We start from the raw sequence: 72,089 nt of genomic DNA, 5'->3' as shown, positions 1-72,089 counted from the left end.
CAGCTACAACCCAGAAGATCTGATCCACCTAGGGTCTTGGCTACAAAGCGACAAGAAGGACAGGCAGCTGGGATCAACCTAAACAACCAGAGAGTTTGTGTGCTGACCTTATTCTAGATCCCAAAACTGCTGATCTGAATTACAGCAGTAAGGTGAAAGGGCCCAAACAGAAACCTACATTGCCTGACGCAGCCTGGAGCCTAAGGTGTAGAGAAAAATCTCCAGGAGTGGAAAACGAATCACCTGCCTGTTCCAGGGAAATACTCCCTGATCCCCACAGGCAAGGGCATCCGACCTATAATCAGTCATCAACTATCCACTCTCAATCAGGGAAGGTCACTAGAAGCTACCTCCCAACATCAGAGTCACCAAAATGACAAGAGGATAGCGAAAGAATGCTAACAAAACCCAAAACAGTTTGGCATCTCCAGATCCCAGCAATCCTAACAACAACCACCTGGAGAACCCTACAACAATTGATATACAAGAAAATGACCTCAAGTCCTTAGTAAGGAAGATGATAATGGAAGAAACAAAATCTGTAAACAACTGCAGGAGGAGGCAACAAGAGGGCTGAAGATTTAAAAGAGTCATATAAAGAGGCACTTGAAGAATTTCAGAAAAATACAAACAACCAGATGAAGGAAATCATTAAAACAGTTCAAGACCTGAAGATAAAAATGGAAGCTATGATAAAGGAACACAGAATAAAAACGTGATCGAGAGGCATCAGAAAAGAAAGCAAGCATCTCAGAGGTGACCTTATCTAACATAATGCAAGAAATGGAGGAACCAGTATCGGGACTTGAAGATACACTCATAGAACTCGAAACAACCACCAAAGAAAATGCTAAATCTGAAAAGTTCCTGACACTGAACATCCAAGAAATCAAAGACACCATGAAAAGATGAAACTTGAGAATAATAGGACTTGAGGAAAGAGAGGACAACCGACTCCACAGCCCAGAAAATATCTTCAACAGAATCATAGAAGAAAATTTCCCCAATTTGAAGAAGGAGATGCATATGAGCATACAAGAAGGCTACAGAACACCAAATAGGATAGACCAGAAAAGAAAATCTCCCACCTCATAATAATAAAAACACAAAATATACAGAACAAGGAAAAAGTATTAAAAGCAGCAAGAGAAAAAGTCCGAGTAACATATGATGGCAAACCTATAATTACTCCCGACTTCTCAGCAGAAATCATGAAAGCCAGAAGGGCCTGGACAGTGGTCTTTCAAACCCTAAGAGAACACAGATGCCAGGCAAGATTACTATATCCAGTGAAACTATCAATAACCATTGACGGAGAAAACAAGATATTCCATGACAAAAACAAATTCAAACAGTACCTAGCCACAAATCCAGCTTTACAGAAGTTACTAGAAGGAAAACTCCACCCCAAAGGGCTAAACTACAACCAAAACTACATAGGAAATAGATAACTACACCATCGCAAAATCACAACCTCACAAAATCTCGACTGTACCAAACAGCAAAAGTGAAGAGACTTAGCAGTCACTGGTCATTAATATCTCTCAACATCAATGATCTCAACTCTCCAATAAAAAACACAGACTAACTAAGTGGATGCATAAACATAACCCAACATTCTTCTGCAGTCAAGAAACACATCTTAACCACAAGGACAGACATTGCCTCAGAGTAAAAGGTTAGGGAAAAATATTTCAAACAAATGGTCACAAGAAGCGAGCAAGGGTAGCCATTCTAATATCTAATAAAATAGACTTTCAACCAAAATTAATCAAAAGGAATGAAGAAGGACACTTCGTACTCAAAGGTTAAGTCAACCAAGAAGACATCACGATTTTGAACATCTATGCTCCCAATACAAGGGCTCCCACATTTGTAAAAGAGCTATTAACAAAGCTTGAGCCACTCATCGATACTCACACATTACTAGTGGGAGACTTCAACACCCCACTTTCGCTCAAGGATAGGTCTTTGAATCAAAAACTAAGCCGGGAAATAACTTCATTAACCAATGTCATGAATCAAATGGATCTAACAGATATCTACAGAACCTTCCACCCAAACGCAAAGGATTATACCTTTTTCTCAGCACCTCATGGAATGTTCTCTAAAATTGTTCACATAGTAGGTCATGAAGAAAGCCTCAACAGATACAAGAAGACTGAAATAATACCTTGTATCTTATCAGATCACCATGGTCTAAGGCTGGACTTCAACAACAACAGAAATAATAAAAAGCCTACTCACACGTGGAAACTAAACAACTTTCTACTTAATGACACATGGGTCACGGAGGAAATAAGGGAAAAAATAAAAGACTTCCTGAAATTCAATGAAAATGATGGAACAACATACCCAAATTTGTGGGAGACATTGAAAGCAGTGCTAAGAGGAAAATTTATAGCACTAAGTGCCTTTAAAAAGAAAATGGAAACATCCCACATAAACAACTTAACACATCTGGAAGCCCTAGGAAAAAAAAGAATCAGAAACACCCAAGAGGAGTAGACGCCTGGAAATAAACTCAGGGCTGAAATCAATAAATTAGAAACAAAGAACAATCCAAAGAATCAACAAAACCAAGAGCTGGTTCTTTGAGAAAATTAACAGGATAGACAAACCATTAGCCAATCTAACTAAAAGACATAGAAATGCTATCCAAATCAACAAATCAAAAATGAAAAGGGAGACATAACAGACACTGAAGAAATACAAAGAATCATAAGACCCTACTTTAAAGGCATTTATGTCACAAAATTCGAAAATCTAAGGGAAATGGACAACCTTCTCAACCGATTCCATTTGTCAAAATTGAATCAAGATCAGATAAACAAATTAAATAGCCCTATTTTGCCTATAGAAATAGAAGCAACCACTGATAGCCTCCCAACCAAAAAAAGCCCAGGGCCAGATGGTTTCAGCGCAGAATTGTACCAGTCCTTCAAAGAGGAGCTAATACCAATATTATTCAAGCTATTCCAAAAGATAGACATGGACAGAACATTACACCAAATTCCTTCTATGAGGCCACAGTCACATTGATACCTAAACCCCACAACAACCCAATTTCTCTTTTGAACATTAATGCAACAATACTCAATAAAATACTCGCAAAATGAATACAACAGCATATCAAAGACATCATTCACCATGACCAGGTAGGCTTCATTCCAGGCATGCAGGGATGGTTTAACATATGGAAAATCCATCAATGTAATCCACCATATAAACAAACTGAAAGAGAAACACCACACGATCATCTCCTTAGATGCAGAAAAAGCATTCGACAAAATCCAACACCCATGCATGTTTAAAGTTCTGGAGAGATCGGGAATACAAGGCACTTATCTAAACATAATAAAGGCTATATACAGCAAACCAATAGCCAACATTAAATTAAATGAAGATATACTCAAGGAAATCCCTCTAAAATTGGGGACCAGACAAGGCTGCCCACTTTCTCCATATCTTTTCAATATAGTTCTTGAAGTTCTAGCCAGAGCAATAAGACATCAAAAGGAGATCAAGGGGATCCAAATGGGAAAGAAAGAAATAAAATTATCCCTATTTGCAGATGATATGCTAGTGTATATAAGTGACCCCCAAAATTCCACCAGAGAACTTCTACAGCTGACAAACACCTTCAGCAAATTGACAGGATACAAAATTAACTCAAAAAAGTCAGTAGCTTTCCTATATACAAATGACAAACAGGCAGAGAAAGAAATTAGGAAAACTACTCCCTTCACGATAGCCACAAGCAATATAAAATATATAGGAGTAACCCTAACCAAGCAAGTGAAGGGCTTATTTGAAAAAACTTTAAATCTCTGAAGAAAGATTGAAGATGACATCAGAAGATGGAGGGCTCTACCTTGTTCTTGGATCGGGAAAATTAACATAGTAAAAATGGCCATCTTACCAAAAGCAATTTACAGATTCAATGCAATCCCTATCAAAATACCTACAAAATATTTTGAAGATATTGAAAGATCAATTCTCAACTTCATATGGAGAAATAAAAAGCCCAGAATAGCAAAAACAATCCTATGCAATAAAAGATCCTCTGGAGGAATCTCCATACCTGATCTTAAGCTGTACTATAGTGCAACAGTAACTAAAACAGCATGGTCCTGGCACAGCAATAGGCTGGTGGACCAATGGAATCGAATTGAAGACCCAGAGATGAATCCACACACATTTGCTCACTTGATTTTTGACAAAGAAGCCAAATCTATTCAAAGGAAAAACGATAGCATCTTCAAGAAATGGTGCTGGTCTAACTGGATGTCGACATGTAGAAAAATGCAATTAGACTCCTATTTGTCACCATGCACAAAACTCAAGTCCAAGTGGATTAAAGACCTCAACTTAAAACCAGAGACATTAATTCAGTTCGAGGAAAAAGTGGAGAAGAGCCTGGAACACATAGGCACAGGAGACGACTTCCTGAACAGAACACCAACAGCCCAGGCCTTACCGTCAACAATTAATAAATGGGACCTCATGAGGCTGAGAAGCTTCTGTCAGGCAGGAGACACTGTCAACAGAACAAAGCGACAGCCTACAGACTGGAAAAAGATATTCACCAATCCTTCATCTGACAAAGGTCTAATTTCCAAAATATATAAAGAACTCAAGAAATTAAACACCACCAAACCAAATAACCCAACAGAGAAATGGGGCTCAGAACTAAACAGAGAATTCACAACAGAGGAACATCAAATGGCTGAGAAACACTTAAAGAAATGCTCAACCTCCTTAGTCATCAGAGAAATGCAAATCAAAATGACACTGAGATTCCATCTTACACCCATCAGAATGGCTAAGATCAAAAACTCAACTGACACCACATGTTGGCGAGGATGTGGAGAGAGGAACACTCCTTCATTGCTGGTGGGAATGCAAACTAGTACAAGCCCTTTGGAAATCTATCTGGCGCTTTCTCAAGACCCAGCTATTCCACTCCTTGGAATATACCCAGAAAATGTTCTACCACACAATAGGGACATATGCTCAACCATGTTCATAGCTGAGTTATTCATAATAGCCAGAACATAGAAACAGCCTAAGTGTCCCTCAGTAGAAGAATGGATAAAGAAACTGTGGTACATTTACACTATGGAATACTACTCAGCTATTAAAAACAAGGAATCCTCGAAATTTGTGGAGAAATGGATTGAACTAAAAATGATCATAATGAGTGAGTTTGCCCAGAAGCAAAAACAATTAAATGGTATATACTCACTTATATCAAGACACTAGTCCAAGGAGTATGTCCCATGAAAAGTTTTACTTACCAGGAAAGTGGGCAAGAGGGGAGGACATCCTATTGAGACTTTAGGTGAGAGGAGCATGGGAGAATGGGAAAATAGAAGGATCCAGAGGGTCCTGGAAACCTACAACAGGAACTTTATGACAGGCGGATCTGGGTCCGGGGGCCTCCTCAAACTATGGCACCAGCCAAGGAAAATATAGGCAGTAAACTTCGAACCCCTACCCAGGCTAGCTGATGGACAGGACATTTTCCACCGTTGAGTGGAGAATAAGATCTGACTTTCACACGAACTCTAGTGCCCCATTTCTGACCACATCCCCTGGATGGGGAGGCCGGGTGGCACTTAGAGGAAGGATAGCAAGTTACCAAGACACAGACTCTCAGTATGCCTTTCATATCTTCCTATCCCATGCTGCCCTCTGGATAGAGTGTGAGTTACTTACAACAAAAGGAGGTACAATAACCAGTGCAAACCAAATTATGGCCATTCTAAAAGCCTCCCATCTCCCCACAGGTATTGTAATTAACCTCTGCTGGTCCCACCAGAATGACAATTCCACAATCTCTAAGGGACAGAAGTAACTGAGCTGACAAGGCAGCTAGAGCCGTGGCCCTTGGAGGGCTAGACTCCTTTTACTCACCACAAGACATCCTTGTACTACAACCCACATCTCCCATCACACCCTGATACTCAAATCCTGTCCTACCTGCACCAATTTTTTCATCCTAATAGCCAAGCCTTGTCTTACTTTAAGACCCACATGTAGCCCACCCCTGAGGACTTAACGTTTCTTAAAGACTATTACTGCCTCTCGTAATGTCAGTCAGATGTTAGATGCAAACTCCAGATACTGTAGCCACCCTCTTTCCTACCCACCCGGCTAGAGGCTTTTCCCCCTGGACCAATGGGCAACTTGACTTTATGCATATGCCATAGTCAAACATGTGCAGTACCTCCTGGCCTTGGTGGACATCTTCTCAGGGTGGGTGGAGGCATTCCCCACCATCAACAAAGGGGCTCACACAGTTTCTGATCTCCTCCTCCAGGAGACCATCCCTATTTTGGAATCCCTGCTTCCCTCCAATCAGACAATGGTCGTGAATTCACTTCCCAGTCCTCAGGAAAGACAGAATGAACTAACTGATCCTTAAACATTCTTGTCAAACTGTCACAGGGACTTCACCATGATTGGAAAAACTCCTGCCGCTGGCCTTTGAGGCTACAGGCTCTCTCCTTAAGTGACCTCTTTCCATCTTGCCCTGTAAACTCATGAATGAACGACTAGTTCTGCCCCCGGGTCTTTCACCTAAACCTCGCCTCTCCCTGATTACCTACTTACTCCCTTACTCTGACATCTCCACTCACTCCTATAGATGTTTACTGACCACTGTCTACCCTGGCCACACACTAACTCCTGTCCATCTCCTATCAATACTGGAGATCAGGTCCTTCTCTCCCCTCCAGAGCAACATCCCTCACCACTTTCCCTAAATGGTAAGGCCCCATCAAAGTATACTCTTGTAACCCCAACTCCAACAGGACCCTGCTCCCTTAACTTTCGAAAGACACTAAGACTAACCTTGTCCAAAGAATGAGGCTTCCAAAGAATGAGGCTTCACTCCGACAGCTGTACCGGACCATACTGGATGGACATTTCCTTCTCTTTTTGTTTCTGTGCAAGGTAACTCTTAGATATGGATATTTGAGGTTCAAGAACACTTCATAACAAACAGTCTCCTCCAATAGGGTTGGAAAAGTGCTCTATAGCAGGTTGTCAGAAGCCGATTAAAATAATCATCATCTCCCTTTCTATCTCCCCTTCTTCATTCATGACCTTTTTGTATGTTTCCTCTTTGACTAGACAGAAGGTTGTTGTAAGGAGTGGCCACACAGATATGGAGGCTTCCCATACTGGTCTTGCAATCCCACTTACCAATGGTAAACAAAACAAAAACCTTTATGAAAAGATAATTAAACATTCCAAGGTCATTGCCTCTTTAACATACCCTCTCGTAAATACACACCTGTTATTTGGTCTCGTGCTTCAGACTCTGACCTCAGTCTATAAGCTCCTTAATGTCACACAACCTGGCCACTTTGGAGACTGCTGCCTGTGTGTTTCTCCTGGGACTAGCTCACAACTGCCATTTAAATCTTATCCAGTGATCCCGTCAGACGACCTTACCTCTCCGTTCACTAACTGCCCTGACTGTGGTGTTGCCACGACTCCCTTTTTCCACATCACCCTCTTTGGCATGGCAAACTGTTTTAAGGCATCTAGGACTCATTTTATAGGGGCATTAAGCTTCCCCAGACTGCAACAAAATCATAACCCTTGATACATCACCTTAGCCCTAGTACCGTAACATTTTGTGGTATTCAGGTCTACAATTGTCTGCTGGTTGGTCAGGAGTTTACACGCTTGTGTTTCTCTTCTCTAAGTTAGGGGTGACACATGGAAAAGAACCACTACCTATTGCAGTTGTGAACTCAGTAGCTGCCCAGTGTAATAAAAGGGCAGTTCAAGTCTTGCTCCTCCTGGCTGTCCCAGGAATAATGGTGGTCTCACCACTGCGACAACAGGATTGACTACTTCCCTAACATTGTGTCATCAGTCTTCTTTCCAGTTTATCCAGGGCCTCCAGCAAGTAACCCAAATCATACTCACTATTCAAGGACAAATTGACTCCCTGGCAGCAGTGGTACTTCAAAACTGATGGGAACTGGATCTCCTTACAGCTGAAAAAGGTGACCTTCGCCTCTTCCTCAGAAGAACGCTGCTTCTATTGTCAGCCAGTTGGGTATAGTAAAAGACAAAACTCACAAACTCCAGGCAGACCTCCAAAAGCACAAGGAAAAACCTGATGCTTCCAACCTTTGTATGTTTGAAAACCTCATATGAAGTGGATTCTTCCTGGCCCCTCACATTTTTCTGCTTTTACTATTTACACCTTGCTTTATCAACTTCTTTTCTACATTCCTCCAATGACAAATTAAAAAAAATAAAATGTCTAACAAAACCATCCATCAGTTACTCTTACAGGATTATCAACTGCTGGCCACAGAACCTGATGCTCACAACCACCCACTATGCCCTAACGGTGAGGACACATTGTACCCTGAGAATGATGTCCTTAAGGCAGCAGGAAGCAGCCTAAAGTGCACAAATGATGCCTCTATCCCCTCCCCATCACCTCACTTCTAGTTTCTCCTCTTTCATAACCAAAAGGGAGGAGTGTTAGTTATTAAGCATCTCCATGGCCACCTCCAGGGACTTGAAGACATCAGGACATGTCATCACCAGCTCCCAGGATGCATGCAGCATCCTTCCACTGACCACACGAGCTACACATTCTCTTCCTGCGCACACACGCACTGCACCACCTTATGGAAGGCCTTAATTCCCTGACCCATCCCTTTCCTGCCACCCTTACCCAGAAACAGTCTCTGTGTCCCCTCCCTTAATAAACCTCCCAATGAGACCTGCTGCATGGTGTGACTTTATGGATTCCACTGTATAGTTCTGCTGCCTAAATCCCAACACTTGGAAGGCTGCACTACACCTTCTGAAGAGGAACAGGAAACAGCCCCAGCTGAGAAAAGATGCAGGCACAGAACAGCCCACTAACTTTGGGACAGCCACAGTGCACCTTCTGAAGAGGAACAGGAAGCAGCACTAGAGATTGAAGATAAATATGATGAAGACAATGGAGTTGATATCTATGCGATCAGATCCAGTTCTGGTGTGTACGCTGTCTTTGCAAGAATACCGCCTGAAACCTGGGGAAATGAGTGATATGACAGCGCCTCATCCACCCTCCTAGGGGAACTTATGGCAAAGGTACCACGAGTATGAGCAGGCCTGGCTTCCCACCTACCTCCTGTAGTGGTGACTCTGAAGGCTACAGCCCGCCCCCACCTTCCCCAATCCCATTGGAATACAGCAACACCCTCTATCATCAGAAGCCTTCCAGGGCATCAGGATGCACATCAATTGGGTCTGGGACCGCATGATCGTGGTCCCATAGTGTTCCCTATGGAACATACCAGGTTTGCTAGTCAAACCTGGGGAAAGTACTACAGGCCAGTTCAGGGCCAAAGGGAGGTAAGCAAGACGCTTAAGATATCCACTCAACTGTCCCAATCCCATATACACTTTTGCACTTCCTGTCTCTTGACAGAAAGTCTATACACTGTATTAGACTGAAAAGATTGCTGCTTTAGCATTCCTTTAGACAAGAGGGGTCAACTGCTATTTGCATTTTAAGTGGCATGATTTGGAGAATGGATTCAATGGACAACTGACCTGGATGAGGCTGCCACAAGAATTTAGAGTCATCCACCATCTCTGATAAGGTCCTCCACAAAGACCTAAGTATGGGTGAAACACGTCAAATGTCATTTTGCTTTAATCCTAGGTAAGCTGCTCTTAGCAGCACAGAAATGGACTTGTGCATAGGGCAACTGAGGCCTCTGAGAACCTTTACAAGAACTGGGATACAGAGTATCAGCCAAAGAGACACAAGTCTGAGTGACTGAGGTCACTTATTTGGGCTTCAAACTCAAGTGTGTGTGTTGGGGTGGGGGTGGGGGTGGGGGTGGCAGACAGAAGCCTATGCATGCTTGCAAAGAAACCATCCTGGGTATCCTGACACCTGCAGAACCCACACCAAGCGCACGATCAGCCCTTTTTGGATCAGCAGGCTTTGGGAAACTTTGGATCCCCAGCTTTGTTGAAATAACAGTCACTCTATGAGGCCACTAGAGGACAGAAGGGAACTTTTGATTGGACCAAGGGGACTGAGAAAGGCTTCCATGACTTAAAATTGGCATTGCTGTTTGTCCCAGTCCTAGCTTTGCTAATGTGACTAGGCCTTTCATTTGTTTGTGGACAAGAGTCACAGGAATACCAACATAAAGTTTGGGCCCTTGGCAACGACCAGGGGCCACTTGTCTAAGAAACTGGACGTTGTGGCAGTGGGTTGGCCGAATTGTCTGAGAATCACAGTGGCTACCACCCTGTTGTTCACAGATGCTGACAACCCCTGACTATCACCACACCCCATGCCACAGAAGGAGTTCTCAAGAGCTAACCTGATTGGTGGACTTCAAATGCTCGGCTCACGCACTATCAGTCACCATTACTGAATCATCCCCAAGTGTCCTTTGGCCCTAGTTCATCTCTGAACCCTGCCATCCTGCTACCCAACCTAGGTTTGGACAATCCACCAACCCAGGGACTGCTTGGAGATCCTGAACCACGTACATGGGACCCAGCTGGACCTGAGCGACCGTCCACGGCCCAATGTAGACCTTACCATGTATACCAATGGAAGCAGTGGTAGAACTGAATCAAATGTAGGCATCTCCTGTCCTGAGCGGAACACTGTCCCAGAAGGCAGAACTGATAGCTCTCATAAAAGCATTCAATATGGGCAAGGGCAAGGTGGTCAATATCTACACTGATAGCCAATATGCATTTGCCACCGAACACATCCATAGGGCACAACTGACAGCAAAAGGAAAGTGTGGGTTATATATCTGTGGTGGGGAGGCTGGTTGAGCCTTGTTCTGCGAACCAGTCACTAAGCGAAAAGATGGATGTTGTGAGTTCTACCGGCGGGGAGGCTGGGCTGAGTTTTCTTCAGCCTTCTAGAGATCAGCTAAGGAAGGCTTTATCCAGAACTGATGATGCAGAAGGCCTCCCTGCTTTCTGGTCCAATCCCCCATCTTGAGGAAGGGCAGGGTGGCTGGCACTTAGCTAAGAAAAGGCACCAGGAGTCTGTATCTCTTCCAGTAGGGAAAGGAGCCCTGGACTTAAGAGAAAGCCAGATAATGGAGCAAGATTGGTCAAAACACAAAAAGCTGAGAGCCAATGAGCTGGATTTTAATTTACTAAACTTATGTTCTAGCCAACAAAGACAGGGAGCTAGGGTGAAAGAGAGATAAGAGAGTGTGCCCCCTACCCAGGACCCCTGGGTTTTAAGCCAAGGGTATGTAAACTGCAGGAGGCATAACTACGACACCTCCTGGGGCTTGCCCTCTGGGATGGAACCAGGGCAGCTTTTTTTTAAAAATTAATTTATTCATATTACATCTCAATGGTTATCCCATCCCTTGTATCCTCCCATTCCTCCCTCCCTCCCATTTTCCCCTTAATCCCCTCCCCTAGGTTAGACATTCCCTCCCTCCTTTCAGCCCTGAGCTTGCAAACAGTGTGTCTCTTTCTCCCCTGCTGGTAGCAGTTAACAAGACCCTAGACCAAAAAGTGTCAAAAGTCTACTTCCTTGCAGAGACACATTTCAAAGCAACCCGCACAGACTTTACCTGCAGCTTTGATATATGTTTCTTCAAAGAGCCAGCTTTTGACACCTTTCGGCCTAAAGTCTCCCAGAGAAGGGAAAGTATCACATGGTTCCAGCCTCAGACTTTCTAGCAGATCCTGTCATGCCGGGGACCACTCTGGATTCTAGTCTATGGTTTACAGCTCTATCAGCTGTCCTGAGTAGACCCGCCAGACCTCAGGTACACACAAGGGCCCTCCTGGCCCACACTCCAGCTCCCAAACTTGCATCACTTCCTGGACCTCACCACCACCTGCAACCCCAGAGACTGGCACACATCAAGAAGCTACAAGTAAGAATACTCCAACTCCAGAAATGGTGAGGTCTGCCCAGGACCCTCGCCACCTGATACACTAGCTCCATGTGCTCATGCCATTTCCTGGCCCTAACCTCTTCCTACAACCCCAGAGACTGGTAGCCATCAGGGAGCAGCAGAGAAAGATACCCACCAGGGACTGTCACAGACAGGCAGCCATCAAAGACTACCAGGCCCCATCTTTACTTGCAATCCCAGAGATTGGCAGCCATCAGAGTTTACCAGTTCTCCCTGTGTACCCGGAGCACTATTGCCCTCCAGGAAAACCAGAGTACTACTGACACCAGCTCTATCTACAACCCCAGAAGCCTACTACTGTCAGGGACCACTAGGCCTGCTAATATCAGAGACAACTAGACGACTAGAGATCAGCTTAAGAACACAAGCCAAGAAGCCCAGGGCCACATGACACCACTGGAACCCAGTTATCCACAGCAAGCCTTGGAGAGTCTATCACACATGAAGCGCAAGAAAAAGATCTTTAAAATCTGAGGTTATGAAAATAAGAGGCCTTAAAAGAAAATAAATCCCTTGAAGAAATACAGGAAGATACAATCAAACAGGAGAAAGAAATGAAGACTGTCCAAGACCTAAAATTAGAAACAGACACAATAATGAAAACACTATGTGGGCAAATACTTGATATGGAAAATCTAGGGAAGAACGGGAACTACAGACATGGGCATCACGAACACCGGTTTCCCACTATGAAGGCAGCGAGGGGCACTTCCACGTGGGTCTACTGCCACAAACACAGGCAGCCTCTATTCTGATGCCTGTGCTAATAGGGTAGGGGTAGCTGGCTCTGCCACATTTGGCATGGCATCCCTAATTAGAGGACACCAGCAATGTACCTCAGCGAACAAGTTGATAAAGATTTAGCCCAGTCATAGAAACAGACTGGTTGAGCAATAGAATTTAATCGAAGACCCAGAAATAAATGCATACACCTACAGACACTTGATTCTGAGAAAGAAGCCAAAACCATACAATGGAAAAGAGTGAGCATCTTCAACAAATGGTGCTGGTCTATCTGGATGTCTACATGTAGAAAAATGCAAATAATCCATATTTATCACCCTGCACAAAACTCAAGTCCAAGTGGATTAAAGACCTCAACATAAAACCAGAAACACTAACTCTTGAACTCATTGGCACAAGGGACAAGTTCCTGAACAGAACAACAACAGTTAATAAATTAATAATCAATTTATTATTATCAATAATAATAAACCAACAGTTAATAAATGGACCTCATGAAACTGAAAAGCTTCTATAAGGCAAAGGACACTGTCAGTAGAACAAAACGACAGCCTACAGATTGAGAAAAGATCTTCACCAACCCTATATGACAAAGGGTTAATACCCAAAATATATAAAGAATAAGAAATTAAACACCAACAAACCAAATAATCCAATTTAAAAATGGGGTACAGAGCTAAACAGAATTCTCCACAGAGGAATCTCTAATGACAGAAGCACTTAAAATGCTCAATTTTCTTAGTCATCAGGGAAATGAAAATCGAAATGACCGAGATTCCATCTTATACCCATCAGAATGACTAAGAACAAAAACTCAAGTGACAGCAAATGCTGAGGAGGATATGGAGAAAGGACAACACTCCTCCATTGCTGGTGGGACTGTAGACTTGTACAACCACTTTGAAAATCAATCTGGCATTCTCAGAAAATTGGGAATAGCTCTACCTCAAGACCCTGCTATACTACTTCTGGGAACATACCCAAAGATGCTTTATCATACAACAAGGACATTTTCTCAACTATATTCATAATAGTCAGAAACTGGAGACAACCTAGATATAAGATTTGCAGTTAGGGAAGTAGAAAATATAATCCTGAGTGAAGTAACTCAGACTCAGAAAGACACACAGGGTATGTACTCACTTATAAGTGGATTTTAGCCATTTAAGTACAGGATACCCATATTACAATTCACAGATGAAAGAAGATAAGTAACAAAGAGGACCGAAGGGAGAATGCTTATAAATCTCACTCAGCAGGGGAAAGAGAAGAGACAGTGGAAATGATTAAAAAGGGGGAACAGGGTTAAGAGAAAGAATGTGGAGACATGAGGGTGGAGACTAGACCTGAGGAGAGTAGGGGTGGGAGTACAAAGTGCTTACCGAGAGAAGAGAAACCATGAGCAGGATCATCTCTTTGACAAGCTGGAGACCTATGAGAGGGTAGACTTCTGGAAGGATATGGGGAGGTGAATCTAGCTGAGGCTCCTGTAGCAGGGGTCATGGAGACTGCAAAGGTTACCCTGGACCCAGACAGGTCTCCGAGTGGAGGAAGGGGAACACCAACTCACCTATAAAAACTTGGACTCAAAATTTACCCTTTCTACAAGATGTGCAGGGATAAAATAAAGCAGAGATTGAGGGAATGTCCAATTAATATCTGGCCCAACCTGGGACCCTCCCCAAGGGAAAGATCCAATCCCTGACACTACTGACACTATTAAAGGATACTCTCCTCTGCGAGGCTCCAACCAAAGGCAGATAACTTTGCCTGTCACAGCCCTGGAAGGTTCCCTATCCTCTCCACTGTTGAGCCTTCGGCCTTGGGCCTTGCGTTATTAATGCTTTTGTTCCCAAGCCCAGCTGTGCCTCTGATCGATCAGTCTTGGGGCATGAGTTCAATAAAACATCCATACCTTATTGAGATTAGTGTCTGAATAGTTTGTGTGGCTAATCCTGAATGTCAATAGGATGATGAAGATGAGAGTGACAATGGAGATGAAGAAAATCTTAAAAAGATGCATCTGCTCCACTACACAACAGGGACATATGCTCAACCATGTTCATAGCAGCCTTATTAATAATAGCCAGAACATAGAAACAGCCTAAATGTCCCTCAGTAGAAGAATGGATAAAGAAACTGTGGTACATTTACACTATGGAATACTGCTCAGCTATTAAAAACAAGGGAATTCCCAAAATTTTGTGGACAAATGGATTGAACGAGAAATGATCATCATGAGTGAGTTCACCCAGAAGCAGAAAGAGTCAAATGGTATATACTCACTTAGATCTAGACACTAGCCCAAGGGGCATGGCCCATGAAAATCTTCACTTACCAGGAAAGTGGGACAGAGGGGAAAGACTTCCTACTGGGACTCTAGGTGAGAGAAGCAAGGGAGAAAGAGGAAACAGAAGGAACTAGAGGGTCCTAGAAACCTACAAGAACATTATGACGGGCAGATCTGGGCCCAGGGGTCCTGCTCAAACTATGGCACCAGCCAAGGACAATACATGCAGTAAACTTCGAACCCCTACTCAGATCTAGCCAATAGACAGGACATTCTCCATTGTTGAGTGGAGAGTGGGGACTGACTTTCACATGAACTCTGGTGCCCCATTTTTAACCATGTCCCCTGGATGGGAAGACCTGGCGGCACTCAGAGGAAGGATAGCAGGCTAACAAGAAGAGACTTGACACCCTATGAGCATATACAGGGGGAGGAGGTCTCCCTCAGTTACAGTCATAGGGGAGGGGAGTAAGGGGAAAGCTGGAGGGAGGGAGGAATGGAGGATACCAGGGATGGGATAACAATTGAGATGTAATATGAATAAATTAATAAAATATTTTTAAAAAAGATGCATCTGTAGCTCAGTGGATTTTACCCTCAGTAAACAGAAGGGAATTGTCTAGGACATCTAGTTACTGAACAGGGATCCCCAAGTACAGAAGGAGCTTCTAGGGACTGGGTGAGTAATCCATCAGCACAGGATGGAGCAATCTTTACACCTTTTGAAAGGAAGGCATGATTGTTACATACAAAATCCCAAGAGACTAAAGAAAAACAAAATAAAAGAAAAATCTTGTATGGCTAATATGTCTCAGTTTTGTTCCTGTTGCTGTGATGAAACCCCGACAAAACAACTGTCACGGTGTGCATTTTTCTTGAAGCAACTTGTCTGCCCTGGCTTTGGTACTAGAACATTTCAGACTGCTAATTTCAAGTAAGAGATGTTTAACTTAGTGTGCTAGGGTAGTAAGAGAGAAATGATATTTAAAAATAATATTAAAAATTCTTATGATCTACTTTATAATGTAGAACTATTTAGTATTAAGTGTTTTTATGCTTGAGTATTACATGTAATATTTAGTTCAAATTTATACTAGGTTTTAAAGATATTTAATGCTACTTACGTAATTACAAGTCTTAATCAGTAAGTTCTCATCACTGAAAAAAAATTGCGATGATATTAAAGGCCCTGTTGCTGAAGCCTCAGAAATGAGGAATCCATTATTAGAAAATTGGAGATAATTTCTATAGTTATGTGCAAAACAATTTATATATGAGGTGGTTAACACTCAACTGAAATTTAAGTAAACTTTAACGTGTTTTTTTTTTTTTTGCTGGTTGTGACTGATTAAATAATCAAAATGAGCTAATTGGCGACAAAGCTATAATATATAAAGGCAGGTTTACTGGAAGGGGCATGGGGCAGAGAAGGGGGAGTACACGCGCAAGGGGCTAGAGGGGAAAGGGAGAAGAGAGCATAGAGAGGTGGGGGGAGGGGCACCCTAGAACCAAAATGTCTGGATTGTATAGTGAATCTCTGTGAGAGGGCAAGCCATGCCAGCCGAATCCTGAAGCAGGACCTAACATCTCTTAGGGAAGTCCGAGATTCCCCTGGACTCTGCTCTGTGAAGACATGGCCATGCTAGAGCGAGTTCTCTGGAACAAAGCTAGGCCTTTGTTCCAAGGTAATCTCACGTTCCAGAGATGTCTGTGGATTTACCTATCCCACAATACTGAATTGGGATATCACTGATTGCCACTGGGTGTCCGCATGAGTTTTTTTTCCAAACTACATCCCAAAGTCCTCTTTCACAGAAAGCCATCTCAGATTTGCTGGCCAGCACTGATGCTGTGATGCTGCCCTAAGATCTGTGCCCAGAATGAAGGCACTGACTCCACTAGAGCCTACTGAGAAGGCCTTCTGGATAACTGGTAAGCCTCTGTCATATTAATCAGTACATAGGCCACTTGGATTAGGCTTCCTGAGGTAGTTTATCTTTCTTAGGGTCTGATGGGTTTGAAGATCAGTTTAACAACAAAAACCAAGGCATCAGCTGCCTTCTCAGAAAAGTGTGAAGTTTATGTAAGCTCTGAGGATCTAAGAAGTGATTGAGGATGAGAAGGTGTATTAAAGTTGGTAAAGGTATATAGCCCCTCCCCACCATGCTACTGTTGTATTTAGACTGTTAAGAGCTGTAACATTAATCAGATTTTAATTGTCTCCCAAGTCAATCTGTCTCCTTTTGTAAACTTAAGAAGATTCTTATAAGCTTCAGGAGATCCACTGGAATCCACAGGTTACACTCCAGATAAGTATTTCCTCCCCATTCCCCAGTTTTGGGAATCACCGCCCCACCAAGCTACCAAGACCATGGCCTAAAAGTTTCAAATGGAAACTCCTTAACTTTATCTTTTGCTCATAACATACACATGTTCCAGCATCCAGCCAGGTGCTGCACTCAGAACGCAGGTGCTCCAGCCTAAACCACAGACTGCATCAGCTAGACATGCAGTTTCTTAGCTAGATATGATCTCATAGATCCTGAACAGCAAATATAATTGCCTGCTCTTCCAGGCCATTTGGTTCCAGGGCCCCTTTTTTCCTCACCTGTCTACCTTCTCTCCTTCTCTCCCCTCCCCCACTGTGCTCCCCCTTCTCCCCATCCCATGCTGCTTCAAACAAACCTCATTTACATATTATAGCTTTGTCACCAATTAGCTCATTCTGATCATTTAATAAATCAGGGTGTAATAGTTTGATAGTAATAGGAACACTGTGAGAAGAGGTGATATATAAAAAGAAAGTAGGGCTTAGTGGAATGAATACTTTGCCTACCTAAATGACAACTAACACGTGAAAAGGCTATTTTTAAAAATGACAGTGTGAGGAAAGCCAGATTTATAGAAAGAAATGGAGATGTGGCTGTATAACCCTTAGGGAATAACAGAGGACGGCGGGAGTGGGGTGGGGGGTGGGGGTGGGGGATGGGGGTTGGGAGGAAGGTCTGAGGCTGCGAAAATGACTTAGTAGCTAAAGTGTTCACCATGATGGGTGACTAGGATGGTTGCCTGCAATTCTAGCATTCAGAAAGTGGAGATAGGGTATCCCCAGCGCAGGCTACCCAGACTAGCTGTAGTGGTGAACTCTGGGTTTAGCTGGGAGACCTTACCTGAATGAACAAGGTGGAAAGAGACAAAGATTTCCAACATCAACTTCAGGTTTCTCCCAAGCACACACACACAGGCACATGCTCAACATCTAACAAAAATTTGCATATTCAGTCACACAAAAGGCTTTCGGAGGAGATTATAGGTATGACTCAGTTCTATTTTCTCTGAAAAAGTAAAAATTAGAGATGAGATTATTTGTGTTACGTAGAAACAAGCTTGGAAGAGCTTCCTGTTTAATGGAGGTAATAATCTTCATGACAGTCAGGAGACTCTTAAGTTTCTTGACAGACCTTCACTATGTAAAATGAAAGGTTCACAGTAATACAGTATGAGAAGGAAGAAACAAGCTGTGTGGCTTCTGCCAAAGGAAGATGTCCGAGACAGTCAAAACTCAAAGTCTAAGTTATGAAAACCACACATTAACCTTGGTCCTTACAAGTTAAGTGGAATGTCTGGCTGAATTTGTAAGCTCCTGGGTACCAGCATCTCTACTTTTCACTATTTCCTACCTTTTACCACATTAATGTTTATAGCTTAGTCTATAGCTGTCCTGTTATTTACCTGTGAGCTTATAATTCATTTTTAGTATCATAGGTAGAGAGGGAATCTCCACTTAATTTAGATAATCTTAATGAGAGTTGGGGCTTTTGAATCAGTAAAATCCAAGTAAGATTTTTGACTCAGAGTCAATGTGATAGGTTGGGATATCTGAGCACCTATGGAAGGGCTCAGTTTATTTGATAGTGTGATAATGTGGCTGTGACAGTGTAGACTGTGGTAAAAAAAAAAAATCATAGCAAATCCCCCAACTCCATGAAGACGCAACTGAACTACAAAAGAGCAACTCTGAAAAATGGTTATGGTTACTATACAGTTAACTTTAATTTGAAAATGATCATGGATTCCCCTGTGCATCCTATCTCATATGTCCTCAAAAGCAGAGAACATTGTCAGGCATATGAATTGCAGAAAGGTCAGAGACACAAATGCTGGCTGTTGGATGTAAAAGAGCACCATAGGTAAGGAACGCAGGTGGCCACTGGAGGCTCAGCAGCAGGGAATAATTCTCTAGAGCCTCCATGCAGTCCCACCAACACCTTGATACTAGCACAGAGAAACTCATGTTCAGTTTTCAACCTACATACCTTTAAGATAATGAGCCTGTGCTATTTCATTCACAACAAATAATTACATAGAAACGCTGACCAATAATAGAATAGTGCCTAGACAGAAACAAGCTTTCTGCTAGTCCTAGTATTACACAGGCCATTCAAGAAATACATGGATTAGGAAAACAAACATCTAGCTGGTAATTTTTACTCCAGTCTCTCAGACTGAGTTCATATGCAGAAGAATATAGTCTGTGTTGCACTCCTACAACAGTGTTTATGTAATAGATTCCCTTATAAAAATGTTGAATGAATGAATGTGATCAAGGCAGACTCTGGAAGGGACTATAATTTCTTGATTTTAAAGTGCTGTTTATCATGTCTTTTCAAGAGCTGATGACTTTTACATCTATTAAAATTTAGTTTTTGGCAACTGTAATTCTATAAAACACAAGGCCAATATATCTGTGATACTAAAACACAGTTCAAAACAATATATAGAAAGTATATGCAAAATCTTAATTATATGATCAAACAATTTCAAATTCAGAGCAGACACTCTAGCATCTTTTCAGAAGAAAGATCCTTACTGGCTACTGGTCATTGCTGCATTAAGAAACTTCAGTGCAAGTTTTACCAAATGCATTTACCAAAGAGGGCCTCTGTTCATTTCACTTGAAAATGTTATTATATTAACACTGAGCATGTAATAAGTTAGTTGGCCTGGATGCTTACAAATTATTAATGTAAGCCAGTCCTGCAACTAAAAACTCAAACATCAAGATCTTTCCTTAGTCTAAATTTGTGGACAAAGATTGGAAGACAGAACAGCAGCCAAACAAGAATTTATCTGAGTAATAAAAATAATTTGGTTGTTTATGCTGGCAGTATTTAACTAAGATGCATGACATTACCTATTCCTATACGCTAATACACATGTTGGAGCAATACTATTTTATCTGCTGGAGTATCACAGTATTAAGAATATCCGCTTCTTGTAATGTCAGGCTCTCATCTGTTAGCTCCTTACTTGGAAACGAAGTCACAAGAATAAAGTCAGTAGTTGCGAATTCAGGACGTGACTGTATTATAAAGTCTCGTACATCCAGAACCCTGAAAGAGTAAGGAGAAATGGTTTATTGTAGAAAAGGCACATTTCCACGCAAACTTTTAGTGACACTATCCTTACAACTATGTAATCCTAACTTTTGTTTTAAGGTGCTATAAACTTTCTTTAATATGCATTATTATTTAATATGCATTTTACTTCTTGGAAGGCTAAGTCAAGATATTGAGTTTAAGTCTAGCCTAGACTATACAGTCTAGGCTATACTATTAAAAATAGTAACAAAAAAGGATTCTGATAGATGTTTTAAGTTGACAGAGATGAGATATGATAGATATTGCTTTATATTCAGAATTTTAGACTTGCTAAGACAGAAAACTGTTTTTTCAAGGTTGCCAAATACAAATAGCCAAAACACTATGTATGTAACATTAATATAATTCCTGGTTGTTTTGTGGTTCTTCTTGCTCTATATAGTCTCTCTCTCATATATATATATATATATATATATATACACACACACATACATACACACACAAATAAATGTATAAAATATTTTTAACAAAAAAAACTACTCTCATATATACCTAGTAAATAAGACATAAATGCACATTAGGGTCTTATAATCAGTGAAAAACAAAAGTCCTCTATGTGCAGGAAATAGTTATATTCAAATAACTATTTGAATAACAAACGAAACTGTCTCTTTGAGCCACTGTACTAACAGCAGAAACTACATATATCATGCATTTACATTATCATGCTGCTTTAATACACAAAGTTCTGATCAGAATTCATAAGCATTTTGTTTGAGACAGTGTCTTATCATATAGTTCAGACTTACTTCAAACTTGTAACCCTCTTGTTTTGAGCTTCCAAAGGGGATGGCAGGTGAGTACAGCCATGCCTGGCTTACAATTATCAATGTTTTAACTGAGAAAGTCCCAGTGGGACTTGGACTAACTGGAAAATTTACAAAGACTATTACCACCTATTTCATTTATTGTAGGTACTTAGTATCCTTTTAGACATTCTTCTGTCAAAAGCTTCCTTTAAAAATGTAAACAACTTCATCTATTCATATGTTTTGTACAGGCTTCTGTGGAGGAGGAGTTCAGGAACAGAGACCCCTTCAGAGCATCTTACCGGTGTGTGCTATTGAACCTCTGTATCAGACGACTTCCATCTGCCAACCGGATCTGAATTTTTGTGGTGGGTACTGAATCATCAATAAGAACAGCTGCATTAAGTATTGATTTATCTTCCTCTTCTGGGGAGGAAGGAGTACTGACTATTTCAGGCGTGAGGCTAAGAAAGAAGAATTTAAGAATCAGAACACAAACTGTATGTAGACCACAGCACACAGTGAAAGTAGCAAAGACAGCTCTCCAACTGTGCTGTGCTCCCTCAGAGACTTCCAAACAAGCAAAACTACAGCTTCCTCCCAGATTTCTCTACTTTTTTGGCCTCTTTAGTGACATTAAAATTAGCATGGAGCCTCTGATTCCTACTTACTTATTCCAGCTCTCTCAGCAGCTTTACTGCATTTCTTTAATTTCACCCTGAGTTTTTCTCATACTGTTTCGCCATACAGTTCAGAGAGAATCACAAAGCAGAATTAATGTCAGCATGCCCAAGGGCATAGAGAAAAGATTTCAAATCCCAACTATTCTATAATAACTGGATATCCTTGAGAAGAACATCACCCTCTCTGAATCTGTAGGACTATATTCTGGAATGCATTTTTTTGTTTGTTTGTTTTTTGAGACAGGTTTCTCTGTTGTAGCCTTGGCTGTCCTGGACTCTCTTTTGTAGACCAGGCTAGCCTTGAATTCACAAAGATCCTCCTGCCTCTGCCTCCCGAGTGCTGGGATTAAAGGACTGTGCCATCAGGCCCGGACCTCTGTAATGCATTTGTATCCCAGAAAGTCCCTCCTTATAATGCCTAGAACACAGAACTCAAAAACTACTTTTGCTTATACTATCAGAACGAAACAGTTACTTTAGAGATTGCTATACTATTTAAAAACATCCGATTAAAGTAGATTCTGCTTTGCAAAAGAGAAATTAACTCTAAACTATTAGAGATAAATGAAATTTTAGTCATGATGACACATTCACATTGAAGCTTACTGAACAAAACATTTTATCTACTGATCTTGATAACTAGTGACTTTATTGGTTTAATAGCTTCCAATCTCATCAGGATGATCAGGCATAAACTAAAGGTTACTGTGAAAAGAGCTCTTTCAAGGTTAAAACAATGTAACTGAATCTGAAAAAAAAATCTAATAATTCCTTAGCATCTTAGGGGAGTTTTTACATTTTGTTTATTCTCTCAAATATTAAGATTTCAGCGTCCTCCATCCATTATTTTAAAAGCTTCTGCTATAAGCACTTAACATTGACTCTTACTCCTGTTCAAAGTTCCTCCCAAACTTTTATATGGCAAGATGGTAAAGTTTACTGTTCTTCACTGCAAACACTTGCCCCTCTTTCCCCATTTTCAGATTTAGAATGAATCTGAGAACACAAGATGGGGAGACCTGGTGGCACTCAGAGGAAGGATAGCAGGCTAACAAGAAGAGACTTGATACCCTATGAGCATATACAGGGGGAGGTAATCCCCCTCAGGAATAGTCATAAGGGAGGGGAGTAAGGGGAAAATAGGAGGGAGGGAGGAATGGGAGGATACAAGGGATGGGATAACAATTGAGATGTAATATGAATAAATTAATAAAATATATTAAAAAGTAAATAAAAAAGAAAAAAGACAAAAAGAATAGAGAGTTATATTCTGCACTGATGAGTAGAAATGTCGTGATGAAGTGAAGGGACGTTTGGATGATGACAATAAAAATCTTGTTTGAATGAAAAAAAAAAAAAGAAAAAAGAAAAATTCTGAGCAGACAAGCTTCTTCTGAAACAAAACCCAAATACAAAACAGGAAGGAAATCTAGGTAGAAAGTGCCTGGTTGTGTCCCCTTCTAAGAAGCAGGTGTGTGAAAATGAATTCTTTAAAAACTGGAATGGATGGACTTTCAGAATAGATGCAACAGCCACAGCAGTGGCTAAGTCAGAGGTAGACCAGAATCTTACTCTACAGCAAGTTCAGTACTGGTAAGCAGGCATTATGATTATATCACTAAATTCAGTATTCACTTTCAAAGCTGTTTCTCTTCGTTGTTTAAAGCTTCTCCACTTTCCCTTCTTTTAAGGCAGCAACTCACTCTGTGGCTCAGGATGGCCTTGAACTTTCACTTTAGCCTCACTCTTGCTAGGATTACAGGTATGTACAGCCATGTCCAGCAAACTTCCCCCATAGTCAATCACCACACTAAGTGACAGTTTCTGAAAAGATTTTTATGTGCGCAAATGTTTTGCCTACATTTATGTATATGCATTATGAGAATGCTTTCTGCCTGTGGATGTTAGGGAAGACTTTACTTCTTTGGATTCTGGAATTGTAGATTGTTGTCATCTGTCCGACTTGGGTGGTGGAACCAACCCAAGCCCTCTATAAGAGCAGCACATACTCTTAACCACTGAGACATCTCTGCAGCCCTCTACAGTGACATTTTCATATGCTGCTTTTGTTTTAAGGTTAATTAAGAACAATTTATCTTTAAAGAGGGAAATTAAGAGATACAGAATGATTTCTAAAAAGGCAGGAGAAAGGTTTTGGGCTAAGATTCTCTCATACAGTTGAAAACTTAAGAAGCTGAACCAAGAATCTGAAAGTAACATGAAAATCATTATTGTCAGGCTGAGAAATTCTCTGAAGCTGAAGCAAAGAAATGTGCTTAAGTGTGTGATGCAGAAATAGAGTTTCGGCTGAGTGAAGGAGGCAGGCAGCTTCCGGGATCAGCACTGTGGGACCTAAGAGCCATGGCACTGCCTGCTCCACAGGGCTCCCACTGTTAAGCAGTCTCATCTGCATGAGGCAGAAGATCTGATGGCTATGGTCTTCAAGGGCTGTCCAAGCACGAAACTGAAGGCAGGCCCTAGAGGCTGCTTGGTGTTAGATAAGAGCATCCCTGAGGACTAGGGACCAAGGTGAAACTGAACCTCAGGCTCACTGCCAGGATGACTGAATGGCTAGTAAAATCTTCTCTAAACATGATGCAAACAGACAGCATGCTGTCCGACACAAAGAGATATCTATTCAAGTTCTGTCATTCATCGTTCTACATTATAGTTCGAAACCCACAGTGAATGTCACACCTATAGTTCTTGCCAACAGAACACTGGCATTTCCTAGGCCTTTTACTGCTGGGCTCAACTTAGGCTACCCTACAATTTATCAATGTATAGCTGTTTTTCATGACTTCCTTAATTTCTATTATACAACTGAATAAAGTTTTTACTCTGCAATTACTCCATAATTACTTGTATATCACAAGAAAGCCTGGCTAGCTTCCGTATGTATTGTGTTTGTAATTAGACTACCACCTATGACAAACATGGTTTCTTTTCTTCTCTGTACTTGTGTCAAGTAGCTGGCTGGAGTTCTTGGAAAATAAGAACTGTTAAGTTTCTATCTTAATAGTTTTTAGTTTCATGTAAAATTTGATGCAGTTCTTCACTTTAGAAAACGTAATATTCAATTAAATATGAGTGTGTAGTGAGTAACATTACATCAGCATGTTAACATTAATTTTCTGTATAATAAAACTAAACAATTTTTTTCTTCATTTTGAGGCAAGGCCAGTCTCTGCTAGCCCAGGCTAGCAAAAGAGTGAGTATAAAGCTGAGATTGGTAGCAGCCTGGGTAGAGGCTGACTATGACCTTGAAACTCCTCCTTCCTACATCTATCTCCTTAGTGCTAGGATTACAAGTGTGAACCACTAGGGCAGGTTTTCAGCGCTGGAGACAGAACATAAGGGCCACTGAACAAACCACAGAAAACTACTAACTAAAGCACAGTGTTCCTGCTGTAGCATCTCAATGTTTATTCTTGGCAGGTGCATCCACTTAAAGGTGTGATGTAACATAGCCACTGTTTTCTCCAATCAGCAACACTCTACAGTTTCTCTTTTAAAGCCATGTGATTGGAAACAGGCGTGTATGCACACATACACACACCAGAAAAAACCATAGAAGCTAAACTGGAGAACAAAGGGGACTAGGAGAGGGAGAAGGGAAGAGTGTGTGTGTGTGTGTGTGGGTGTGTGTGGGTGTGTATGGGATATGCCCAAAGCACTACGTTTTATACACTTAAATGAAAATGGCCATATGTAACCTGATACAACAACAAAACTGAAGCAGAGAACCTGGCACAGTAGAGAAAAGCACACACCCAAGAGTTTGGAACCTACTTCTAATCATTCTCCAGCTCAGTCATACCTTGGGCAAATTACTATTATTTCAAAGTGGAATACCACACATTAAAACTAAATTTTAACGAATTTTAACGACTTATTTTGTTTTTAATTATATGTGTCTGTGTGGCAATGTGCACATATCTGCAGGTGCCCATGGATGCCTGGAGCTGGAGTTACAGGTAGTTGCAAGGTGCGTGCATGGGTATGGGGAACCAACTCGGGTCCTCTGTAAGAGCAGCAATGTGTGTTTTAAGAGCTATTATCAAACGAGCTAATGTATATAAGGAATACTGATCTCTGGGTACTTGCTACTGATATTTTGATGCAAGATGTACACCTCCTGCTTCATAACTGAGACTTCAGTTTTTTTCTTTACAAGTCATTTTGATTTCTTATTCTAAAGAAATGTCATCTTGAACAAAGAAGTGTTTTCCTCACTAGAGGAATTTTACCTTCCAAGTTTCTGCCCTTCTCCACTAAAGGCCTTGAATCGCAATCTGGGTTTTATGTACTCTTGGTCTTGATGATCCTCCATATCCAGGTTCACTTGGCTGCCATGGACCAGTCGCTGAAGCTCCAGGGGAATCTCTCTTAGAAGGAGGGAGGGAAGGTTTTAGTTAGGATTGTTAATTACACTACTCCAACTGAGGTGACAGGAATTAAAACATGGACTACATGCTAACAAACAGTTCCACGGTGATTCTGGGGTCCATGCAGATTACTGCACACTTTAACTTTTAGAATGTGTATGAGTGTTTTCTATATATGCCTATGCACCACATATAAACCTGGTGCCCTTGGAGGATAAAGATCCTGGGACTAGAATTATGTGATTGCAAAGCACCATGTGAATGCTGAGAAGTACACTCTGGTCCCTGGAAAAGCAGCCAGCACTGAGACATCTCTTCTAGTGAGTCACTGTTCCTTAGTGACTCTTAACACAGAAGTGTTTGGCTTGTCACAATGACCTCAGTACATTTAGAAAGTCAAACCAGAAGGTAGCAAGTGATATTTAAACTAGCACAAGAAAATTCCTAAGAAGTTTATGAATTAACTTAAATATTTATGTTTGTTTCTTTGAAACAGTGTCTTACGCAAGGTGTGGTGGTGCACCCCTGTAATTCCAGCACTAAGGGAGATTGAGGCAGGCAATCTCTGTGAATCTAAAGTCAGCCTGGTCTACACAAAGCAAGTCCAGGACAGCCAAGCATACACAGAGAAATCCTGTCTCAAAAACCAAAACAAAAATTAAAACAAAACAAAACAAGACAAGACACAAGAGTCTTACACTGTGGCTTAGGCTAGGCTGGAATTTACTATATAGATCAGCCTAGCTGAAAACTCAGAGCAATCCTCCTGCTGTAAAACTCTAAAGTGTTGGGGGGGGGGGCTTCAAATCCTGATTTCTAATGCTCCTGGAGGAAGTTGTATGAACTGATATGGAGGTTTTCTGAGTGTCAAGTTGACTGGTAAGTACTGCCATGTTCAGCATGAGGTTTCATGGGCTGTGAGACACGGCCATGGCCATGATGGAGTCATTTTTTTTTCTTCCTTTTTTAAAATTAAAATTTGTTTTAGGTTACTGTTGAAAGTTATGGATATCACTGTGGTATCTGCATACATACATGTCATTGTATTTTTCCCTTCCTGGTTTCTCTCCCCCACTATGCTTCTCCATGCCCATCTCTTCTTTACTACAGATAGACTGTCTCCTTTCTCCTTTCATTTCACAGGTAGTGATTAATCTCTTCTTTCCATCTTATGAGCCCCTTTCTAGCTTCATAATCTATATAGTCATACAAATATAAGCATGTATAATACACTCATAGATTATGCATATGAGAGTAAATACATGGTAGCTGAACCCGGATGATACTTCCAAACAGTTCACAGAATTCATCTGCTGATGAACATCTAGGCTGGTTCAATCTCTGGGCTATTGTGAAGAGTATACTAATAAACACAGATGAACAAGTACTTCCATGTTATGTTGCCTAAGAGTTCTTTAGGAAAATATTTAGGGATTGTATGTGTCATACAGTAAGTAGTTCTGTTTTCAGGTTTTGGAGAAATCTCAATTTGATGTGGGAGTATAAGCCTACGCCACCACCAACAGTGAGTAAGGGCTCTTCATTCTTTACATCTTTTCACTGCATGAAATTAAAAAGGTTCTATACTGCAAAGAGAAATACTGATAAAGGTATTTTGGCTTATCAGGTAACTGGTGAGCACCACCATGCCTCAGTGCCACGGCAGAAGCTGTGGAGAGCATAGCTATGAAGTCTGGTTTTATATGCCGAGGACAGAATCAGTTACACCCAAGATTCACATGGGTAACAACTTTCCTCTTTCTAAGGTGTGAGCCTAAATATACTTCTGTCCTACAAATAAACAAAAAGCACAAAGCACTTTTGGAGGTTTTTATTTCATGTATGTTTTTTAACATACTGTGCAATTTCCAGGAATATACTTACCACTTAAACTATACTTTGTTTGGAACTTTACCAAGTCCTGGAATGAATGTTACTTACTTAACCTGACAACTCTACACACTTCATTATGGTAATTTCTTGCTTGTTACATTTACCTAGGATGTGTTGGATTGAAGAATTAGGCATGTATATGTTGAAATATTAATTTATATTAAAGAATATAAATATCACTGACAGGCATTTTTGATTTATGAAAAATTACTCTTCTATATTTAATACACATAAAGTAGAATGTATCAACTTTTGGAGAAGTGCTGTGTATACGTGAATTATATTCCCTAACAATTGCTCTTGTAGACAGTAAAGATGTGGGCAGAGTGAATAGATCTAAGATAGTTGACAAACTTAAACTGATATTCTTCTCAGAAAGAGTTCTTGCTCACTATGTACTTGATATTGCCCATCAAATGTCCTTACTTGCCTGAAAACTACCGCTAGCAAATAATTATCATCATCTTCTATCATCTTGAAGTCAGAATGAACTTGAGCAGCAATGTTTGTTTTCATATTTTACTTGAGTAGTTCCACTTCCTAGTTGCTTAGCTTTCAACTGCATAACACTGTCTTAACCGCTTTATCCACGTACTTGCCACCAATGATTTCTGCACTCTGTTGATGACATTTCTTGCCTTTATTTGGTATCCTTATAATATCTATGCAAAACATAAATTAAAAATACACACTAAATAACACAACTTTCTACACAATCTTTCCTTCGGAGTTCCAATTTTTAGTTGGAGTAAATGCATTTTGCAGTATGACATGGCTAAGCCTATGGGAGCAAGGGAGTAGAGGGTGATGGTTTTGAGTGATAATGGCATCCATTAGCTCACTTGTATACTTGGTTTATAGTGAGTTCAGGACGGCCAAGGCTGCTGTTACCCAGAGAAATCCTGTATTGAAAAAGACAAAAAAAAAAAAAAGAATGTCTGGATTTGGAGGAGGTGTGTCATTGGGGGGTGGACTTTGACATTTAAAGCCTGGTTGGCTCTCTCTGCGGCTCAGATAATAAGTTCGCAGGTACTGCTTGAGTGCTCTGTTTGCCCACAGCCATGTTCTTAATGGTCATGGACTCAACCTCTGAAACTGTATGTCCCAATTAAATGCTCTTTTATAAGTTGCCTCAGTCATGGTGTTTTGTCATGGCACCCTGTCAACATTCAGCAGGACAGAGGTAGGTGTAGATACGGATAGGTAGCTAGCTAGGTAGGTATTCAACTTATCGATTTATTAGATTAAGATATTTCTTCTTGAAGAAAAGTCCATAGTGTCATCATACTTAAAAGAGGCAAATCTATTGTCCTGGAACATGCAATATGTTTCAGAACTAATTCTTGAAAACTAATAGTGTACATAGAACAGTTAAAGAAATAAGGCTCGAGGAGCCTAGCTACTTGGGTCAAAAAGTTGCCAGCCAAGCACAGCAACCTGAGCTCAATCTTTAGAACCTATGTAAAAGGCTGGATGAGGTGGGATGTGCTTGTATCCAAGCACTGGGGTCATAGACCCTGGGGTTCAGTGGCTAGCCAGCCTAGCCTATTTGGTGAAGTCTACATAAGTGAGAATATCGCTGAAGTTGACCTTTAGCCTCCACATGTACTGGCACACATATGCAGTCACAGGAACACGCATGTACACACTCAAATAGCTCTATTCAACATAATAAACAGAACACAAGAATTCATCTTACCCTCTCTTAACAGATTCCAAAAACTGAGCATTTGTTGGGTCATTGTAAGGTCTCAATTCTCCATCATCTAAACTGAAACCATTGCTCCAGAGCTTCAGCAAAATCTGAACCTTTTGGGAAAAAAGGGGGTGGAAAGAATTCATCTCCAAATAATTTAAAGTTTCAATGTGGTATCTCCCAACTTATTAACTGATTAATTTACCTTAAAATGTAGAGGTGTTTGTATTAATAAAAGCTAAACATGCGTATTCATGTGTTTACATAGGTTTGTTTTTAGCTTAAAACACTGATAAAAGCTGTAAATATCAAAGTCCCTCAGGTGGAGCCTGGCCTCTGTGCAATCACTGAAAAGCAAGCAGTGAACAGACAGAGGCTGCTTGTCCCCGATAACTCATACCCTTCACCCACTCTCTTTAATTCCAGTTTAAACATGCAGGCCAAGGGGCGAGGTAGACATTCTGGAAAACTAAAGGAATTTATAATTTAAATATCCCATAGTCAAGAGAAATAATCATTTAACTTTTAAAATTTTAATTCAGTTGTATCATTAAAGTATACAATTTTAAAGAAAAATTGCAAGAATTCTATATCCCATCCATAAATAGTTGTAATACATCTCTACATACAAGGCATAGCAGATAGAAATATTGCAGCTGGAAGCACAAATGTTCTTTAACTCATGATTAAAAACTTATACGAAAGGGAGCTTATATTTATAGTATCAACTATTAACTCAGAAAGGGGGAAAAGGCAGTAGCAGAGGCAAATGCTTAACCACTGTAATGACTGCACCTACATCTTGCAGCTGATTTTCTCCATAGACATATTCTGATCGCTTATAGAAGGAACTGCCCAATCTGTATCCTCCACCTGTAAATGACTGAAATACACAATAAATGGGTTAAGAGTTAACTATGGTTTATAGTCAAATGTTATTTTTATACTTGATATATTTCAAAACTAGACAAATAATAACTGATCAAATTCATATTGACTAGAAAAATATACTGGAATGAAGACCTTAAGTTATAAAGTACTGTATGTAAAAAGTTAAATTTTTTTCATAAAATCATTAGTAACTCAAAATATGAAATAACTTAGATTCCCAGAAGCCACATGGTAGAAGGAGAGAACCAACTCCAGCAAGTTGTCCTCTGTATGCCATATGTTGGTGGTAGATATGTGCATACATGAGCACACATATATAAATAAATGTTACAACAAAGAATTCTGTATGTATTTATTGGTTTTTACATTTTTTAATGCTTTTAATTAAAATGAAAATTACATCACTTTCCCCCTCTGGCACCTCCCACACCTCCCCACTCTCAAGTTGAGAGCCTATTTTTAAAATATTATTACACATACATACATATATATGTATGCATGTGTATGCAAGTGTTTATGCATATATATACAGTCTAGTGGACACACAGAATGTTTTTGTTGGTGGTGTGTATATGGTTTCAAGGCTGATCACTCTGTACTAGACGAGCAATAAAGGGTTCCTCCAAGGGAGGGGCAAATTCTCCTTCTCCCAGCAGTCATTTAGTTGCCTGTGGTTCTTAGGGGTATGACACCATCAAATTCCCCTCCTGCCATGTTAATGCGTTCATCTTGTTTGTGCAGCCATTTCTAGGAGAGACTGTTCCACAGCAGACTTCCTAGTATTCTGGCTCTTAAAATAGTTGCCCCTTCTTCCTTATGTTCCCTGAGCACTGGTACAGGAGCTGTTATGCAGATATATCTTTAGGGGTTGAGTTCTCCACGACCTGTTATCTCTACATTTTGTCCATTTGTTTTCTGTGATGGCCTCCATTTTAAGATGTTTTCCAAGCCACAGTAAATTGTTTATGGTTACAATTTCATCTTAACTACAGCAAGTGGCTATGATCACACTATTGATCTTGCTATACTGAACACATGGTCTTCAGTTAGGATAACCTGAGGAGAAATGGCTACTCCTTTAATAACCATTTGCACCATATATGTACTTTTAATTTACAATCTTACCTTGTCCCATATACTAAATCAATTGTATACTTTTCTTACATAATTGGAGAACGTGGAATGTTAAAATGGCCTCAAGGTATGAAAGAAGGACGTTTTCCAGCAGCTGCCAAATAAAGACCAAAACTGAGTTTCATGCAGTGGGTGCCAAAAGGATGAGAAAGGCTTGACCCAGACACACGTCCAGGTACCTCTTCACGTCCCAGAAACACTACAGTATTAAGACAGCACTGACCTTAGTTTTGTCATCACCTGAAGATCTTGCGGCTTCATTTAAAGGGACAGCCCCATGCTCCCTTGCCTCTTTGAAAAGTTCATTCACAATTTTCCCAGGTGGAGGCTGAACTATATGTAATCCACCATATTCCTGTTCACCTGAATAAATCCTTTAAACATCACAAATCATAAATTAAAAACTCAGAATAGACAAACTAAAATAGGAAGCTACTTAGTTGTATGAAATAACTTTTATTTATAAAGACGTATTTCTGAGTTCTTCAGAAATACATAACCTTAAAATGGAACTCGGGCAAAGATCAAATGGGATAGTTTGTATGCCTTCTGAGCTGTGGCGATTCTGTCAATTTCAGCAACCAACATGGTAACTAGGGTTCTTGCTTCTTCCCTCAACCCTGAGTGACTGCTTACAGAATTCTTATTTTCACAGGTCAAGCTCTTCTACTGTTCTAAGGAAGCACTGTCAACTACTGGATGCTATGCATCCATCCCATACAGCTACACAATCAAGGTTTATTCTTTGGAGAGTCTTAGATTTAAAAAAAAAAAAAAAAGACCTAGTACATTGTGATTCCCGGTGTCAATGATTTCCTCTATTCTCTAGGTAGTAACTAAGATCTGCCCTGACTTCTGAATAAATGTGACATAATAATGGACAACTGCAAAATGAACATGGAAATACCCTCACTCAAAAGTCACTAAGGAGTCACGCTTTGAAGCCAACACAGCCCCTCCTAAGTATATAGACTTGTGTGATAGCACAAGTGACCTATCCATGAGGTTCACCCTGGCTGCACGCCCACTTAACCATCTCTTTCATTTGCCACTAACCTGTACTGTTCAGCAGCTTCTCTTTCTGTACTCTGTCCTTTCATCACATTTTCTTCTGACTCTTTGTCCCCGATTTTCAGTGCTTACTTATATTCTAGTAATTGTTTAAGGCCCATGCTAGGCACATTACACAGCCCGTCTCATTTACTTCTCAAAATCATCAAGTCTATAGAGGATAATGGCCTGTGTTTTGCTTACTGTCTATACCCCCTCATGAGCAAACTTAAAGTTTTTCTACAGATTATATACCTTTTCTTATAGGTGAATATTTTAGATAATGAAAACATGTTGGTGTTTTATTTAGCTTCTCTGTTGCTAATGAAACACTGACCAAAAACATCTGAGGGAAGAAAAGGGTATTTCACACTATATAGGGGAGTAATGCCAGGAACCTGAGGTGGGAACTGAAGTAAAAACATGGAGAATTGCTACTTACTGGCTTCTTCTCTATGGTTTGCTCAACAAGCTTTCTTATACACACTAACCCAGCTGCCCAGGGATGGCACTTCCCACAGTGGGCCAGACCACTCACAAAATTCATTAATCAAGGAAATGCCCACCGACGTGCCCATAGGCCAATCAGATGGAGGAAATCTTTGAGAGTCCTCTTCCCAGAAGACTCTAGCTTGTGTCAAGTTGACAAAAAACAACCAGTGCAGTTGCCTTAAAAGTCAGTGTGCCAGGTGTGGTGGTGCTAGCAGACTCTGGAAATTTCAACACTTGGGAGGTTAAAGCAGAAAGATTGACTATTTAAAGGTGGCTTGAATGCAGGCCTGCCTAGACTACATACATAATGATACCCTGAAAACCACAAGAACAACATGACAAGCAACACGACAATCAGAAGTTAAAAGCGGAAACACAAACAGGGCAAATGTTCTTATGAATGCAAAGCAAGGAAGTATGACTTGTACTAAGTCCTAAAACAGTATCATGCTTAGAAAAAAAAAAGATTGCCAATGATCTTAAGTGATTAAGCAGTCCTAGTACCTTTTAAAGAAACTCATTCTTTTGTGTTCTAGAAGTCAAATTTGAAGCAAATGGTTTTTAATAATTATATCACTGGTTGGAGAAGTGTAGCTTAGCAGTAGAAGTATATGGCTAATACGTGTGGGATACTAAATTTAATCCATCACACGCCAAGCAAAAAAGCATTATCAAATTAAAACTGCTAACAAAAATTTTCAGATTGCCTAAGTAAACTCATCCTCTGAAGAAAAGGTTCTAGGAATTGAACTTAGGGCCTTGCATATGCCAAATAAAACTATCACTGAGCCACATCCATAGACCATCGTTTTGTTGTTGTTTTGTTGTTTTCTTGAGGCAGTTCAAAAAGGCTTGAACTTGCTTAGCAGCCTAGGATGACCTTGGCAGCAGGATCACTAAATTAACACGTGAAGAATAAGGAAAACATTTACATGTCCATCTTACTCAAATATTAGATATACCTCACAAGAGCCATATTAAATCATTCCGTGTGTGCTCAAACTAGGGAGCCAAAAGTTAAATACTGCAATATTAAATGAGTAAAACTTAGGTACAATAACACATTACTTTTTAAAAGCTTTGGGAAATAGATACATTAAGGAGGCAGTTATTATACATATCTACATATACTTATTTATGTAACAAAAAAGAATCAAATCAAAGGATAGTATATTCAAACCATGCCAAGATACCAACCTGCTGATTACAAAGACAAACTGTACCTGACAATGGAGTGATGTGGTGGTCAGCACCTTAATCAAGTGAGCACATCACCAATAGTGGAAAAACTTGAAATTATATGGCTCCTGATGTGATATAATAAAAAGCAGACAGTATCACTTATCTAGTACTCTTGAGAAAAATGTTTAACAAGAATCTAATTATGATCTAGAATGTGGGATATTGTGACATGTGGTGTATACTTTTTAAAAAAGTGAATACAAATAAATTTTAGATTATATAGGTGAGCTAAACACACACACACACACACACACACACACACACACACACACACACACACACACACAAAGAGGACACCCTGCATTAGAACTCAACACAAGAAAATCAAATGCAATGAGTAATCTCTAGCTGGGTCCCCGAACTCCCAAAAGTGCCTGAAAAAATGGGTGATTACAGGTTATATGTGAAATGACATCATGATACCACTTAATTTTTAATTTTTTTCTGTTTTTTTGTTTTGTTTTGTTTTGTTTTTTGAGACAGGGTTTCTCTGGGCAGCCTTGGCTATCCTGGACTCACTTTGTAGACCACACTAGCCTCGAATTTGCCTGCCTCTGCCTCCTAAGTACAGGGATTAAAGGCATGTGCTACCATGCCCGGCTTTGAGCTATCCTTTTAACATTCAGGTTATATACTTTATTCTTAGAGGATGCACAATGAAGTATCTAGAAGTGAGTGTCATGATGGCTGTAATGTACTTTCAGAGAGTTGAGTAAAAAAGAAAGTGAGAGCATGTGTGAGTGCAAGCAGCTGGTGAATAGAAGTGAAGTTATTTAGTATTTATTCGTTTTACTAACCTTCAAATTTTCTATGGTCTTTAAAATTTATAAAAGAAAACATAAGGGAGAAATTATAAGGCTATATCTTCATTTAGGTGCAGAAAATATATCATTTTTTGTCTTCCTTACAAAAAGAATGGAAGGCGACAAAATCCTAATGTCCAATGAAATTTTCTACTTCTGATAAAATATGTTTTGAGAGCGAGAGATAAAGAGAAAATTCTAATGTAACACTAGAAAAAAAATCAATAAAAATATTCATAATATATGTGATTCTTATCTTTTAAATCTGTAGTCCATTCCTTTTATTGTTCAGAGACTTTAATGACAACAAACACATGCCACGAAATCATCTGTCAGAGGAAGCATTACACAACAGAAACACACAGAAACTTCAGAATTTTCAGATTCTTCAATAGGGGACCAAAGACTCATCGTGGTCCCATTATCAGGGGTGAGAAACCTGCTGGCCCTCAACTGACAAGACTGCATATGAATGCTGCTTTGGAAGGAAATTATGAACATTTCATAAATACAAAAATATTAAAGACCACCATGTCTGAGAAAACAGGATTCAAGATATAATTTCATATGGTGCCTATGAAAATTCTTCAGAAGTTTCTTTCTGCTGACTATAAAACATTTAGGAATAGTACCTCCATATCTACTTTAAAAGTCCCCAAGTTCACTTAAAATAGTTTGGGCTTAGTGAACTGAACAGTGTGGATGTTTGAAAGCAACACTCACCGACGAGGGGGTGTCTTAAAGGCCGTAGCTGTAGATCTGTCAGGCTTGGAAGATTTGCATTTCACCTCGTCTTCATATAATTCTGCCAAGGCCAACTACACACAACAGCAAGCTTGTTATACAGCTGACACTGAAAGAAGACTTCTAGACAGACATCTGAGTAACAGATACTGAGTCACTGCCTCAAAAGACACTGTCTTTCCAAACCTAGCTCATCAGGTCTCAAAGTACTCAATCAAACTGTCACATGGCAGAAAAAAATGTTAGAATAATTCTTTTAATTAACGATGCAACAGTATCAAAAACTGAGTTTGGCAACATACTATGGGCCTGTGTAACTTTCTCCCAAGTTTTAGAGAATTTTTGAATGCAGTTTAAGTTATTGCCAAATTCTCTAATTCAAATCTCATGAGATTAACTTCACTTCCCTGTTTCCAAAACCTAAGTACATAAAAAACAAGTTCAAAAGTATTACTTAAAAAGTCTATTAGACACAAATCTCATCATGTTTATGGAAAAGTGCTTCTAGAAATGACAATATAGGTTTTAACTATTTATAAAGTAATACTGTAAAATTATACATTGCAGATATATAGCTGGATACCTTCTTAAATAAAATTCAAAAATATTTGTCCTTAATATACTAATCTAATTATTACAGGTTTTTTCATTCTGCTTTTATTATTTTGGGCAATAATCTAAAAAATTTCGGCCAGGCATAGTAGCGCACGCCTTCAATCCCAGCACTTGGGAGGCAAGAAGCAAGAGGATCTCTGTGTTTTGAGGCTAGTCTCTCCACAAAATGAGTTCCAGGGCAGTTAGGGCTGTATAGAGAGACCCAGCCTAAAAAGAAAACAACGAAACAAATTTCCTTAATACTCCTAGTGGCTATTCATTTGGTATGATTGTAATCTTTGGGCTCCCACTCACTTTACAAATCAACACCCCCCCACTCCCTACCCAGTAACTATCTCTGTATATTCTTTCATCAGAAGGAAAAGAATAAATACTTGAGGCAAAGCCAAGTCAGTCTTTTTCCAAGGCTAGAAACTGAACCCAGGCAGAGCCTCATACATGTTAGAAAGCAACATAGGATAGGTCCCCTGGGCTCTGAAGATTCCACGGGCATTCAAATAAACACATTTAAAGTATACCTTCAAGAAACCAAGAGACTGTTTCCTTCTCTAATGCTTTTTATTCCTTTTCCTTCCTAGCTCTCATAGATGGATCAATTTGTGAATTTCTAAAACACCAATTTCCCTAGAAATGCAAATCAATGGCTCAGACCTCTGAAGAACTGAACTAAAAAATTTTCACATAGATTATAAATTTTTTGGAGTTAAAATATAATTCCATCTTTTAAGCTTTTATACTTGTGTTTATTCTTCATTTCACCTTTAAAACACTACTATAGTTAAAAACAAAAATAGCCAAGCAGTGAGCACATTATGATTACAGTCCTTCCCACTTTCACTACTGCATACAGAATGTCATAGTGACTGGCCCATGAAGAGGTCTGACACTGACAGTCCTTCCCACGTTCACTACTGCATACAGAATGTCATAGTGACTGGCCCATGAAGAGGTCTGACACTGAACGACACCTCTGGGGTGATGCTCATCATCCTCGTATGCTTCTTCATTATAACAGCGCCATCTTTCCTGATTTGGATCAAAGTCCACCAGTTCCACCTGATCCATTTCATCAGTCTCTCCTACTTTCTTCCTTTCAGGAAGAAGTTTTTCCAGTAAAGAGAGTTTATCAGGAGAGAGAAAGCCATTTTACTTTAATCTCAATGATCTGACATCCTTTTTCATACGGCTGACGGTATACTGGCATACTTTCATTTAGCACACATTTTCTGGATGAGAGGTGATGACTACGGTTCGCTTGTCAAGAGTGGATATTGGCTTTTGGAAGCCACACACTGCTTCAAACAGCTGTATGTCCATATACATGGAAAGGTCTTCTTGTCATCGGGTAAGAACAGCATAGTCCCTCTGGTCTAACACCGTGATAATACCTCCTGGCTCCAGTCCTGGTTCTTGGTCTCCTTCACCATGGAATGTTATCTTCTGACCATCTTTAATGCCTTTATCAGTATGAATTGTAAAATCATCTTCTCTCGAACTATTTTTTCTTCCGTTGCAGTTTTTACATCTGTCTTTAGGACTGATGTGTTTTCCATGACCCTGGTGCTCCATGCATACCGACTGGATCTGCTGAACCATTCCTGGCCCATTCTGATGAATCCTTATTTGCATGCCAGTCTCCCAGCAATCAGGGCAGCACCTACTGCTCCTTTCTTACCACCTTGGCCTTCACATTTGTCACTAATCACATTCTTTTGCAGAGCAAGTTTTCTTGTTGCACCGTTATACAAGTCTTATAGGGTCACTGAGAGCTAATGCACATAATATTTTTACCTCTCCTTTCACTTTGCATCCTTCCTCCTCTTCCTCCAAAAACATATCGAAGATATCCATGGGTGAGCCAAAGCCACCCCCTGCTCTGCCCTCTCTAATCGCTTGCTCGCCTCCTTTATCACGTAATTTCCTTTTTTGGAATCAGCAAGAGCTTCATAAGGTTGAGCAATTTGTTTAAACCTTTTTTCCTTCATTTGAATTCTTATCAAGGTGGTATTTCAAAATCAATTTTCTATTGCTTTTTTCAATTCTTCCAGGTAGCACTGGGTTTGACCCCTAAAAACATCTAGTACGTGGTTTCTTTCACCATGTTTTACAGCTGGTGAGTGGGCCTGTGTCGGACAGCAGAGTGCAGTACAGGTAGTTCAGCCAGATGCGGCTCCTCCTCCACTCACCAAGCGTTCTGGAAAATTCTGCCCAATTCTATCATTTTCTGCCTTCCTTTTCCTCCCTGCAGTCCCTCCCATGTTCACACACCACCTTGTTCTCTTTCAACTGGATCCAAATCTTGACTTAGACAGTTACTGTGTAACATTTGGTGGGCTACTGAATATCCTTGAGTTTAGTTACTTCTTTAAATGCTTATCAAAATTCTTCTGACAATCACTATGAACGTAAGTATCAGTGTGTATGTGTCCCTGTTTGAGCTTTCTCCTCGCACAATCTCTATGTGCCTTCCTGTCATGCTTTACTACTCCTACCCTCCAAAACCCCCAACAGAACAAAACAGAAGGCAGGCTAGGGGAAGAACTCTGTAGGAAGCTTCTATCTTACTCCCCAGAGGGCTCTTTAAGACAGTATCCTACTCTCTCCTCCTCCCCTTCTCTCTATATACTCTCTTCCTGTCTGTCTGTCTGTCTCTGGGGTACCCCTTCCCCCTTTTCCTTCTCCCATGCTCATTTAATAAACTCATCTACAACATTAAAAAAAAAGTATTTTTTATGGATTTCTTCCTGAGCTAAATGTATTATTTCAGACCTATAAATGACTTATATGCTATTCCTAGTCTCATACAAAGTTATCTGTATGCTAAACAACCATTTCAAGAGACCTATATAAAACAAACTAAAATTTTCTTAACTAAATATCTTTCTCTAAATCCACATACGCTATCCTCGTAATGACATTTACATTAAGTGCTGGATTGTGATGGGTAATCTTCATTGTCAACTGGATTAGGGACCTCCTAAGAGATACAATTCTGAGTGTCTTTGGCATTACTTCTAAGGACAGAAGCTCTACCCCGAGCATTATTGGCTAGGACTTTGGGCTGTATAACACAGAAAAAGCAGCCTACATGTCAGCTTTCTCCACTTTGCTTTCTTGATCCACAAAGATGAGGAGCCCAGCCATATGCCTATGCCCTCATGAAATCGACCATGACTACTCCACCAGGCTCTTTTCTCAACAGCTTATCTTATTGTTGTCAACCAAACTTTTTTTCTTCTGTAAAATAAAGTGAATTTGACTTTACAGAAAGTGGAACTGGAACACTAAGAATATGGTCTGAGTATCATTTCCTTATAGGTAAACAAGTGCTGTTTAGAAGAAGTTGACAATAAGTGACAGGTTATAACACGGGCTCATTCATAATTATTAATTTTTTAAAAAATTAGACATAGACTGAGCACCACAAAGATTATATAACTTGAAACTAAATAAATGAAATTAATGGAAGCACCAGATAAAAATTATGACAAATTCTCAAAAAGTTAATCGTAAAGTTTAATTAAGATAATATGGCACCAGCCAAGGACAATACAGGCCGTAAACTTCAAACTCCTACCCAGATCTAGCCAATGGACAGGACAGTTGAGTGAGAGCGGGGTCTGACTTTCACACATACTCTGGTGCCTCGTATTTGACCACGTCCCCTGAATGGGGAGACCTGGTGGCACTCAGAGGAAGGATAGCAGGCTACCAAGAAGAGACTTGATACCCTATGAGCATATACAGGGGGAGGAAGTCCCCCTCAGTCAAGAGTCATAGGGGAGGGGAGTAAGGGGAAAATGGGAGGGAGAGAGGAATAGGAGGATACCAGGGGTGGGATAACAATTTAGATGTAATATGATTAATAAAATAAAAATTTAAAAAGATAATACAGAAAGCCTGTCCTGTTGGAGCCCACCACCAGCAGTAGTCAGCCCCAGACCCTCTACCTCCCTGGGCTGCTTCCATTTCCTGGGCACCATCTCTACTTGCAATTCCAGAGACTGGCAGCCATGCAGGACTACCAGTTCTCCCAGAATCCCCGGAGGCCTGCTGCCACCGAGAAAAACTGGGAGACTACCGCCATCCAGGACCACCAGCTCCACCAGAAATCCTAGAGGCTTACTGCCATCAGGCACCACTGGGCCTGCCAACACCAGAAATGAGATGACTAGAAGTCAGCATAAGAACACAAGCAACAAAACCCAGGACCATATGACACCACTGGAAACCAGCTATCCTGTTACAATTAGGCCTGGATATCTTAACACACCTGAAACACAGGAAAATGATCTTGAGTCTGATATTATGAAAATGATAGAGGCCTTAAAAGAGGAAAAAGTAAATCCCTGATACAAACACAGGAAAATACAATCAAGCAGGTGACAGAATTGAATAAAACTGTTCAAGGACAGCAGGTTACCAAAAAGAGACTTGATACCCTATGAGCATATATACAGGGGGAGGTAATCCCCCTCAGGAACAGTCATAGGGGAGGGGAATAAGGGGAAAATGGGAGGGAGGGAAGAAATAAGGGGAAAATGGGAGGGAGGGAAGAATGGGAGGATACAAGGGATGCGATAACCATTGAGATGTAGCAAGAATAAATAAATAAATAAATAAATAAATAAATAAATAAATAAAATTTAAAAAAACTGTTCTTCAAGACCTGAAAATGGAAATAGAAGCAATAAAGAAAAACACAATCTGAAGCAATCCTGGACATGGAAAAATCTATGAAAGAGAAATCATCAAGCATCACCAACAGAATATAAGAGGTGGAAGAAAATCTCAAGAGTAGAAAATATGATAGAAGAAACTGATACATTGGTCAAAGAAAATGCTAAATCTAAAAAGCTTCTAACAGAACATCTAGGAAATTTGTGACACTATGAAACGGCCAAACCTAAGAATAACACGAACAGAAGAAGAAAACTCCAAGATCAAAGGCTTAGAAAATAGCTTCCACAAAATCATAGAAAAGTTCCCTAACCTAAAGAAAGAGATGCCTATAAATACACAAGGAAGCTTACAGAACACCAAGAAGAAAATCCTCCTGCCACATAATCAAAACACTAAATGAACAGAGAAAAGAAATAATATTAAAAGCCATAAGGGATAAGGGCCAAGTAAAATATATAGGCAAACCGATAAAATTAGACCAGACTTCTCAATAGAGACATTTAAAGCCAGAAAGGCTGGGCAGATAGATGTCATGCAGTCTCTTAAGAGATCACAGATGCCAGCCCAGAATACTATACCCAGTTAAACTTTCAATCACCATAAATGGAGAAAACAAGATATTCCACAACAAAACCAAATGTAAATACTGTTCCACTAAACCCAGACCTACAGATGGTACTAGAAGGAAAACACCAACACAAGGAGGATTACACCCACGGGACACAGGAAATAATTTTACACAAGCAAAAACAAAAGAAGGGAATCACACCCCACACAGACACACACACCACCACCAATATCAAAATAACAGGAATCAACAATCATTGGTCATTAATATCTCTCAGCATCAACAGACTCAATCCCCCAGTAAAAAGACAAAAGCCAACAGTGAAATGTGAAAATAAGATTCATCAATCTGCTACATACAAGAAACACCTCAGCAACAAAGACAGACATTAACTCAGAGAAAAGCACTGGGGAAAAGTCCTCCAAGCCAGTGGACTCAAGAAACAAGAGTAGCCATTTTACTTTCTAATAAATTAGACTCTCAATCAAAAGTAATCAAAAGAGATGGGGAAGGACATTTCACATTCAAAGGAAAAACCCACCAAGACGATGTCTTAATTCTGAACATTTATGCCCCAAATGCAAGGGCACCCACATTTGTAAAAGAAACATTACTAAAGCTTAAATCAAATGTCAAATTCCACACATTGATAGTGGGCGATTTCAACAACCCACTCTCATTAATGGACAGGCCAACAAGACAGGAACTAAACAGAAATAATGAAACTAACAGATGTCACGAATCAAATGGACCTAACAGATATTTAGAGAAAATTTCATGCAATCACAATAGAATATTCCTTCTTAGCACCACACAGAACCTTCTCCAAAATTGGCCATATACTCAGTCACAAAGCAAATCTCAAAAGATACAAGAAGACTGAAATAACCCCTTATATCCTATCAGACCACCATGGATTAAAGCTGAACTTAAAGACAGATAAACAAGAGAAAGCCTACAACCTCATGGAAACTGAACAACCCTCTACTCAATGATCACTTGGTCAGGGAGGAAATAAAAAAAATTAATGTGTTTCTAGAACTTAATGAAAATGAAGGCATAACATACCCAAACTTATAGGATACAATGAAAGCAGTACTGAGAGGTAATTTCATACATAGCACTAAGCACTTTCATAAAGAAATGAGAGAGATCTTCTTATCAACTTAAACACACACATGAAAGCTCTAGAACAAAAATCAAACACACCAAAGAGGAGTAGACATCAAGAAATAGTCAAAATCAGGGCTGAAATCAATAAATTCGAAACAAAGAGACTAACACAAAGAATCATCGAAACAAAAAACTGCTTCTTTTGAGAAAAATCAACAAGATAGACAAATCTCTAGCTAAACTAACTAAATGGCAGGGAGATAATACCCAAATTAACAAAATCAGAAATGAAAGGGGAATATAACAGATACTGAAGAACTCTGAAGCATCATTAGGTTTTACTTCAAAAGCCTGTACGCCACAAAACAGGAAAATTTAAATGAAATTGATTTTCTTTATAGACTCCATTTACCAAAATTAAATCAAGATGAGGTTAGCAATATAAATAGTCCTATAACCCCTAAGGAAATAGAAGCAGCCATTAAAAGCCTCCTAACCAAAAAACCCCAAAGGCTGGATGGTTTTAGCACAGAATTCTACCAGACCTTCAAAAAAGAGCTAATACCAATATTCCTCAAACTATTACACAAAATGGAAACAAAAGGAACATTGCCAAATTCATTTTATGAAGCTACAGTCATCCTAATACCTAAACCAAAGATTCAACAAAGAAAAAGAATCTCAGACCAATAACCCACCTGAACATTGATGCAAAAATATTCGATAAAATAATCACAAATTGAATCCAAGGACACATCAAAAACAACCACCATGATCAAGCAGGCTTCATCCCAGGGATGCAGGGATGGTTCAACATACAAATGTAATCCACCATATAAGCAAACTGAAAACACGCACACGCATGATCATCTTATTAGATGCTAAAAAGGCTTTTGACAAAAATCTAACACCCCCTTCATGATAAAAGTCTTGGAGAGATCAGGGATACAAGGCCCATATCTATCTACACATAATAAAGGCAATATACAACAAACTGATAGCCAACATTAAGTTTAAAGGAGAGAAACCTAAAGCAATTCTACTAAAATCAGGGACAAGACAAGGCTGGCTGTCCATTCGCTCCATATCTATTCAATATAGTACTTGAAGTTCTAGCAAGCACAATAAGACAACTAAAGAAGATCAAAGGGATACAAACTAGAAAGAAAGAGTCAGAGTATCTCTATTACCAGATGATATGATAGCACACATAAGAGACCCCAAAAATTCTAACAGAGGACTCCTACAGCTAATAAACACCTTCAGGAAGACAGGTGGATACAAAATTAAAAACAAAAAAACAAAACAAAAAGTAGAACATATTAAAAATGGCCACCTTACCAAAAGCAATCTACAGAGTCAATGTAATTCACATCAAAATGCCAACATAATTCTTTACAGATGCTGAAAGAGCAATTCAGAACTTCATATTGAAAAATAAAAACACAGCTTAGCAAAAACAATTCTGTACAACAAAAGATCTTCTGGTGGTATCACCATCTCTGACTTCAAGTTGTATTACAAAGCAATATTAATAAAGACAGCATGGTATCGGTGTAAAAATAGGTTGATGAATGTAGTCCAATCAAAGATGAAGAAATAAACTCACACACCCATGAACACAATTTTTTTTTTTAAACAAGAAGCCAAAACCACACAATGGAAAAAAAAAAAAGAGCATCTTCAACAAATGGTGCTGGTCTAATAGGATGTCTGCAGGTAGAATGCAAACAGTTCCATTATTTATCACCCTACACAACACTTAAGTCCAAGTGGATCAAAGGCCTCAACATAAAACTGGATACACCAAATCTAATAGAAGACAAAGTGTAGAATAGCTTTGAACGCATTGGTACAACAGACAACTTCCTGAGTTGAACACTAACACCACAGGCTCTGAAATCAACAATTAATAAACGGGACCTAACGAAACTGAAAAGCTTCTGCAAGGCAAAGTACACTGTCAATAGGACAAAATGGCAGACTACAGATTGGGAAAACATCTTCACCAACCCTATATCTGACAGAGGGCTGATATCCAAAATATATAAAGATCAAGAAATTAAACATAACAGACCGAACAATCCAATTAAAAAATGGGGTACAGCTAAACCAAGAATTCTCAACAGAGGAATTTCTAATGGCAGAGAAACACTTAAAGAAATGTTTGAGGTCATCCGGGAAATGCATACCAAAATAACTCTGAGATTTCATCTTATAGCAGTCAGAATGGCTAAAATAAAAGATTCAAGTGACAGCACACGCTGGCTAGGATGTGCAGCAATGGAACACTCCATTGCTGGTGGGAGTACAAACTTGTACAACCACTTTGGAAATCAATCTGGTGATTTCTCAGAAAATTGGGCATACTTCTAAGTCAAAACCCAGCTTGGGCATATACCTAAAAGATGTCCCATGATACCACAAGGAAATTTGCTCTATTATGTTCACAACAGCCTTATTTGTAATAGTGAGAAACTGGAAACAACCTACATGTCCCTCAACTGAAGACTAGATAAAGAAAATATTGTACATTTAAACACAATAGAATACTACTCAGCTATTAAAAACAAGGAAATCATGAAATCTGCAGGCAAATGGATAGAATTAGAAAAGATCATCCTGAGTGAAGTAACTCACATCTGGAAAGACATACACGTATGTACTCACTTATAAGTGGATATTTGTTGGAGGTTGGTCTGATGTATTTTGATGCTAATTACTGCTTGCTGTCTCTGTGTCCCATCTTGTACCTTGGCTAAGAGACTAACACCTGGGCAGGGCAAATGGGATAAGTGTGGCTAAGGTTCCTGGGCTTAAGGAGATAGAATCTTGGGAGGGGGGGAGGGGAGGGGGAGAGAGGGTGCTGTGGGTCTCTAACCCACGTGGCCAGCATGGATGGAGATGTGGCCCAGATGATTATTGGGATTATAGATGGGAGGTAGCTGGATAGAAATTATTAGAAGCAGATGGCATAGGGGCAGGTATGGTTCTGAAGTTGAGTATTTCAAGATTCAGGTTTTAAAACAAGACTGCTCAACTGGTAGTGTCTGTAAATTTTCCAAATTCAGAAAGGAAAAAAAAAAAATCCAAACCTAAAAGTCTTCTGGTCCCAATCCTTCCTAAGTGAGAGACATTCTGGCCCTAATTCTTCCCAAGTAAAATAATCTTTCCAACATTTGGCACATAAAGAACCTGGAAGAAAGCCTGAATCTAAGACACTCTGAAGAGCAGAAACAGGGCAGAGAGAACTGAAGTTCTCGACCTTCTGGTGCTACATTCTAGAAGACTAGCCACACCTGGGAACCTTGGGAAATACCCAATGTCCAAGCCCTACTCTATACCCTAGTCGATTGGCTGCTGCTGTTAAGGGCTAGCATCTGCTTTAACAAGCCTTCCCAGTTAACAGAGCCAGGCTAATGGTGAGCAACTGTTACATAGCCTCAGACACATTTACTCCTATCCCAAATGCTAACCTGGATGGAAGCAAGGAATTAAGAACAGCAATCTTTCTTTTGCTATTATTCTGGAGGAAAACTGGAGGGAAGCATACCTTAGATAACTTTAAACCTGTGCATGGATTGCCTCAAAGATACTAAACAGCAGTAGTCTTAGAAATAATCCAGAACAAACAAGGTTTTTAGACTTCTTATTAACGAGCTTATCCCAAACTTTCCTACTGAACACTATCAAATTTGGGAAAATAAAGGGAACCAAGATTATTTACTGCTGGTTTGATGTCCGAATGGGACTCAAAAGTCTACACTTGGCAAATTTAAAAAGTTACAACATAGAAGGACACTTTCGGAGATAACTATGCAGCCCTCTTCTGGTGGTTTCTAAGATATTCCTTCCTGACTTAGAAGCTGAAAGACCCTATTCTGGATAGCAGCTAAGATGTACTTACAGCTGGTGACACACTAGCAGGTGAGTTTATCTCCCACCTGATGCGAATTTCTCCATTTTCCAAATCTTTCGAACTACCAGTGCTTTTTTTTTTTTCATTCAATGACACTTCAACTTAAACTATGCTTAATTCTCCAGAAAGTTATGAAGGCTTTCAAAAAGTGATGATGCATGGTTAAAAGAGATCTTTTAGGCCAATTAAACCTAGTACAATTTACCTGTAAAACAAAACAGAATTCCTGAATGGGGCAGCACCCCAGGATCTGAGCAGGTTGGGAAAACTCCAATCTGCAATGAGACCTGATTTAATTGAAACTGGGGGGGGGGGGGGACCTGACAGAAAACGGCTTAACTATCAACAGTTTGGTCAGCCAGTCAGACGAGTTTACCTTTACTAGTGCTCTGGCTAGTTTCTCATCAACTTGACAAAGCTAGTGTCATCTTGAGGGCGGGAGGGGGAATCCCTCAATTGGGGGGAAAAGCCTCCATAAGGCTGTAGGCAAGCCTATGGAGCATTTTCTTAATTGGTGATGGATGGGGGAGGGCACAGCCCATTATGAGTTGTGTGTCCCTGGCCTGTGAGCCCTGGGCTCTATAAGCAAGCAGGTTGAGTAAGAAGGTTAAACAGCAGCCCTGTACGGCCTCTGCATCAGCTCCTGCCTCCAGGTGCCTGCTCTGATTTCCTTTGATGATGACCTGTGATACGGAAGCATAAATCTTTCCTCCCCAAGTAGTTTTGGTCATGGTATTTCATCACAGCCACAGTAACTCAGACTCCGACAGCTAAGTGGCTTCAGGTTCACCTGCAAGCAACCTGTGTTCAATTTAAGACCATTATAACTTTGTGTAGCTTTTGTCTGTTAAGGCTAGTTTACAAGCCTGTTTCAAACCTGTGACCTTTCACAAAATTTAATACCATACAACTGTATCCACTACCACTTACGGATTTGATGTCCTATTACCTCCAAATCTCCCCCTAAACTTAGCAGAAAGTTATAATGGCAAGAAGTCAGTATGCTTAAAGGACGGAGACCGGCTATTACAATGAAAATGCTCTGCCAAAGTTGGTGAATCTAGGCTCATTTATTCCAAACCATAACCCCTAACATATGTTTAATTGTTGAATTTTATCAATGATTTCATAAGGAGATAGAAAAATGCCTAAATTGTTAGCATCTGACAGAATAACAGTCAAGGGACATGTGTTCAGCTGACCAATGTCAGCGTCATAACATGCTGAGTTTTTATTTCTGTTGCACTGTTTTATGGACTACCTCTTATAAGTGGGCTGTGATCCAAGTGAAGCCCTCTCCTGTAAAAAGCGTAAGCTTTTTTTGATTAAGGGGAGGGGGTGATTTTTAACGAGTAACTCATCAAATCTGAAACAGCATTCAAAAGAACAAACCAGCACGCGTTATTTTAAAGTTACTTTTTACGTGAGGGCCAATCCATTTATCACTGGCCATAGTAACTCTCAAGAAGGCAGGCGGCACCCACCGGGAGCCACCCAGACCGCCGGTGCAAAATAACATTCTAAACAGCTGCTTCGTGCACGGTGTGTGAAGAAGGGAGATCAGGTCCCGGCGCCTGAGGCTGGAGCTCAGGCTTCTACACCCACCACCGTGCAACACGCCTCCGGAAGAGCCCCTCTCTCTAGACACCTTTCTCCTCAGACAGCGTCAGGACGAGGCTAAGGCCCGCGCCCACCGTGCCCACGCCGTCCCGCCCGCCCGCCGCCGCCGCGTCCTGTGTATCTCCGCACCTGTAAGTCTTGCGCACTCGGGGGCCGTGGCCGCGAGGACCCCCGCTCGTGCTCCCGGGGCTCCGGCTCCGCGCCACCTCCCTCCGCCATCTTCCACCTGCTCCAGGCGCCCGCCTTGGAGCCACGACTTCCGGGGCTGGCTTTTAAGGACTGTCGGAGGGGCGGAACCACTCACAGGCACCGCCCTTCGGGAGGGGGCGGAGCCGTGCCGCTTTTTGCCAGACTCAGCCTGGCTTTTTACCTTCTTAGGGTTATGGCCCTTGGGACTCATCAGCTTTCACACCCTTTTCAGCAGCTGTCTGTCTCCTGTCACGATGAGCCTCCCTGCAAGATAAAATAGGTTGCCGTAGAGCTCAGCGTTGACCATTTAACTCAACAGTGCAATATCCTAACAGGTGAACGTTATAACTTCACCTTTCAAGTCATTTTTCCTTATTAAGGATTGGATGACAGAGACATCAGCCCCTCTGGGTGGATGGGTACTGAGAATGAGAAACACACTGTAAAACACACTTTTGGCATTGAAAATAGAGACTCTTAAGCCATTCCCCCCCACCCCACCCCACTTAAACCTCACAAGAACTGTGGTTATAGAAAAAAGAAGTCCGAGCTTTTATGAAACTTAAAAGCTAGTGAAGGAAAGGAATAGTACACAGACAACAGAGTACAATTCGTAAATAAGCTTTCCAAAGACTGTTATGTGAGGCCTCTATGTGAATGGAGAATACGCCCTTAGAGGTGACTGATGCGTGCACCGTGATGGGTGCCAGCCTACGGTGTGCTGCGTTGGCATGTTCTTTATTTTGAGTTCCAAACACTTAAAAAAACAACAAATTTTTCCAGCTGGAAAAGTTGAAACTGAGAGGTCTAGAACAGACCTTTTAGAATTAAACTGACACCATAGCTACTTTTCTTGATTGCCACAGCTGTGTAAATACAGCCACCTAGGCCTTCGGGTTCCTTTGAAGACACACTAATCACATGAATTTTGTTTTGTTTTGTTTTGTTTTTGAAGACAGAGTCTCTCTGTGTTAGCCTTGGCTGTCCTGGGCTAGCTTTGTAGACATGAATTTTTTTTTTTTTTTTTTGAATAAGATGTGTACCCTTTTCTCCTGTAAATCTCTTTCAGCTCAGTTTCATTCTGAGAGTCAGCTTGAGACTTGGAGGGCAAAGTGAGATGAGTCCCTTTCCCCGCTTTAGTGCATTCCACAGGTGTTGCTGAGTATGCGCCGATGAGCTTGAGCAAGACAAATAATAATTACATTCACCCTGTAGAAAACTAGCAATACAAGTTACCGAAACTTGTACTGCTGTCCCTATAGTCTTCATAATACACATTTCACCTTAAAAGTTCCCATCACCTCTTTGACAAGAAATGAGCCCGGAGAGGCAACACCATTTAATGTTGGGCCATGAAAGAGAAGTACCTCCCACAGATATCGAACAAGGAAGGACCACAAGTAAAAAGGCATATGCTCAAAGGCAGATATTGGAAATATCTTACTCATGTTAGCAAAATACTACAGGGTTGTTTAGAAAGGGCAACACATGATTTTGAGGTAGTCAGGAAGAGGCCTAGACTAACGATGCATGTTTAAGTTAGATTCTGAAGTGTAAGCATCCATGCTTCCTTACTAGGCCAAGGTCACCTGTCTGATATGGCCTTGAGGAATGAAAATCAGGCTGCTTGGAGGGGCCACAGCACAACTGAGGCTGTGATAATTTTGTCGAGAGCAATCAGATTTTTTTATACCTTTATCAGAAACTATATAAAGGCAATTACCAGAATCAATAAATATAGTTGTAGTTTCCAGGATACAGTGATGTTTGCAAGCTATACAGGGTACACAGGATTAATGTCTAATACCAATAGCCCTGTCAAGCCACCATGCTTCCTCAATGACTGAGAAACCTACAGAGAATCACAGCAGCCTAAACACTTCACTGCCTGAGGGAGTATACTGATCTTTCATCAACTGAAAAGCACATTGTACCCCAGAAGCCATGGACTCTAACCTGAAAGCAATTAGGCCAAGCCAGCTTCATGATTTCCTGCACTAAAGGAAGGCAGTTTTAGGGTATATGTGCAAGAGTCCACAAATACAATAGTAGAGCTCCATAACCAGGCTTGAGATTTGCTTGTCTTCACAGCAAGTTTTCCATCCCTGGCAAGTCAAGACAGACAATAGCAAGATGAATCTGTGGAGATCCTCATCAGGTATAGATGGCTCCAACTTCGTAACTGAAATAAAATTAATACTTGTGTAACTTTACTTATGCTGAACACCACTGAGGTCAGGCTCATAAATGGCACTGTTTCATCTGCTGAAAGATTTTTACCTGGTTTCTAGAACATTTGACAATGGAGTATGTTTACAATCGGTAATTTTCATGGCTTCCACACATAGTTTATGTCCTCTAAAATCACTTTCTGGATTAGGGATTGTGCAGTAGGAGGTTTTTTGATTTCTTTAAAAAACTCAGTGATATTATCCAAACATGTTTTTGTTTTAATCCCAGGTGTGGCATGTGGGGCTGATTCAAACTGTCCGCAGCAGCAGATTATTTGCTTTGTGTGGGCTCTGAGAGGGGCGTGATCTTTGCCAGCTGCAGATAGTTTAATTCTGAGGACTCTGCAGAGGGACTAAATGGAGGGCTCAAAAGAAGAAGGCGGGGGTTTGTCCCTTCCTGCTGCTCCTGGTTGCTGTGGATGCAGTTTGACGAGAAATTGGAGCTATCCTGACGTGAAGACTGGACTTGCCACAGGAACCCAGTGACCTGAATCAGCAGGAAGTAGTCAAAAGAGAACTATGCCGCCTCTCCCCACGAATCTTCTTTCTCTCCTACATGGTGTTGGAAGGGATTGGGTTGGAAAAGGGATGTAGAGACATAAGAAACCCCAATAAAACAAGGAAAGTAGTATGCCAACAGTATTATCTTTGTATTGTAGAAGTAAGTACTGTGTGTAGGGGAGAGATATAAGATGAATCTTATGTCACTCAGCTAAGTGTTAAATTCAGGTACAGTATACCCAAGAGTACATACTTTTTTTCTTGACCCACTCACTACCTCTGGGAGCTCTTCTGTGGCCCCTGACGAGATTGCCCCATGTTATCGCCTAAGGACCTCTGGTTACCATTCTTTTGGACATCCCTCAACATCCAGTGATATTCCCTTGTGTTTCTGCTTTGACATTTCTTATTCTCTTGCTGTGTGTACTTTATTATTTGTGGCGCCCATGCCACCGCAGTACCACATCGAGGGTGAGGGACTGTGGATTTAACACACACACACACACACACACACACACACACACACTAATACAGTGGGTCCTTCGTGCTAAGAGAGCAGCAGCCACGGCAGTGATTTATTATTCCTCTTCCCAGAGTTCCCAAGAGCCTTCTTATAGGCAGCAAAGCAGGAATCCTCCTCCCAGGTGAAATCCCTCAAGAGGTGATTACACACAGGAGGACAAGTTTCGGGGAAGGGAGGGGCGCGTTCTCAGAGCAGTAAACATGACTAGCTAACCAAGATAAACACAGACAGCTGCTAGAAACAGGCCATGAAACAGCAAGATGGGCAGGCAGCCCAGTCGGGCCTGGTTCCTACAATTATTATCATCCATTCTTATACCTAGCGTGTATATACAGATGATTCTTATTATCCACAGTTGTGTTCCATGAACTTGCCAAAAACACTAAATTAATGAATACTGAATTACTGCTATTGGGAGAAGCCTCTGTTTGCATTTATCAGCTGATTGGTGCATATTCTTCTTCAATGTCTGTTTAGCTGTAAAGACACCTCGCTTAATGTATACTATGGCTTCATGAACACTGCACTCATAGCCTCCGCACTAATTTCTTCTTAAAAGGAGTTTGCCCCAAATGTTTCTGCTTTAAGGCACATCCACTTAGGGACACTAAACTGTATTAGCAGGCAGTTTAAAATAGATGCCAAAGGAGAAGCATGGAATACACAGGATGTGGCCTTAAGTAGACTGCAAAAAGGGTGACTTATATACAGTCTTGGAGCAGAAAAAGGCACGATGTCACCTTGCTTGGCCTCCTTTGGAAGTAAGCTCATCCGGCACTTTACATGTTTGCTTCCCTGTGCAGGTGTGAGTTTGGGGGTAAGCAACAGCAGTATGCAACAAATATGCAATTTTCATAAATGCACTTTACAAACATTGTGGATTGACTGTTTCTTGACTTTCCCAACCTATTTTTCCAGTACCCAGTTCTTTGCATTACTCCAGACCTACATTCCTAATTGCTTTTAAAAATTATATTTCCATTTGGATGTCTCAAAAACATTGCCGCCTCAACTTCAAACCCTCCCATTTCTCCTCCAAACTTTGGCTCTTTCATTCTGTCCCTTACAGTATGATCATCTAACGTCTATCAGAAATTAGTCCTCTGGGGGCTACTGAAGGCTTCTCATGGCTAAAGTAAAAATGTCCTGTGCTGATGTTGGCTGGAGAAGTTATGACTAGAACAGGGGCTCTTGACGTCGATGTTGTGGCCAACAGCAGACCTTTCAGGGTTTTTCCTAGCCGAAGTGTAGCTCCGGACCGCCAAAGTGTTCTGAGCAGTGGAGTTTCAGAGGAGAAGCTGTACAGTTGACAGCTTCCCAGCCAAGGTAGCCAGGCAGCATGGGAAAGTCTGACAGGCATCAGACAGAAGAGTAGGGTTTCAAAGAGAAAATGTATGGGTGTGAGTACAGAAGGGTGAGGTGTGGCTTGCATCGAGAACCCAAGGAGTGGTGAGATGAGCTGAAAATGACCAGGAAAGACCATAATGCAATACTAAGCAGTTTGGTTCTTATTTAGACAAAAATATTTAGAAGAAAGCAAAGGGCTTGGTAGGGAAATGCTAGTGTCCCTGCATTTTAGCAATAAAACTTGGTGTGTTGACCAGATCAGCCAAGGGGGAGACTGGAAGTCAGAGGAGTGCTGGAGGCATTTTGAGTCACCTTCCTGGTGGAAGCACTGAGGCTGTAAGGCAAATCACTTTGTGGTAGGATGGAGGTGAGACATACTTTCAGGGCTTCTGCTTGGTTGGGCTTGGTTTTGTTTGTAAAGATCTTGCATATCTTTGGCACTAGGACTATTTAAATCTTAAGTTTTGATGTCTTGTTTTTATAACAATTAAACCTGACTGCATTCTTACCTGGAACTTTGAGACAGGTTCTCACTAAGTTGCACAGCTTGGTCTAGAAATCCTAGGTTGGAGTAATCTAGGCTAGTCCTGGGATTGAATTACAGGTGCATACACCATGCCTGGCTTCTGCTTTACAACTCTTGACTGGTGAGTTCAACATCTGAGTCGTATCATTGTCATTTATGCTAGCTACTCTGAAAAAAGTTTTAAGCTTTTGGGTCACCTTTTCTTGCATCTGTGCTGTATATTGAACATTTTAAAGCAATAGTGTAGACTCTGGATTCTGTCGTCTTCCATGGACAAAGGATGCCATTTTCCTTCAGTTAGTCCTACAGCATAACTACTTGTCATAAATGGGCTTCTATAGCTCCCTGAGGGTTTTTGTGGATAATCATGTACCTCTAATTCTCATGGCTTCAATTCCAGATCTGCCTTGAGAAGGGAAAATGTGCTAATCCTTCTATCTACCTTTTGTTGGTTTCTGTCTGGTTTTTGTTTGTTTGTTTGTTTTTAAGATTAGGGAACAATTGAGGATCTGAGAAATACTTATTTTTTCCCTACAGGATTTGGAACCCCTTCTTTTGCCTAGGATTTCTCTTAGGTTTCAGTCACTCTCAGCTGCAGACTCTCCATCTGAATCCTTGGTCCAACAAGAAGACTGTTTTCTCCTTCTCATGTGCAAGTCTGAGGGAGAGGAGTTCTCCAATAGGAAGCCAGTGAGGTTAGGTCTACTCAGTGAGTTCCCTTCTTCTAGGGCTTGTGTTCCTCCATGTGCCTGTTTGCATGTGGCTACTCTTTGGTCCCAGGTTTATAGCTGTTATTAGGAGATTCTTGTTATGTGTTATGTAGTGTGTTCCAACATCACTGGCTCTTCCACTTCACGTTCACTAATACCGTTTGTTTTTGCATTTCGGTTAATAATAGTAGCCCATTCTTACCCTTTTCAACAAATTTCTTGTTTAGTTTTAGCACCAGGTTTATTCTGGATTGTCAGATATGTGGGAAATACCCTGGTAATCATCATTGTCGTCGTCGTCTTCTTCTTCTTCTTCTTCTTCTTCTTCTTCTTCTTCTTCTTCTTCTTCTTCTTCTTCTTCCTCTTTGTTAATCCCTAGAAAAGCTTAAGTTATATTTTCCTTTGTGTTGTTCTAAAGATTTTAATTGATTATTATTTTATGTGTATGTGTATATTACTTGAATATATAAATATATACTCTGTGTGTGCCTGTGGGGATGAGAAGAGGGTGATGGATCCTGTGGAAGTTGAGGTACAGACAGCTGTCAGTCACCATATGGGAGCTGAGGACACAGCCCTATTCTTTGCAAGAGTAGTATGTTGTCTTGACCACTAAACCATCTCTCCAGATACCTTATATTATGTTTTCATCATTTTTTTTCTTTAAAGGTAGGGCTAGAATTCATTGGAAAGGGTATTCAGGCCTAGATTTTCTCCATGTGAAAAAAAAAATGAAATTAAAGAGGTTAATTTAATAGTTATAAATTCTTTTGGATCATTCTTTTAGGTCATTTTTATTTTTTCTTCTTTTACGTATACATTTTGTTGGCTAAAAATGGTATATTGGTGAGCATTCTATTATTCTAATAAATACCCAAGATAAAGGTAAAAGACATGGGTGAATGAGATAGCTCACTGGGTAAAAGCATTTCCTACCAGCCCTGATGAGCTGAGTTTTATATTCTGGACCCATGTGGTGGAGGGAGAGAACCAACTTTTGCAAGTTGTCCTCCGGCATTCACAGGGACTCTGCGACGCACGCCCCACTCCCATCAAATTAATACATGTAATTTTTAAAAAGACAAAAGGTTTGTTTGAGATCACAAATTTGGAGCTTTACAATCTATGATCCGTTGGCTCTGTTGCTTCTGGCTGTGGCAGCACATGGTAGCTGAAGAACATGACAGAACAAAATAATTCATGTTGTGCCCCCCTCCCCCCACAAAAAGAAACAGAAGGGAGTCCTTCCTGTTATGTGTTCTAGGACCACCTGAAGGACCAACTTTTAACACCTGAGCTTTGTAGGCCATTCCTGATCCAAACTATAGCAAGTGGGCAGCCTGCCTTATAATCATATATTACAAATGAAAACCAGATGGGTGCCCTTTTCATTGTTGATTCTGGTTACTTCTCCCACACACACCCTTTATTAGCTTTCTCAGGTTAGCCTCTGCCTGGCTATGTATCCAAGGCCACTCACTCTCTAAAGTCTTTGTATTAGGTGTGTACTACTATGTCTGAGTAGGCCAGGGTGCTAAACATTTTTTATCTTATCTATTGATTGTTTTTGCTTTTTTTCATACTTAGAGGCTTTACTTAAAAACCTGCCACTGTTCATTATCAAAGTTACAAGATTGTTTGCATACAAATAGACTGATTGTAAATGGGTAAGTTTCATTAAGGAAAGATAGGTTTACTGTAATTTGATCTTTGACAAATAGCGGTTGCAAGTTATTGATAAGAGCATTTTTCCTTTATTTTCTTAAGTCTAATTTTCTTGAAAATTCAGCCAGTGTTTCCACTCTTTTGACTAGGGTTCAACCATGGCCACGTTAGGAAACACCCCTACTTACTTGTTAATCAGAAATACGAACTGTGGCACGTGTTTCCATTTTCCCCTTCAAGCACAGGGTTCAGCTGCATTGTGTTCCACAAGAAGACCAAGGCTCGTGGCAGGCCCACTGAGTTTTTGCTGTCCCAGCGGAGGTTTAATGATGTGCAGTGGGGCAAAGCCCTGGGTGGCACACAGTCAGCTCTGCCCCTCTCCCCTCCCCAGTTGCTCTATCTCTCATGGAATCTTCCTCCTTGACTTGCAGCAGTCACCTGTTTCTGTTGCATGCACCAAACCTGACAGAAGCAAGGGTGACCTGCTCCCATAAGTCCTGCCTCAAGGTGATTTCATCCCAGCCAGATCTGTTCGGCCTGTTAGTGGAGGGATAAAATAAGAAGAAAATTGTCTGTGTACGTCAGATGCTCACCTAGCCACGTTTCCAGCATTAACTCACTTCTGTGAGTCATCACTTGATGCTTGTTTTCTTCTCCATCATTAGGAGGGATTGTCAAAACACCGGACTTCTTTGAGGAGACTTCCTAAAGAATGCAGCTGTCCAACTGCTGCCACAGGATGGAACAGCTTCTGAATCAAGGACACTCAGCCATAGTCTGATATATTCTAAACAGGATATAATGAAATCCATTTTCTTCTGGAGGATATTTTATTTGTTTCAAGTTGATGGTCCCAAACTGTTCAAATCTGTCTGCTGTGCTGGCAGTTGTAATTCATACAAATGTTGAAGAACACAGAGGAGAACATGGGATGGCTTTGTGGCATTTAGTGAGTGTCCCTTTGTTTTGCAATTGCTAAGGCAATATACTTCCCTCTGCGAATAGACCAGCTTCAAATCTAACATGAAAAAGTAACAAAATTGGATTTTATTTAAGCCATTTTAAAAGCCATTTTCCCATGTCAAATCAGCAAACTTACATTTTAAAAATATGTGATTAGACCCAAATGTGAGTAAATGAGCGGAGACATAAGAATTAAAACTCCCAGCCAAATGCAACCAGGAGAACATGTCCGCTCTACACCAGGTATTCTAAAAATCTAGAAAGGTCCATTTGACCTTCCAAAGGAGATTATGACATTTAGAAGCTCATCTGTGAAGACCATTGGAGGTCAGAAGATGGTGGCATTTGGTGGCACTCTGCTGAGGTTGGAAATCACTCACCTGTAGCATCACTTTCACCTTTTCTAGACAGTCACACAGATGACTTCAGTGAAGGACAGTAGCATCCCATATGGTAACTCTGGGCGTCTCTAGACTCAGGCTGTATCAGCAGGTCCCCTTTGGGGCCTGTATTACCAGTTGCCTTAACAAAGCGCTACACATGTGTTTAAGTCACTGATGTTTATTGTCTCATAGTTCTAGAAACTGAAAAGACAAGGTGGCCAGTAGGTTCTGGCAAGGGCTTTCTTCCTATTAAAAAAAATAATTTATTCCTATTTTTCATTGATTGGTGCTTTGATTGCATGTATGTCTGTGTGAGGGTGTCAGATTCCCTCGAGTAGGAGTTACAGACAGTGATGAGCTGCCATGTGGGTACCGGGAATTGAACCTGGGTCCTCTAGGGAGAACAGCTAATGTTCTTTTTTTTTTTTTTTTTTATACATCCTTCTTATTATTAGGTTTATTTATTTTTTTAACACATTTTTATTGAAAATTAAAAATAATTCCTATTACATCTCATTTTCTATCCCATCCCATGCATCCTCCCATTCCTCCCTCCCTCCCACTTTCACCCCAATCCCCCTTCCCTATGACTGTGGCTGTGGGGGACCTCCTCCCCCTGAATATGGTGCTAGGGTATCAAGTCTTTTCTTGGTAGTCCTCTATCCTTCTTCCGAGTGCCATTGGGCCTCCCCCACAAAGGGACATGGCCAAATATGGGGCACCAGAGATCCTGTGAAAGTCAGTCCCCAGTCTCCACTTAGCTGTGGAGAATGTTCTGTCCCTTGGCTAGATCTGGGTAGGGGTTTGATGATGACTGCCCGTTTTGTCCATGGTTGGTGCCTTAGATCAAGCAGAATCCCTGGGCTCAGATCTAGCCATCATAATGTTCTTCTTGTAGGTTTCTAGGACCCTCTGGGTCCCCCTACTTGCCTATCCTCTATATTTTCCTCATCTAGAGTCTCAATAGGATGTCCTCACCTCTATCCCCGTTTCCTGGTAGGTGCAGACTTTCATGGGACCTGTCCCTTGGGCTAGTGTCCGGTAATAAGTGAGTATATACCATTTGACTCTTTCTGCTTCTGGGTTAGCTCACTCATTATGATCATTTCTAGTTCAATCCATTTGTCCACAAATTTTGGAAAATCCTTGTTTTTAATAGCTGAGTAATATTCCATCGTGTATATGTACCACAGTTTCTTTATCCATTCTTCTACTGAGGGGCACTTAGGCTGTTTCCATGTTCTGGTGATTATGAATAAGGCTGCTATGAACATGGTTGAGCAAATTTTCTTGTTGTGTGCTGGAGCATCTTCTGGGTATACTCCTAGGAGTGGAATAGCTGGGTCTTGAAGAAGCCCTATTCCCATTTTTCTGAGATAGCACCAGATAGATTTCCAAAGTGGCTGTACTAGTTTGCATTCCCACCAGCAATGAAGGAGTGTTCCTCTCTCTCCACATCCTCGCCAGCATGTGTTGTCACTTGAATGTTTGATTTTAGCCATTCTGATGGGTGTAAGATGGAATCTCAGAGTTGTTTTGATTTGCATTTCTCTGATGACTAGAGATGTTGAGCATTTCTTTAAGTGTGTCTCAGCCATTTGATATTCCTCTGTTGAGAATTCTCTGTTTAATTCTGAGCCCCATTTCTCAATTGGGTTATTTGGTTTGGTGGCATTTAATTTCTTGAGTTCTTTATAAAGTTTGGATATTAGACCTTTGTCAGATGCAGGGTTGGTGAAGATCTTTTCCCAGTTTGTAGGCTGTCGCTTTGTTCTTTTGACAGTGTCTCCAGCCTTACAGAAGCTTCTCAGCCTCATGAGGTCCCATTTATTAATTGTTGACCTTAAGGCCTGGGCGAACAGCCAATGTTCTTAACCACTGTGCCATTTCTTTAGTCCCCTCTTCCTGAATTTTTGATGGCTGCTGCCTTGCTGTGTCCTTGCACTGTGGGGTTGGGAAGAGATAAGTGTGATAGTCTACTGCCCATCCTACTAAGGATACAAATGTCATGAATAGAAAATAGAATTACCTGCCAAATCTCTACTTCCTAATGTTACCTTTTGGGACAAGAGTTTCATGTTTTAAATGTATGAATTAGTTCAACACAGAGCAGTCCATCGTCACTCTCCAAATCCTGCGGGATATAGAATTCAGACTCTACATCTTCAATGATTTCTCTACTGAATACTTGCAAGGTCCCAGGGAAGGCTCAGCATCTGGGATCACAGTGTGCACTGGAATACCCCATTCGACATGCATTTGCTCCAATGGTATCTACCATGCTAGGTTGTCCCAGGGCAAGGATGGAATTGTTCTCTCCTTAAGTCTTAAACTTAACTTAACTCAAACTGTTAGTGTTGAATCCACAATATCCTCTACATGTTCATGTGGTTCAATACTTTGTCCCCAACTGGTTGCATTGTCCTGATAGCTAGAACCCTTGCATTACCAGGCCTAGCTGGCAGACACAGGCCAGGAGGTCTGGAATCTGAGCATTACTGTTTAACCCTAACCTGGTGCTTTCCTCTGCTTCTTGATTTGCTACAATGTGAACAATCTACATTTCGGACTCCCACGACAAAGAACCGCCTCCGTTCCACTACGATGCCTTCCTCACTCCCGTGGACCAATCCCTCCTGAAAAGGAGCCAGAGTCCTTCTCCCACAAGTTGATTATATTAGGCTTTTTTTTTTCAGCACGAGAAAACCAACTAGCACATCATTTCTTGTTAACCAGAATAAACATTTAAGGACAATAACTAACGCGCTATCTTTGGGACCTTCCCCTCTGTACTGCAGGCTCTTACTAGTCTATCATTACTACTGTCTTTCTCCGTGGGTTCTCACTATGTTGCCCAGAAAAGCCTTGGCCCCTAGCCATCCATATCTTCCCATCTCAGCTTATGGACTTGTGCCACTGTGCCTGGCTCAGCTATTTCTCTTTACCAAATTCTGCAGAAGGGTTTTTGGTGAGTGAGTTTGTGTGTGTGTGTGTGTGTGTGTGTGTGTGTGTGTGTGTGTGTGTGTATGAAAAGATCTTGAAAGATTATTTTCTATTTGTGAAAAGTATTCCTTGGTTTGTGACTATGCTCCCACATTCAACCAACCAACCAACCAGCAGAAGCTTGTGCAGCGTGGTGGTGACACATTCCCACAAGGGGGCCCACCAGCAGCATCAACACACAGCCTTCAGCTCTAACTTGAGACTCCAGCCTCAGCACCACATGCTTAATCTTTTATTACCCATATGGTCTCCAGGACAACAGCATTATATAAAATATACAGTAGGAGGGGATTGGCTATCTTATTGTGAAAGAGTAAAGTTGAATTTGATTAACAAAAAGATGAGCTGCTAATGTAAAATTTGCAGATGTTTGTTCATTTTGTAATACCTTAAGGTTTAAAAAGTAGCTTTAAAGCATCCAGTGAAAGTGCATTTTTATTTCATTTATTGACTTAGTGAGAAGTGTTAAACAGGGATTCCCCCAAGTCTCCATTATATGCCCCTTGAGGGTCTCTCTTCTCTCTCCCTTACCTTCTGCCTAAGACAAACACGCGGTCAGGACAGTGAGGTTTCCAGCTGTGCTCTCCTATGTCTATAGAAGAAACCTCCAGCCCTTAGGAGCAGGCATGTTCCTCCTTTTACTGCCTTCATTACTCGTTCGATAGGGGATTGATTATTGGGAGCAGGCCTAGTCAAGCAAGCTCCTTTAAATAAAGGAATAGTAAAACGTTACTTTGGAACATGTTTGGTGAGATTATCCTCACGGAACCTGAAGTCTGCCAGTAGGGTAAACTGTGGCTGCCTTTCCCAGGACTCTCAGCAGTGAGGCTTGAGGAGCTAACAAGGCAACTGCAGCTCGGGCTAAAGCAGTTAGCCAGTCAATATCATCCAATATTTGAAAGGAACAAATAATAATTTATAAGAAAGAAGTATACTTCTAATGGCCTATGTGTCAGTTACAATGGCAGTGGCTTACTGCTACCTGGGTGGCTACCCTAGGCTCCTGTGGTCTCCATGGCTTCATTGGGGCAGAGGCAGCTCTATTGTCAAGACAGCATTTAGTCTTCAGCTGCCACACAGAGCAGCACTAGCCTTTGGCTGCCAGGCCCAGAGCTGAGAGGTTTTCCCATGAAGAAGGGACTTGGGAAAATTGACCTCACCTTGACCAGGCCAGAGAAGGGCAATCCACCCAATAGTGTTCACAGTTTGTGCAGAGCTCTGGTGGCAGGCATGGGTTAATGGTACCACAATCCAGGTGGCACACCTGGTGCCCCATTGTCTTCTTTTGTCTTCTTTGGAGACCTTAGGGGTGTGGCTAGGAGTCTACATTTTTGTCTATCAGAGCAAACTTTTTTTAAAATTAAACTTTTATTTGTTTTGTTTTTGTTTTTTGAGACCTGATTTTTCTGTGTAGCTCTGGCTGACCAGGAACTCACTCTAGACCAGACTGGTTTCAAACTCAGAGATCCCCCTGGCACTGCCTCCTGGGTGCTGGGATTAAAGGTGTGTATCAACACTACCCCAGCTATTAAACTTTTAAATGCCATGTTCAGCAGGTCCCTGAAGAGTCTGAGAAGCATCTATTAAGTATACCTGATTTTGAATAAAGTTTACTTGTCTTAGTTACTTGCTTTAGGTGTAACCTTGAAAATATATACAGGAGGCTAAATAAAGCTTCCCATTAAATGAATTATATAACAGTTTACAAGCTAGTACCTTTAATAAAATTGGGAATTTTTACAGGATTTTCTCTGTTAAGTGTGAGCCTTAAAATTTTGAGCTGAAGATTTAATTGAAGATCCTTTGGCATCAAACATTAAACCATAAATGTAGTAATCTTTAAATCATAAATACAGCCCATAGAGAAACTAGGAGCTTTATAAAGCCACAAATATAGTCTATATATAGACTGGGAACATCATCCTTTTATAGTGTGGCATTATAGTCTATCACAGTTTTTATGACTCAGTTTACCCAACTAGAGAAAGCTTAACAAAGTTAGCAAAGACAAAAAGGCTAAATATATTTCGCCAAGTCATTTACCATTAACCTGAGTAGACTTTAAGAATTTATAAAAGTCATCAACATACCATACTCAAACACATGTTGTTTCTTATATTTTTGGTTGTGAGCCTAGCTTTTAACAGTTGAGTGATCTCTCCAGCCCCATATGTTGTTTATTATTTAAATTTTCTAGAAGCCTGGTATTGAGCAGTTAGCAAATCCATAAGTGCTTACATATGTAACTCTAAGTCAATTTTTGTTAACCTTGGTCTATCTTTATAACCTTAGGAATTTACAGCCCTTACAAAAATTCATACTAATCTAAAATATTTTGGAGACCTGGTGTTGTCACCTTAGACTGAAAAGTAGATAAGATTGTAAACCAAGGAAGGGTTCAGTGTGACTGAGGAGCTCTATAGGCACTACCTTAGTTGGTTTACACCATGTGGTCATCTTAAGATACTGGTGAAGTCACATGGTACGTACCCTTTAACCTTAGAAAAGATGGCTGCCAACCATGCAGTTGCTATTTAAAACATCTGTTTGGGTGTATAATTTTATTTTTTAAATATGAGTTGAATCTAATTTACATATACAGTATATTCTAAAGAAGAGTTGAAATCTTTCTATCTATATCTGACCTATCTAGCATCGATCTATTTCAACTTTTGTTTAGAATATATATGTTATAAATATTTGTTTAGAATATATATGTATATAAATTTATATATAGAAAGTTGTAGCAAATTAAGATTACCCATATATAGATTTTTAACTATAAGCATTTTGTGATACTTTTTAAGCCAGATTTTTGTTACAGATTTTTTTTTAACTGTACCCAGTGAACTTCCATATCTTGATATTGAGTTTACAGCATAGTCTTAAGAGATGTCTTTTGGGAACAGAGTATTTGTACAGAGAATTTGTAGATGTAAAAGATTTCTAAGAGTTACAGTTAGAATAATCTTAGAGATAAAGACTTTTGGAAGTGTAGATATTGTAACTTTAGATGTAAGAGATTTGGGATGATGCGTTGGTGCAGTGGCAGAAATTATTACCATATGAAAGATTTTGAAAATCAAATGTGCCAAATTTGGCCATTGATGTGTATTGAGGCCAAGCTATTTATAGTAACATAGCAAGCAAGGCTTTAATAAAATCTGAGTCCATGGAAGAAGAGAGAGAGAGAGGGTTGCAAAATGGAACACTGCCAGGGAAAGAGTTTCTATAAGCTCCAAGAAGAAGAAGCCTAAAGAGATTTTAGGTGGTTCAGATGGATTAGAGAAAGCTAAGAGGAGGGATTAAAAAAGAGATAGAGTAGGCAGCTCTGAAGGGGAGAAGAGTAAACTTCAGGAGGGATCACCATAGGGTGAATATGCTTTCTTTTCTCCATTGTACAGCTCAAGATTCTTTATAAAAAATGAGGTGTCCATAGGTGTGTGGATTTACTTCTGGGTCTTCAATTTGATTCCATTAATCAACTTGTCTGTTTTTATGCCAATACCATATGGCTTTTATTACTACAACTCTGTAGTACAGTTTGAATCAGGGATGGTGATACCTCTGGGACGTGTTTAATTATACAGGATTCTTTTAGCTATCCTGGTTTTTTTCCATATGATATTGAGAATTATTCTTTCAAGGTCTGTACTGAATTATGTTGGAATTTGGATGGGAATCATTGAATCTGCAGGTTGCTTTTATGGTAGATCTTTTCGTCTTCTGATATCTTCTTCAATTTCTTCCTTCAAATACTTGAAGTTATTTTATACAAGTCTATAGGCTCAATTTCTTTTTAACCAATATATTTTATTACAACTTATTAACTGAGCGTATGTCACTTATAACCTGACTAACCAAACCAATAGGAAAAGAGGATTAAGGAACACAATAACAAAACTGTAAGGATATCAGTTCCAAGGAGTGATTCTCCCAGCATAATCAGCAGGATTTCTTCTGCTGGAACCCTAAGTAACCAGAACCCAGAACCTCAGCAGAAGCCAGAGCTCTGAAGCCTTCCCTATAGTGGTTCTCTCTAGGAGCATCTTGAAGTGCAGCAATGAACAGCCAAAACTATCCCAAGTCTCCAATGAGCCCCGCCTCCAGTTCTGGGCTCATTTATTATTTTTGTTTTTTATTTTTTTATTAATTTATTCTTGTTACATCTCAATGGTTATCCCATCCCTTGTATCCTCCCATTCTTCCCTCCCTCCCATTTTCCCCTAATCCCCTCCCCTATGACTGTTCCTGAGGTGGGTTTCCTCCCCCTGTATATCTCCTCCCAGAGTCTGTTCACGGAATCTTTTCAGCTGGCAGCAATCAAGCTCCCGCACGAGGTGGTTGGTCTTCGATTGGATTACTATCACCTGTTTTCTCACAAGACCATTCTGATCCTGCACTTGGGATCCTAAAAAACAGGTTTATCTCTCCTTCACAAGTCTTTCATTTTCTTGGTTAGAGTTACCCCATGATAGTCTATATTAATTTTGGCTATTATGAAGGATGTTGTTTCCCTGATTTCTTTCCATCACGTTTATCATTTGTATATAGGAGGGCTATTGATTTTTATTTTTTGAGTTACTCTTGTATCCTGCCACTTTCCTGAAGGTGTTTATCAGCTGTAGGAGTTCTCTGGTAGAAATTTTGGGGTTTCTTATGTATACTATCATATCATCTGCAAATAATGAATCTTTGACTTCTTTTCCAAATTGTATCCCTTTCATATCCTTTATTTATCTTATTCCTCTAGTTAGAATAGAACTTGAAGTATTTGTTGAATAGATATGGAGAGAGTGGAAAACCAGGTCTTGTTCCCAATTTTAGTGGAATTGCTTTCAGTTTATTTTCATTTAATTTGATGGTGGCTATAGGCTTGCTGTAAATTGCCTTTATTAAGTTTAGGTAGGTCCCTAGGATCCCTGTTCTAGCTAAGACTTTTATTATGAAGAGGTGTTTGATTTTGTCAAAGGCATCTAATGAGATGATCATGTGGGCTTTCTTCAGTTTGTTTATATGTTGGATTATATTGACAACTTTTTACATGTTGAACTATCTCTGCATCTCTGGGATGAAGCCTACTTAATCATATAGATGATCTTTTTGATGTGTTCTTGGATTCAGTTTGCAAGTATTTTGTTGAGGTTTTTAAAATAAATGCTCTTGAGTTAAATTGGTCTATAATACTTTTTCTTTGTTGAGTCTTTGTGTGGTTTGGGTATCAGAGTGACCATGGCCTCATAAAATGAATTTTCCAATGTTCCTTCTGTTCCTAATTTATGGAATAATCTGAGGAGTATTTGCTCTTCTTTGAAAGCCTGGTAGAATTCTAGGCTAAAACCATTTGGCCCTGGGAGAATTTTATTGACTACTGCTACTTTCTTAGGGGTTATATGTCTATTTAAATTGATTATCTAATCTTTATTTAACATTGGTAAGTGGTATCTAGCAAGAAAATTGTCCATTTTTTTAGGTTTTCAAATTTGTGGAGTACAGGTTTTTGAAGTATAACTTAATGATTCTTTGGATTTACTTGATGCCTGGCATTATATCCCCCTTTTCATTTCTGATTTTGCTAATTTGTATATTCTATATTTTAGTTAACTTGGATAAGAGTTTGTTTATCTTGTTGATTTTCTCAACGAGCCAGCTCTTTGTTTCATTTATTCTTTGTATTGTTCTCTTTGTTCTATTTTATTGATTACGGCCCTTAGTTTCTTCAGTCTACTCTTCTTGGGTATATTTACTTCTTTTTGTTCTAGAGCTTTCAGATGTGCTGTTAATAGTATGAGATCGTGGTGGGTTTTTTTGTTTGTTTTTTTATGGTGAACTTTTCTCTTAGCACAGCTTTCATTGTGTCCCATACGATTTGGTATGTAGTGCACTCATTTTCATTGAATTCTATGAAATCTTTAATTTCCTTCTTTATTTTTTCCTGGACCCAAAAGTCCTTCAGTATAGAGTTGTTCAGTTTCCATGAGTTTGTAGGTTTTCTGTTGAAATCCAGCTTTAATCAATAGTGGTCTGATTGGATGAAGAAAGTTATTTCAATTTTCCTGTATCGTTGAGACTTGCTTTGTGATAAAGTATATAGTCAATTCTCCAAAATTTGGGAAGACAGTATATTCTTTTGTGTTGGCGTGAAATGTTCTATAGATACCTGTTAGTTCCATTTGGTTCATAACGCCTGTAAGTTCCATTATTTCTTTGTTTAGTTTTTGTCTGGGAGACTTGTCCATTGGTGAGAGTCGGTACTGAGTATCCACTATCGGTGTATGAGGGTTGATGTGTGATTTAAGCTTTAGTAATGTTTCTTGTACAAATGTGTGTACCCTGAACTTGGGACATAGATGTTGAGAATTGAGACATCTTCTTGGTGGACTTTTTTCTTTGATGAGTATGAAGTGTCCTTCCAATCTCTTTTGATTAATTTTGGTTTGAAGTCTATTTTGTTAATTAGAATGACTACACACACCAGCTTGCTTAGAAAATTATTTTTCAAACCTTTACTACTCTTAGGTAATATCTATGCTTGGTGTTGAGGTGTGTGTCTTGTATGTGGCCGAATGGTGGATCCTGTTTTCACATTCATTCTTAGTCTGTATCTTTTTATTGGGGAATTGAGTTCATTGGAATTTATAGACATCAATGGCCAATGGTTGTTAATTTCCATTATTTTGTTCTTGGTAGTGGTGATGGTGGTGGTGGTGTGTGTATGCTTCCCACTTTAGGTTATATGGGTGTGATATTATTTATTGCCTGTGTTTTGTGATGTTAATAAAGCAACTTTTTTAGTTCTATATTTTACATAGTAGTAGTATTCCTTAAAATATGTATGTGTCAATTGTTCTAAGTATATATAAACATTATATAGAATTTTATTTATAAGACCCATGGAAAATATCCTTTTATAAAGCATAAGAACTTGAAATTTAAAAAGAAAACAAACATTTTTCAACTCTAGCAGAACCCCCCTGCTGCCATAAATTGAAAAAACAAAATATTCTATGATAAAGTCAAATGTAAATACTATCCACAAATCCATCCATACAGATACAGAAGGTACTAAAAAGAAACCTGCAATGTAAAGAGGTTAACATATTCTTTTGTTTTACTTCTTTATTTTTTTGTTGCTGTGTATAGTCCATATCCTGCACATTCCCTGTGAAGCGCATGCCACACCATGAAGCTATATCTCCAGGATTCTTGTATCTGTGTCTATGGTGACATTATCTATAGAATTTTACATTGCTCTCTTTCTTTATAAGTGAGTGACTCTATGTGTGCTCTAATTTGAGGAAAGATTTTTTTTTCAGTTCTAGACATCAAACCTAGCACCCTGCCCATATGAGGCATTCTGTTATTAAATGAAATCACTGAGCCCTGTGTGGATTTTTGTTGTTGTTGTTTTGTTTTTGTTGTTGTTGTTGAAGGAAAGCTCTCACTGTGTAGCCCCATATGGCTTAGAGATTACGATGTAGCTCAGGGTGTATAGGAATATGTAATTCTTCTGCATCTGCTTCCCATATTCTAGCATGACAGTCATGTACTCCACATACGATTGAAAAAAATTTCAGAACAAGGAATTACGTATATCCGAGAATTAATGCCACAAAGGCTTAAAAGGATTCCAAATGGCAGATGTGGAGATCAGCTCTTTCCTAATCCCGAGGGACACTATTCTTTTCCCACTTCTGCAAATGTTACTGAAGAAGGCGGATCCATAACACTCGGCTAGCAGAAAAGTGCAGTAAGGTGCTGATGAGGCTAGCCAGGAGCTGTCTTGTGTGGTCCAGCTGCACAGCCCACGTCACTGGCAAGCTGTCATGGAGGAGTGACACATATGTAGATACTGGCTAGACTGCAGTAGAACTTTCTCAATATTGCCCGTCTGGGTTAGTTTTTGTGAACTTGACACAAACAAGCTAGAGATATCTGGGAAGAGGAACCTCAGCTGAGAAAACACCTCTACTGGGTTGGCCATCGGCAAGTCTGTAAACATATTCTTTTGATCTGATCAGTTATTGATGTGGGAGGGCCCAGCTCACCATGGGTGGTACCACCTCTGAGCAGGAGGTCCTGGGTACCATAAGAAAGCAAGCTAAGCAAGCCATGAGGACCAAGCCAGAGAATAGCATTCCTCTGTGTCCTCTTCATCAGCTTCTGCCCCCACGTTCCAAACTTGAGTTTTTGCCCTCAATAATAGACTGTTACCTGGAAGTGTAATATGAAAATCAACGGCAACCTGGAAGAAAGAATTTATTTAATCCCAGCACTTAGAAGGCAGAGGCAAGCACATGCCTGAGTTCAAGGCCAGCCTGGTCTACTAAGTGAGTTCCAGGACAGCCAGGACTGCACAGAGAAACCCTGTCTTGAAAAACAGAAAGAAAAAAAAAAAGACTTTTTTTTTGTGCTTATGATTTCAGAGGAATAAGAGTCTTACATGTCAGGGAATAGTGGCAAGAGGCATCAAGAACCTCTGAGAGCTTACATCTCAAAAACTAAGCAAGGCAGCAAAGAAGGCGCTGGAAATGATGTGATGCTTTCAGTTACACACTTTCTCCAGAAATGCCATAGCCCATAAACCTATCCAAAGAGCTCCACCATCTGTGGACCAAAACTGTTCAAACATCAGAGCCCATGGGGGAAGATCTCATTTCAGTTCACTGCATCATCTGAATACCATCTGTCAAAACTTGATTCAGCGGATTTAAAAATTGTGTCCAAGTAGCTAGAACCAGAAGTGAAAATGACTTTCAAAACATTCTTGAGTTTTTCCCCCCAATGACCACAACTCAACAAAGATGAACATTTCTGAAGTGACATATGAATACACTAAGCCTTGGTTCTGTGCAAGAAGTTCCCATGTATTTGAAAATATTGGACTTTTGAACTTAGGGGAAAGATAAAAAAAATGGTCCTGGGAGATCAAAGAATAACTTTAGATTTAGTAACTCTGGTTTTACTTATTTAAAAAAAAACCATTAAAATGCTGAAGCTCACATGGGTCAGATGCCTCTACTGGAAGTGTTGGCTGGGATATGGTGAGGTGCAGTTGGAATTATGCTGGGAGGGCATGGTTGGGTTGGCGGGGTGGTCTTCCCTGGGGTGCAGAATGCTGGCCTGGCTTCTAGTGGGGTAGGAGGCTCCTGCTAGAGGTGGCCACTGTGCTCTTCTTGTCCTTGAAGTACTTACTCAGCATGTGGGGTGCCCAGAGGCATTCACCTTAGTGAGGTCAGGAGCACCCTACACTCTTGTTCCATCATTGCTCTCCAGCCAGCTTCTGAAGTCACGCGGGTGCACATCCCATGATGCCCATCATGTCCTCCTAGCCTACTTGAGTATGAGCATCAGCCACTAAAGCAAGATGGATATCTCTCTCTGCGGTGTGAGATTCTGTGGAACTATACACGAACATGTCTCAGCTTGTCTTCCTTGGAGGCGGCCTGTATACAGAACGGTCTAAGGCAACTGTGAATCGGGCTGGGTGTTTCTGTTCTCCTACTCAGCCTCCTCCAGTCAGCTGCGCTTCCTAAAACTCTATTTAAATCACCAGAACATGGAATTTTACAATTCATAGAAAAATCCAGCCATTTATATTGACAGTTGTGAGGGTGGGGAAGACAGATTATAACAAGTGGCTGCCAAACTCAGTGTTGGGCATTTCCTAGTCTATACAGCACTTCTGGCTGAGATCCATATCCATGGATCTTGATCAGTGGACACAGTTAAGTTGGCTGGTGTTTGTGGCCCAGTGCAGTTACTTCGGTTTCATGTCTTTAGAAGACGGAGTAAGAGTCAAGTGTATCAGATCGAAAATGTGACAGAATCAGCAAGGCAGCCATTTTTCTGGACAAGGAGTTCCAAGGAACTCCTATGAATAAAGAAATGAAACCTATCTAGAGACCTGGAGAGAGAAGCAAGTGGAGCAAGGAGACCTTTGGGCTTTTGACATCTGTCACTTTCTGAGTTCACATCCTTGCCTGTCTGGCAACTCTGTGATAACACCGCTCCTTACTTCCTGGCATGTTTGCAGTCTTCACTTTCTTTGGATTCTCAGGACCTCTTGACTTACAAACTCCCACCTAGAGCAGAGGCTACTTAGCTGAGATCGTCCAGCTGTATGTGGAAGAAACCGTTTTGATTGAAAGTCTCTTGCCAATTTCTCTGTATCCTAAACCACTGTGTTATTCTATCTTGTCTCCGCTGTCAGCAGAGGCATTGGGATTGCCCTGACTCAGGCCAGGAGGGATGAAGAACACACACACACACACACACACACACACACACACACACACACACACACACACACACACACACTGGTATGCAGGGCTGGAGTGGCCTGTGTGCTTTGGTTGATAAAGCCACGCAGGCAGACTCCCAGAAAGTGAGTGCATTTATTATCTATAGCAGGACTGAGGAGGCTTGCAGGCTAGCTAATCTTGGTAGGATTTCATCGTATGGGAGTAGTACCAGGCTGTAGCCACGCAGCCGGAGGAGGGTGTAGGAGATTCTTTCTGTACATATTGTAATCATTGGCTCCTAATCACTTGAGCCTGTCCTTACAGTTTCCATGGCCTTAGTCAGGATTGCTATTGCCTTGATGAAACACCATGGCCAAAGTGAGTTGTGGAGGGAGGGTTTATTTGGGTTACACTTCCATATTATTATTCATCAGTGAAAGAAGTCAAGATGCAAACTCAAACAGGGCAGGAACCTGGAGGGAAGAGCTGACTCAGAGGTTATGGAGGTATTCTACTTCCTGGCTTTCTCCACCTGGCTGAGCAAGCCAGCTTTCTCATAGAATCCAGGATCACCAGCCCAAGGGGTGTCTGGGCCCTCCTGTATTTATCACTAATTAAAAATATGCCCCATAGGCCTGCCTACAGCTTGACCTTATGGAGGCATTTTCTCAGCTGAATCTCCCTCCTCTCTGATGATTCAGTCTTGAGTTAAGTTGACCCCAAACTAGCCAGCATACATGGGCCTGAGATACTGGGGTTCATGACATGGCCATGTTCATGTTAACAGATCACATTCCCTCAAGACTTCATCCAGTCGCCTTACTTTGCTCCAGCAGCATCAGAGAACCATGTTCAGTGAGGGGGTGGAAGTATGAGGAACCATTTGTACATTACGATATGCTTGGTATAGAAACACTTGATTATATTGAAAATCATTCACACCATCAAAGAAATTTTAATTTATATTGCCAATGAAATAAAAGGAAAAGATAATGAAAAGTAGTCCTTTGATAGGTAATATTTTTGTGGTTATGAAGTATTTAACTAAAAAAACTGTGTGCTACTACAAATTGTTTTTTTTATTCAAAT

At 40.4% G+C, this 72,089-nt stretch overlaps 1 protein-coding gene and 1 pseudogene across 2 annotated transcripts; both read right to left on the bottom strand.

The window, feature by feature from the left end:
* Positions 1–17,397: 17,397 nt before the first annotated feature.
* UBXN2B (UBX domain protein 2B) lies at positions 17,398–49,081 on the bottom strand. Its single transcript, XM_084787274.1, has 8 exons — positions 48,845–49,081; positions 36,177–36,271; positions 32,090–32,240; positions 30,641–30,724; positions 29,845–29,954; positions 26,115–26,252; positions 21,484–21,645; positions 17,398–20,384 (listed from the first exon to the last, which is right to left on the bottom strand). Exons 1-8 carry the CDS (start codon positions 48,932–48,934, stop codon positions 20,222–20,224), a joined length of 993 nt encoding a protein of 330 aa, XP_084643400.1. The 5' UTR covers positions 48,935–49,081; the 3' UTR covers positions 17,398–20,221.
* LOC311596977 (dnaJ homolog subfamily A member 1-like) lies at positions 37,650–39,425 on the bottom strand (annotated as a pseudogene). The gene has a single exon. The product of its transcript is annotated as a dnaJ homolog subfamily A member 1-like (transcript).
* Positions 49,082–72,089: the final 23,008 nt, after the last annotated feature.

The sequence above is a fragment of the Acomys minous genome (assembly GCF_964271855.1).
Source record: "Acomys minous genome assembly, chromosome: 1".
Lineage (NCBI taxonomy): Eukaryota > Metazoa > Chordata > Mammalia > Rodentia > Muridae > Acomys > Acomys minous.
The sequence above is the reverse complement of the archived record's forward strand: the minus strand, read 5'-3'. Positions and strand labels throughout refer to the sequence as shown.

Bases quoted from the DNA above. Each gene is read 5' to 3' on its own strand.
- UBXN2B (XM_084787274.1), bottom strand. From the start codon at position 48,934: ATGGCGGAGGGAGGTGGCGCGGAGCCGGAGCCCCGGGAGCACGAGCGG. The intron at 32,241-36,176 runs GTGAGTGTTGCT...TGATGTTTAAAG, and splicing joins TTTAAGACACCCCCTCGTCG to GATTTATTCAGGTGAACAGG. The intron at 26,253-29,844 runs GTAAGATGAATT...CCTCCTTCTAAG, and splicing joins TTGGAATCTGTTAAGAGAGG to AGAGATTCCCCTGGAGCTTC.